The 72,089-nt window shown below is 42.9% G+C and overlaps 1 protein-coding gene across 1 annotated transcript; it reads right to left on the bottom strand.

Moving 5' to 3' along the window:
• Window positions 1-48,608: 48,608 nt before the first annotated feature.
• Window positions 48,609-58,487, bottom strand: LOC126095499 (basic proline-rich protein-like). The gene is made up of 2 exons (XM_049910286.1): window positions 58,375-58,487; window positions 48,609-49,333 (listed from the first exon to the last, which is right to left on the bottom strand). The coding sequence occupies exons 1-2, from the start codon at window positions 58,457-58,459 to the stop codon at window positions 48,609-48,611; spliced, it is 810 nt and encodes a 269-aa protein (XP_049766243.1). The 5' UTR covers window positions 58,460-58,487.
• Between the last annotated feature and the right edge of the window lie 13,602 nt (window positions 58,488-72,089).

Genomic DNA, 72,089 nt, shown 5'->3' with positions numbered 1-72,089 from the left:
TCCGTACGACTGAGTCGCGTGCAATTGTAGTCCGGCTCCGTACTTTGTGTACTACGCGCCATTGACTGCTCACGCTCAGCAGAGCGTCGTACCCCGCTAAGCGAGCGCTCCTGCCTTGAAGTGGCCTAAGCCGTGGATGTGGCTCCAGGTTGGGTTTCACTATTTTGTCTTTGGCATTCGTGATGACCAACGAGTTCACTGCGATTAGCTGTTGCTTCAGGCTGAGTTTCTACACGAACGACCCATTAGCACATTTGCCTCGTCTTATCCGTCAACTCATTGTGCCGGGTAGTGAGATATGTTTCCCTATCTTTAACATTTCTTCCTGTGTCGTTTGTGCTACTCTCTGTGCCTGTTTTTTAAAAGCAGAAATAGCGTTCTCGGGTGCGCTCACTTTGACCATTCGCAGCACTGCCTGATCTCGCTCCATTCGGGCACTTTTCCGTGCGTCTCGTGCTACTAATCTGCCCGTCCTAGCCTCACGTGTGTGATCCTCCGATTCATTGCACGTCGCATCTGACGTTTCCCTGATGTCTTCAACCTCTGCTTTTACACCCCTAAATTCATTCCTGATTTAATTCACGTTTTCGACAAACTCATCAGCCCACCTTTGAATTTCCTTAATTCGTTTCATTACTTCGTCGTCTTTCCTGCCTTGTATTGTCGCTTCTGGATTTCCCTCATTAATGGGCATCATCTGCCTTTGGTCTTCTTCCTGCCGTCTCTTTTCTTTCCTTTCCTTCCTCTGTTTTTCCTCCTTCTGTAGTCTCTTCTCTGTCTGTTTCATAAACTGAATGACAGATTCCAACTGTGTAGTTCCCGTAACGTTCCAAGGACTGGACGCTCGCGACTCAACTGCTCTATGGCCCATTGCCCGTGAAATCGGACTATTAGTTTCCGTGATTGTATCTCTTTCCGTATTTGTATTGTTTTGTATTGTATTGTAAGGTAACCGGTGGCCTAGAAACGACGGTGAGGGTCCGTCCCCGCCGCAGCCGCTAGGGTCCACAACCCCATGACGAGTACCGCAGTCCACTTCACCCCCCCACCGCTCCACACCAAATCACTCTTTCAAGGTAATTGCCCAATGCTGTTATCAACGATGCAGCAACGGACAAGAACTGACGCAGACGTCACAGACAGGACACAATAAAAGCAAAACAGATGACACAGACAATACGTACACTAATGTGAACTGACTACAACATATAACAAATTGCTGAGATACTGCGCATAGCACCAACAGCGAGTCTAAATATTCTCAGTGCACCAAGGTGTCACTTTGAAAAAAAGAAAAACACGCGCTGTTCACCAATATAACGCACTAACCACCTCACAAAAGTGACATAAATCGAGAACCTGGTGAAGGGTTGCCAATCGTAAGCGGTCGCTTGCTTTATCGTAAGTCCAACTGATGCTAAATGATGTTATCTTTGCATAAAGAAAGTATTATCTTTTCAACAATCTTTAAATCGAGAGCTACACCCTTAATTTTTATATATGAAATCAGTGACTTTACTCACAGCACTTTTGTTTCCTTTGCCTGTGATCACTTTCAGAACTCAAGTTAACTAATGTTTGCGGGAGTATGAATGAGAATAGTGGCGTATTTAAGTTCACAAAAACAATGAGAAGTATTTATTCATCCTATTATGACTAAAATTGAGCTGATTAAACTTACAAAGAAAAAAAAGAAATGACTGGCATAAATGACGAAAGGACCGGTGCTTCATTGGCATGGCAATTGTACACGTTCTCCCTTGAATTAATCCCTTTTACAAAGAAATCAGTCTTCGTTTACATGAATCCACTGTGAGGACCAATGCTATTCAAATGGAATCAACTATGACCATGTACGTCACAGTCTATGATTCACGGAGAACAGGGAGCTGTGAATATTATTTAACAGCCCCACGCCGGTGCAGCAGTACTTTAACCTTTCACCTAGATTCAGGCGGCAGGAGAAAACGGCACGCTTAGGGACGGCAGGGGGGGGGGGGGGGTACGGGTGGAGCGCGGCGGCAGCTATAATGTTTGACGCGTCCACGAAAACTTGCAAAATACGTGGACTGGCGTTCTGATTGTTAGAATGAGGGCAATTTCCCTATCAGAGCTCTGAAATCCTGGCAGATTACAGTGTGAGGTGCTCCCATTACCTGGCCTGGCCAACCAGTTCGACTCACAGGCACGACGGCGCATGTTGGAATTGTGAAACAAGCGGCCGACTCAGGAAGAATAGTTTCACGATTGTGACACACGGTATGTCAGAGATGATACGCAGTTCCACTACAGGAACATTTGGTATCTGCTACTGGCTGTTAGTGCATCACAATTTGCATACAACATGTCTCACCCACTAAACAATGACCTGAAGCTCTCCACCAACGCAGGACCACAAGACAAAGAAGGGCCAAGAATCACAGTCACTCTCCAGCAAGCTTCGTGCAGGAGCCGAATTAGCAGAAAAATATCTCCTCCACGTTGTACAAACCAATCGAACTATCCTCCACTCACTGTATCTCCCCTCTCGACTGTTCTACTGACCTCGTAGCCAATCGAGACACAGCACTGGGGTTTCCACGCTGGGGGAGCAAGCCTCTGCTTCGTATATCCTGAGGGGAGCCGATCAGCGACTCAAAATCGTCGGTCTTACGGTAAGAATGGTCATGTCTCAGTAGAAAACGTGTACCCAGACGGATCACAGATCCTCATTTACAAGGAGATCTAATCTTTTCAGGCTGACCATTCCCAGTTCGTGAAGGAAGGCTGTTAAGCTTGTTCCATATACCTGGGCTGCTTACATGTGTCACCAGGGGCAGACACAGCACTGTGTAATTCTTAATGTAAGTTTCCTTCTCCCAGCCTTTGGTGAGACATACTACAAAGCAGAAACAGTTTAGATTTTGTGGTGCAGTTTCCTCACTCATGTTTGGGAAACATCTACGCATTTGTTTCCTTTGACGACTTTTGAAGTTTTCTTGTCTGTTTCCCAACAGCGCAGGCACAGCACACATAGCTTTTAGATTTTTGAAACTCTTTTTTACTTCTTGGCCCATGCAATATTTTGGTATAATAATGCTACGTTCATGTGGTTTAGTTTCTGGTATTGTTCGAATCCCTCCTTAAATGTGAGGACAAGTCGGAAACTTCGTGTTACACTAATCACGTGCCACAACCAAGAAGAATGGAATGAGACGCTCTCGTGATAACTGTACGCCTTCTGCACTGCAAAACATGTTGTACATAGTGACATCCCAGCAAAGCTTATGTTCGCCTTTCAACTGAATTTACCGTCATCTAATTTATGGTATATTGACGAATTTCTATCTACTAAATCTCTTGGACAGATGCAGGGAAAACATGCAGGCAGCCAATAGGGAGAAAACTAAACACTGTATAATAATGGAAGAAACATTAATAGAAGCCAGATAGGAGACCAAGCACACAAAAATGATTTTTTATGTGGCTGGGGAGAGGTTTAATGGGAAGCTTTTACGATGATTTCGGTGACCTTCTCGAGTCTTTAAATTCGTAACTACAGTGACAATTTTCTTAAAGGAAATTACAACATCAAGTCCGCCCCCGTTATCCGAGTGGTAAGCGTGGCGGAATACGACGCAAAGGGGCCCGGGTTCGATTACCGGCTGGGGCAGGAGATTTTTCTCCGTTCAGGGACTGGGTGTTGTGTTGTGCTCATCATTCAGTTCATCCCATCTCCGACTCGCAAGTCGCCTAATGTGGTGTCGAATGCAATAAGTACTTGCCCTCGGCAGCCTAACTTCCCCGAATGGGGGACTCCCGGCCCACAATGCCGTACGCCCATTTCCACTTTGCAACAGCAAGCGAATGTCGAACTCATATTCACCAGTTCTATCTTGCATATGGCTTGGTTGAAGCAAAGAGTGTGTTCCGCAATTATCTGTGAATTCATAGAAGCTTCTTGTAGCTCTATTATGAACATGTAGAATATGTGTCTGGACCAGAAACCTGAAATGTATTTCTGTTTGTGGTAGGAAAAGGAAGAAGATAGAGGGGACGACAACTAGTTTCGATTGGTGAAACAGTGCCTTGAGTGTTCGCCATACGGTTTTGGTTCCGTCTGACCTAGCAGGAGGCGACAAAGCTACGGAGTTTTCTCAATATTGGGGCGTGGGGCTCAAAGCTACAGCTTCAGATATACAATTCAGGTATATATAATGTGTAATGCAGGAATCTACGTGAGATCAAGGTCTCAACAGCAAATCTGTTGACAAGCAAAGAGGAAACTGAGACATATTTCTTTTAAAATGGTGAGGGCAGCAGCCGGGTACTGCCAGGTGTCATCAAGGCACGGGTCACCAGATTTGGTTCTGTGACAGGAACCACCAACTGTGGCGAATTCAGGAGAGCAGCCTCACCGAGCAGTACCGACGTTCTGTGATAACAAGCCATAAAATCCAAAAGACGGCATAGTATCTGCCAATAGTCGTAGAGTAAGTAGAAGATGGACGTCTGTTCTGGTGCAGTAAACATATCGGTGCAGACACAAGATGCCACAAATAGTAGAGTCCATAAATAAAGTGGAAGTTAAAAAACAAAACGAGGCACACAAGACACTGTGTGAGAGAAGGAAGGAGAGAAGTTGCGATGGCCAGTCGCAGGAATCCAAAATTATCTGTACATAGCACGTAAAGATTAAATGAACACTTTATTTCTAAAAAGAAACTTATCTTACCTTGATTCGTGCACTTCCTGTCTCTCCTATATACAAGTTTTTCACTCTCTGTTACTACTCGCAGAACGGAGGCTAAGTAACGTCTTCCTATCACTCAGTACTAAAGCTCTCGAAGTTTTCGCCTGAACTGTGCCGAACAGCATTGGTCAGGGTGTGCTGAACTGTCTTCCTGGAGGTGTAGCTCTGCCCAGTCTTTCCACTGGCGCTGGACGGAGCCTTCTCGATGCCATTTCACAGTGCTGCACTGGTCGGTATGTAGTCGATGCTTTGCGACTGCACATTCCTTCCCCCCCACGCCGAAAATCTAAAATGCCACGTCGTTGTCGTGTAGGCAGCCACCTTACGACAGCGGAGGGGGAAGAGGGAGTAAGCAGAAAGCTGTGTTCAGTGAGGGGCTGGGACCCACAACTGGGACCGACGCTGAGACTCCGGACATGCCCCGACATATGTCCTGTACTCTGAGAGGAATATCGGTCGGAAAACCCCCAGAAAGGCGCCCACGCTCTCCCTACCTGAGGAGTCCAAACGAAAAACCTGGAGGGCGGCGATGACGACGGCGGTGCCGTTGATGACGACAATGAGAGTGTCAGTCAGGTCGACGGCGGTCACCATTACGAGCGCCAGGAAGTTGAGCTGCAGCTGCGACGAAGGTGACGGGTCCAGATGCATCAGCTTTGCAGGCTGTGCCATAGAGGCAACCGGGGAGGGCCACGCCAGCCGCGAGATCCCGGTAGAATGCGAATCTGGGGAGAAAAATATCTGTGGACTAGAACGAATCTGGTTGTGCTTTCAACGCAAAATATAGTGTCACTAAATTGATTGTAGATGTTCCTGATTTATTTTATGAAGCAATTGGTAGAGCAAATAATGTTGTGCCGCACATTACAATGAAGGGGCAACGTAAGTTTTTCGGCCGCGTCCCGTCCGTCATGCTCTTAGAGGAGAAGTTGCAAGTGAAATAACTGAAAGACATTGGTGTTATTGCTCCTATCCAGGCTTGTCAATGGGTTTCTCCCTTAATAATCTTCCCAGTGCCTTCGTCTTCGTGTCGACTTTAAATTTACTGTGAATCCACAAACAATAGTTACCCATTGCCTCGTGCTGAGGAATCATGAACAAGCTTGGTGCAAGCCGCTAGTTATCAAAAACTGGCTTACACTAAGCGTACTTGAAAATTCCGCTAGATGAGGAGTCTGAAAACCGTGTTGGCGGCCCACTTGCCTGAAGTTTGTACTATAGTTCGTGTCAACATGCTATAGAATCCAGTCTGCCAAATCTGGTGTACGCTCAGTCCGCCACCTACTCCGCCACCTACCTGCACATTCGTTTATCTGAAAGGACCCGTGACCACTCAAACGAACAAAAAGGACTTGACCTGTTGTGCGATGTTGTTGGTGTCTGTAACGGTACTTGTTTTGGTGCAGCCGCGCTGCCTATCGACCGTTTCTGTCTACTTGGCCTGACACAAACACCATCTCGGCATGTTCCCGACATTATTATCGGACCATTCTGCTGTTTATAGTATGCTGCGTTAGTCATACATTCTACAACACCCAAGAAACACACGGCGCGTGGTCAGAGGTCGTGTCACCGTGGGGCAACGATGTGTTTCCAGGATCTGTTCATACGACCTCTTCTCTCCATTTCCAGTCAGGGAAGCGTCACTGTAGTTTGTCGCCTTCATTAATGTTCACCCTGTATATGTGGGAGAAGGAATATGTAATATCGTCTCGTGAAGAGCTACTGTGATTTTTTTCGATGATATTGCTTGTTAGGTAAGATCGTATAACAGCATAATTTTATACAAGTCGCCATTATGGGTAGACATAATTTGTCTACATCAGGTACAGTTAATCAGACTCTTTGCTACTACGTTCTTTTCGAACAAGATGATCGTAATTTGCATGTGAAGAGTGGTATAAATTGAGATGGTTGCTCCCTATCAGCACAGATGATGACTGAACATTGCGGTTGTCAACTTTTCTGAGTTCCACTGGACAAAATATTACTCTTAAAAGTCAAGTCTTGGCATCCTGTAGAAATATCCCGAAGAAACTGTCATTATAGGAAAAGAGGTAAGGTGAAACTTACTCTATACTGGAAAATGTATTTTAGCTTGTTTCTAAACAGGTACGAAGTTTGGGTAACTAGACTTAAAAGAGAAAATAGAGAAAGACAAAGAAGAAGAAACCAAGGAAGACAAAATATTTATTAAAGCAGAATACAGAATAGAAGAAAAAAATACGAAGAGGAAGACGGTGGTGATACTGAACAGGTATCACGAAAGAAAATTGTAGCAGAGACAAGGTACAAATCGGCAGCGTCATTTTTCAATAAACAAATAGACAGTACACATTATACTGTACAAGATTTGAAATGGCAGTAAGATTGTCGATGATTCGTAATTCGTAGGTAATTGTCGAAGGACATGATTGAATAATTCATAATGTATTATACATTCTGTTGTTCAGATTTTTGGCATGTAACCTATTCATAATAAATTCTACATCTAGAGCATTTTTTGTTTGAATTTTTTTATTTTTCAATTCCCTCAGCAATATTTTCTAAAGACAGAAATGAAATTTACTGGTGATCAGGCAGTGCAGTATTTGACATAGAGAGACATGAAATATACTGATGATGAGGTAGTGAAAGGCGGGAAACCACTCTCTCAATTTAACTAACGTGTCGGTCAAATTAATATTCGCATTTTGTATCATGATCTCCGTGCTCTCCAGTACTATAATTGGTATGTATAGCTTATGACTTTATTACATAAGGAAACTGTGAGCGTAATGTTCTTACAACTGCATGTGTAACCTGTAGAGAACTTGTACCCGCAGGCCCATAGTACAGGCGACGGAGAACAGGGAGAAAAATGAATTGTGGGGCATAAATGTTGTGTCCAGCGACCTGACTGTGCGGGTGATTCGGGGAAGCAGCGCTCTGTGAAATGTACCTGCAGAGGGAACTCAGGTCGTGGCACTCCACCCTTCTCACTTAGGGTTGCAGTAGGAGGGCGCCGGCTTTGAAAACATTTTACCTGGGCCATGTGACAATCCGTGATTAAGGCAGCAAAGTGGCGAAAAGTGAGTGGAGGAAGCCATTTAAGAGAGACTGCTGCTGTCTGAACTTTTGTGCCAACGGCAGGACGTCATAAAACTATAAGAATTCTCGTCTTAGAAGCTGGGGAAAAACGATCAGAGCGGTTCGTATGCATGTTCAGTGGAGGCAAGACCTAAACTGCCCTGAAGCGGAAGTCGTCATTCTAACAATCAGAACGCCAGTCCGCGTATTAGCGAGAGAGAAAAAAAGGCATACACTTCACAGACACGACTGCCTGGAAAGCTTAACATCCTTCTTTCAGGAACTGGGAATGGTCAGCCTGGAAAGGTTAGATCTCCTCCTAAATGAGGATCTGTGGTCCGTCTGGGTACACGTTTTCTACCGAAACATGACCATGCTTACCGTAAGAACGACGATTATGTGTCGCTGATTAGCTCCCCTCAGGATATGCGAAATAGAGGCTTGCTCCCCAGCGTGGAAACCCCAGTGTCGTCTCGTTTGGCTACGGGGTCAGCAGAACAGTCGAGAGGGGAGATTCAGTGAGTGGAGGATAGTTCGACTGGTTTGTACAACGTGGAGGAGGGAATTTTCTGCTAATTCGGCTCCTGTACGAGGCTTGCTGGAGAGTGACTGTGATTCTTTGCCCTTCTTTGTCTTCTGGTCTTCTGGTCCTGCGTTGCTGGAGAGCTTCAGGTCATTGTTTAGTGGATGAGACATGTTGTATGCAAATCGCGGTGGACTAACAGCCAGTAGCAGATACCAAATGTTCCTGTAGTGAAACTGCGTATCATCTCTGACAAGGGTGAAACTATTCTTCCTGAATCGGCTGCCTGACGTTTCACAATTCCAACATGCGCCATCGTGCCTGTGAGTCGAATTGGTTGGCCAGGCCTGCGAACGGGAGCACCTCACACTGAAATCTGCCAGGATTTCTATTCAAATGGAATCAACTACGACCATGTACGTCACAGTCTATAATTCACGGAGAACAGGGAGCTGTGAATATCGTTTAACAGCCCTCATTGCCCTCATTCTAACAATCAGAACGCCAGTCCGCGTATTTTGCAAGTTTTCGTGGACGCGTCAAACATTATAGCTGCCGCCGCGCTCCACCCGTACCCCCCCCCCTCCCCCCCTAAGCGTGCCGTTTTCTGCTGCCGCCTGAATCTAGGTGAAAGGTTAAAGTACTGCTGCACCGGCGTGGGGCTGTTAAACGATATTCACAGCTCCCTGTTCTCCGTGAATCATAGACTGTGACGTACATGGTCGTAGTTGATTCCATTTGAATAGAACTGGTCCTCACAGTGGGTTCATGTAAACGAAGTCTGATTTCTTTGTAAAATGGATTAATTCAGGGGAGAACGTGTACAATTTCCATGCCAATGAATGCTTTGCCAATGAAGCACCGCTCCTTTCGTAATTTATGCTTGCCATTTCTTTTTTTTTTATTTTTGTAATTTTAATCAGCTCAATTTTAGTTGTAAAAGCATGAATAAATACATCTCATTGTTTTTGTAAACTTAAATACGCCACCATTCTCATTCATACTCCCGCAACCATTCATTGTTTTTATTTTATTGTGGTGATATATGGATACACCAACAATTGAGAATGCAATCGTACTAAATTAGTTAATTTAAGTTCTGAAAGTGACGACAGGCAAAGGAAGCAAAAGTGCTGTGAGTAAAGTCACTGATTTCATACATAAAAATTAAGGGTGTAGCTCACGATTTAAAGATTTTGGAAAAGATAATACTTCCTTTATGCAAAGATAACATCATTTAGCATCACTTGGACATACACTTACGATAAAGCAAGCGACCGCTTGCTATTGGCAATCCTTGAGCAGGATCTCGATTTAAGGCACTTTTGTGACGTGGTTAGTGCGTTATATTGTTGAGCAGGCCCGTGTTTCTTTTGCTTTTTTTTCTTTCAAAGTAACACAGTGGTGCACTGAGAATATTTAGATTCGCTTTTGGTGCTGTGCACAGTATCGCAGTAATTTGTCATACGTTGTAGTCAGTTTATTTCGGTGTACATATTGTCCATCTATTTTGCTTTTATTGTGTCTTGTCTGCGATGTAAGTGTCAGTTCTTGACCGTTGCTGCATCGTTGATAACAGCATTGGGCAAGCTTTTCTGGAACAAATTGTTTATGGGTATGTGTAAGACATTTCAGAGTAGGTTTCCTTATTTGAAAAAGGGTCAGAGTAGAGTTGCGATGCGTGATGCATTTGAGTGGGAAGCTTGCGGAAATAGCAATTTATTTGAATGCTTACTAAGAGCAAAGCTCGTGTGTGTACGGAGAAAGGTTACCATTGTTATCGTCCAAAATGGAATACGAGCCTGTTATTGATGCAGAACAAGACAAGACGGCGGAAGAAGCTCTTTCAAATCAATCTGCAAACGGCGCACGAATGTCAAATACAGAATACTCCGATGATGAGTTTACTCAGGAAATATAAGTGGAAATGTTGCCGAGGTGGCAGGTTATATAGGTTCTGTAAATACGGAAAGGCCCGCCGGTTAGTCGTGCGGTCTAACGAACAGCTTTCCGGGCGTGAAGGAGCGCCTGGTCCCCGGCACGAATCCGTCCGGCGGACTTGTGTCGAGGTCCGGTGAGCCGGCCAGTCTGTTGATTGTTTATGGCGGTTTTCCATATGCCTCGGCGAGTGCGGGCTGGTTCTCCACGTACGCGTACACCACTATTACTCTACCACTCAAACACAGGGGTTACACTCGTCTGGTGTGACACGTTCCCGGTTGATCCACCGGAGCCGAACAGCACAATAACCCTGATAGAGTGATTTGGTGTGGGGCGACGGAGGGTTGAAGCGGACTGCGATAGTCGTCATGGGGTTGTGGACCTCAGCGGCTGCGGCGGGGACGGAGCCACACCGTCGTTTGTAGGCCACCGGTTACCTTCAAATACAGTACAAATATGGAAAGAGGTACAGTCACTGAAACTAATAGTCAGATTTCATGGGCAGTGGGCTATAGAGCAGTTGAGTCGCGAGCGTCCTGTCCTTGGAACGTTACTGGAACTGCACAGTTGGAATCTGTCATTCAGTTTATGCAACAGGCAGAGAAGAGACTACAGAAGGAAGAAAAACAGAGGAAGGACAGGAAAGAAAAGAGACGGCAGGAAGAAGACCAAAGGCAGATGATCCCCTTTAATAAGATTAGGGAAATCCAGAAGCGACAATACAAGGCGAGAAAGAGGACGAAGTAGTGAAACAAATTAAGGAAATTCAAAGGTGGGCTGATGAGTTTGTCGAAAACATGAATCAGATCAGGAATGAGTTTAGGGGTGTAAAAGCAGAGGTTGAGGACATCAGGGAAACGTCAGATGCGACGAGAAATGAATCGGAGGATCACACACGTGATGCTAGGTCGGGCAGATTAGTAGCACGAGACGCACGTAAAAGTGCCCGAATGGAGCGAGATCAGGCAGTGCTGCCAAAGGTCAAAGTGAGCGCACCCGAGAACGCTATTTCTGCTTTTAAAAAACAGACACAGAGAGTAGCACAAACGACACCGGAAGAAATGTTAAAGATAGGGAAACATATCTCACTACCCGGCACAATGAGTTGACGGATAAGACGAGGCAAATGTGCTAATGGGTCGTTCGTGTAGAAACTCAGCCTGAAGCAACAGCTCATCGCAGTGAACTCGTTGGTCACCACGAATGCCAAAGACAAAATTGTGAAACCCAACCTGGAGCCACATCCACGGCTTAGACCACTTCAAGGCAGGAGCGCTCTCTTAGCGGGGTACGACGCTCGGCTGAGCGTGAGCAGTCAATGGCGCGTAGTACACGAATTACGGAGCCGGACTACAATTGCGCGCGTCTCAGTCGTACAGAAACGTGGTTAATGACACGAGACGAGGGTACAATAGCATACAGTAATCGGTCGGCCATTAAATCTCGCGCCCACGCTCGCCAGAATTTAAAGGAAGTCCAGGGGTAAAAATTACAAATATTTTGGCTAAAACATTTCCTCTCAATTAAAAATTTTCTGTTGAAAAAAGAGAACCACAATTCATTACACCCCAATTCATGGATTGCTCAATACGGTAGGATGCTTCCCGAGTCATGGCCACTGGTATACAAGTTGGAATTTGTCTGCGGAAAGCTGGGAGGTTCAATAGCAGAGCAAAGGCAAAGCGTTGCAGCAAACTGCCACAGTTACGGCGAATTCAGAGAGGCTTTCCTAAATACCTGCAGGTTACTGCACACCCAAGGAAGAATTAAACAGGAGGTTATTTTAGGGGAAGATTACGACGCATCTGGGTTCCGCAGTGCGGTAAAGTTTTTCGAGACTCTTGTCATCAAGAGCCCTTACCTGTACCAATCATACAGTGATAAGGAGATAATGAGACGCTGCTACATTAAACTGCCATTGAAGTACCAGGAACTGCTCCTTGGCAAATCAGAGCTCTACGAGAGTTGGACTTGGTCAAGGAAGCGCCAAACGCGAGGGACCGAATGAAACATAATGAAATAAATTCGCAAGGTGCATCTGGAGAGAGTAATGCTGGGAGAAATACACATAGAAACAGGACAACAAGAAATCAGTGTCAAGGTCAAAGATTTAACAATGAGCCTCAGAGGAATTATATGAGCAGACGGTGGGACGCTAACAACTTCGTGCAGCCGGTGTGAAACTCAGGGCAAACAGGGAATAATGGAGGAGTTCATAGGAGAAGTCCGCAACTTGATAATCAGAACGACACAGTGGAAATCAGACCACCAAACCCCTCCAGCTGAAACCGAACGGAAGTTAGAGTAGGATTTGACTGACGGCCGCTGCGGCCTCAGCTAAAAAACAAAGCCGCACCTAATATCGGTACGGGCAACATAAACTTATTGGAGTATTAGGACATAGGAGAATTGTTCTGTGAGAAAAAAGGTGTCTAAAATGCAGCATTTACACCCCATCATTCATGTAACCGCAGGTGACATTGGGCTGACGGTATTTATCGACAGTGGGAGCCACATTGCGGCCCTATCAAAAAGTGCATACAATAGATGCAATTGAAAAGCACCCTCGGCCTGCACTTAAAATCACTAAGAGGAAGCACACTCAGTGGCAGTTTAAAACTAGGCTGGTGCTTAACTGCCAAGGGCATATGCTAGAGAAATATTACCTGGTAGTTCCCACTCTGTACATCCAGATAGTGTTGGGAAAGGGCTTCTTAAGTGAACAGCAGGCCATTATGGATGTAGAACGAGGTGAACCAATCCTACATAAAGACGGGGTGATAAGACTAATTTGAAGATCGCGCAATATGAGCACATATCCCGCTAGAGTATTTAAACCTAAGCTACACTATCAATGGGGAAGGTACCGTAGGACCGCCTCGTCGATACGGAAGTAGACCAACAGCACAAGCATCGACACAAATGAAGCAATAGGTGCGCAAGGCCATAGATTGCATGCTGAGAAACCTACACAACATCCCAACGTGCGACAGGGAGGATTTGGAGAGAGTGTTACGACAGAACTCTGATGTGGTCTTGACAAAGACAGCTGGAATTAATAATTTCGAATATGCATTCCAGTCATAGGACCACAACAAAAATTTTGTAGCTCCCTACATGATAGTCCTGGCATTCCGGCAGAAAGTCTACTTGGAGATTAAGAAAATGCTGGATGATGATATTATCGAACCAGAGACCTCCACACACAATAATCCAGTCACTGAGTTTGAGAAACAAGACGGCACGATTGGGTTGGTGCTAGAATCGCGGCAGATAAACACGGTAATTAAACCAGAAGTGGACTGACTGGAGAAGCTAAAACAGCTGTTATAAAATTTCCATCGAGTCAACGTTTTCTGCACGTTCAAGATAAAGTTTCTGGCAAATAGCCCTCTGACTGGACTGCCAGAAATAAACGGTACTTCTTGCAGGCAAATAACCCTCTGACTGGACGGCATTTCTTGCACTCAGTAAATGCTATCAGTTCAAAGGGTTACCATTTCGTCTGAATGTCTCTTTGGCTGCTTTCATGAGGGGACAAGACCGAGTCCTTAGAGACTCAGACTCTATCAGGTCAAGAATCACCAGCTTTGTGGATGACCTATTGACTGCGGAGCTGAGTGGAGGCAACACAACTTTAGGGAAAATGCTCTATGCATTCAGAGAATATGGTGTCACTGCAAATATTACCAAATCATGTATTGGGATGTCCAAAATCAAATCCTAGGACACATCATTATGGCAGAGGGAATCTCTTCAGATCCAGAAAAAATACAAGCAATAGCGAAATTTCCTATCCTAACAACAAAAACAACTGCGTGCGTTTCCTGGAATTTTCAGTTTCTACAAGAAATTTGTACACATAAAACAGTGTGAAACGTCTTGGCCAACTCACTGGAAAAAAGTCAATGTGGGTAAAGGACGACGCGCTGAGGATGAGTTTCAAGCAATCAAAAACGCGCTCGTTAATACGCCAGTCCTGTCTCACCCCAGTCTAGAAGAGGATTTTTGTATGGTCACTGACAGCTCCTATTCTGGTCTGGAGGTTATGGTCTTCCAGAGGTACGAAGAAGATCGTAATATGGTACACAAATCCATAGCTTTCAGGCGCCGTGTCCTGAGCAAATGAGAACAAATTACTCAGTCATCGTGCTGGAAGCACTGGCGGTCCTCTGGAGCTTCGAGAAATTCACGTTATTTTTGTATGGTCGAAAATCGCGAGTACACCAAGGCGTTAGAGTTTCTTCTCACAGCAAAACTCTGCAATAAAAGACTGACATGACGGGTACTCGCAGTACAAGAATTTCATTTTACTATCAGTCGCATACCAAGGGAAGAAAACATTATTTCTGATGTGTTGTGACGATCACTTATAGCACTGGAGAGAAACAGTGTGAATCCACTGCAGGAGGAGCACTTTGGTCTACACTGTATAAAAAAGGTAACATTTGAAAATTATTTGACCGTGAACTTGAAAGACATTGGGAGAGAACATGAAAAAGACCCAGCTGCATGAGTCTTGATGGGGAGTGTCAAGAACCGCGCAGAAACAAAGATTAGGCAGTTCTGTTTGTTACATAAAAAGCTGCTTTGCTACCATGGCGAAGGGGAAGATGCGTTGTGGTGCGTCGGCGTTCCTTATGAACTTGAAAATAAAGTTATACGGCACACATACTTACGTGCACTTCGGTGCGAGAAAGTGTTACTTGAATCTACGCACACCGTGCTATTTTAGAGGTATGGAAAGTAGGACCGGCCGCGGTGGCCGTGCGGTTCTAGGCGCTGCAGTCCGGAACCGTGGGACTGCTACAGTCGCAGGTTCGAATCCTGCCTCGGGCATGGATGTGTGTGACGTCCTTAGGTTAGTTAGGTTTAAGTAGTTTTAAGTTCTAGGGGACTGATGACCTAAGATGTTAAGTCGCATAGTGCTCAGAGCCATTTGAACCATTTTGGAAAGTAGGATAAGGAGAGTAATGACGGTATATAAGGGATTTTAGAGAACGAAACACACAACAGTCACAACGCAGGCGCCGCAGTACCCGGTAATTCCGACGAAATAAAAAAAATCATACGGCCGCTACAGATCTCATGGGTCATTTAATACTTGTCGTGGTTCTAATGTCTGAATACATCACATTGAAGCCACTGATGAAGGCCATTGTGCAACCGGTGAGCAAAGCTTTTTGCAAAGATTTCTTGTCACAAGTAGGACTTGTGGACGGAATCATCTCCGACATTGGACCCCAGTTTAGCTCAAACAAATCGAGGGCCATTTTGAGATGGTACAGGATAACACCTATCTATGCATCCATAAGGCATCCCCATTCGTCGCCAACGGATAGAATAATGAAAACCCCCGGGGGGGGGGGGCATCTCTGCCGCATGTTCTGCGCAAAAAGGCACGCTACCTGGAACATCATCTTGCAGGACGTAATGAGTTGCCACACGGAGTCACAAGAGTGGCACCAGTGGCTGCTAAAGAATAGGCAACCCTATGACCTGATTCGCATGGTAACTGACTTTACGACGCGAACCAGGAATAACATAAATGTATTGTAAAGCTAGCTCTCAGACGTCTGCGATGGGCAGGTGCGAAGAGAAGTAATGCAAGAGACAGGAAAGTTCGAAAACGAGAGTTCCAGGTTGCACAAAAAATCGTTGTTAAAAGCATCTGTGACCCTAATTTAACCCACTCTATATCGGACATTTTCAGTTCCGTAGGATCGCTAATCTGAACACGGCGGAACTCGAAACATTGAATTCCAAGAAGTCCTTAGGGATTCATCACATGTGCCATGTGAAACCCTTCATACAATAAGACTTGCGCAGTTAGTCGATTAAGTTAGTGTTAAGAACCAATTGTTGCCGATTAATTTATGTAGTCATTTAGTGTACTGTTCTTTTTGTTCGCACTTGCACATTTCGGATGATTAATTATTGTAATTAGAGGGTAAGATCATCTCCTGTGACATCTGATCAGTGAGTTTGGTGTTCTGTCAAGCATTTTTACTTTGATAATTTACCGCAAATTTGTAGCGTACTAGTATCCTCTCTTGTTTCTCTGATACAAATATATTTCATTGAAAGGAGTGTCCCGATTTCTCGGTGGAAACATCTCTAATCTATGACAAAACTGGTTGGTTGAACAATAAACTTTGCTGTATTAACAGTGTCTTGTCACAACAAAGGTATGTGTTGGAACAACGTGAAAATTGCATCTCTTTTTTGTCAGTAATAACTGCACAAATCTTGGAGACACGCTTCCTCTCAGAATACATCTTGGAATGTTGGAAAGTAGTAAAGATATGGTTTCTTCCGTTGATGTTGTTTGCATTGTGGGGAGGAGGGATTTGGATCATGCCACAGATACTGGTGGGGGATATCTTGCAAGATGGACTTGGGTTGTCACGCCAGAGCCATGTTGATGCTCGATTGTGTTTACTTTTCTCGCTGTGGTTCGATTTTGGTTATTTCCAGTGGAGGGATGCGTTCTCGTTGGTGGTTTTTGAGTGTCATTACGCTCATGAATAATCGCCTATGGTGCGATGTTTTTCGCTTGAGGTGCTTTCTCGTGTGTGGTTATTGCTTATGGATTATCGCCAGGAGTGCAATGATGTTTGTCTTTAGGTCTTTCAATTGTGGATCGCCAGCGCCAACGGTGTGTCATCGGCAAAGATTTGTATCATACGGCGTGAGCACATGGAGTGAGAGTCACTGTAGTACGATTTTAGATGGATAGAAAGGAAATGGTGAATGGGACCAGATGAAAACGGAAGGAACTAATCGTTCTGCATTAAAACTTATTGATATCAGCTGGTATTTACACTCCTGGAAATGGAAAAAAGAACACATTGACACCGGTGTGTCAGACCCACCATACTTGCTCCGGACACTGCGAGAGGGCTGTACAAGCAATGATCACACGCACGGCACAGCGGACACAACAGGAACCGCGGTGTTGACCGTCGAATGGCGCTAGCTGCGCAGCATTTGTGCACCGCCGCCGTCAGTGTCAGCCAGTTTGCCGTGGCATACGGAGCTCCATCGCAGTCTTTAACACTGGTAGCATGCCGCGACAGCGTGGACGTGAACCGTATGTGCAGTTGACGGACTTTGAGCGAGGCCATATAGTGGGCATGCAGGAGGCCGGGTGGACGTACCGCCGAATTGCTCAACACGTGGGGCGTGAGGTCTCCACAGTACATCGATGTTGTCGCCAGTGGTCGGCGGAAGGTGCACGTGCCCGTCGACCTGGGACCGGACCGCAGCGACGCACGGATGCACGCCAAGGCCGTAGGATCCTACGCAGTGCCGTAGGGGACCGCACCGCCACTTCCCAGCAAATTAGGGACACTGTTGCTCCTGGGGTATCGGCGAGGACCATTCGCAACCGTCTCCATGAAGCTGGGCTACGGTCCCGCACACCGTTAGGCCGTCTTCCGCTCACGCCCCAACATCGTGCAGCCCGCCTCCAGTGGTGTCGCGACAGGCGTGAATGGGCGGACGAATGGAGACGTGTCGTCTTCAGCGATGAGAGTCGCTTCTGCCTTGGTGCCAATGATGGTCGTATGCGTGTTTGGCGCCGTGCAGGTGAGCGCCACAATCAGGACTGCATACGACCGAGGCACACAGGGCCAACACCCGGCATCATGGTGTGGAGAGCGATCTCCTACACTGGCCGTACACCACTGGTGATCGTCGAGGGGACACTGAATAGTGCACGGTACATCCAAACCGTCATCGAACCCATCGTTCTACCATTCCTAGACCGGCAAGGGAACTTGCTGTTCCAACAGGACAATGCACGTCCGCATGTATCCCGTGCCACCCAACGTGCTCTAGAAGGTGTAAGTCAACTACCCTGGCCAGCAAAATCTCCGGATCTGTCCCCCATTGAGCATGTTTGGGACTGGATGAAGCGTCGTCTCACGCGGTCTGCACGTCCAGCACGAACGCTGGTCCAACTGAGGCGCCAGGTGGAAATGGCATGGCAAGCCGTTCCACAGGACTACATCCAGCATCTCTACGATCGTCTCCATGGGAGAATAGCAGCCTGCATTGCTGTGAAATGTGGATATACACTGTACTAGTGCCGAAATTGTGCATGCTCTGTTGCCTGTGTCTATGTGCCTGTGGTTCTGTCAGTGTGATCATGTGATGTATCTGACCCCAGGAATGTGTCAATAAAGTTTCCCCTTCCTGGGACAATGAATTCACGGTGTTCTTATTTCAATTTCCAGGAGTGTATATCATTGTAGCCACTGTTAATTGATGATATCTGTATGTCGATTTTCGAGAGTTTTTGGACAGTTTCAGAGGGAAAGGTGAATTTGTGCTAATATCTGATCTATGCTGACAGCATCCAGAGGAGTGTGTTATAGGTCTAAACCTGATAATGTGTAGAATAAAAAGAAGTGTTGCTAGGTGTGAGAGTATTTGACGTATGAATGTGCAGGCTATGTTGCTGTAGCGTATTGGGGTGCATGAGGGGTGTTTGGAAACTAAAATGATACTGATATACACAATAGCAACAATTGCACAACGATAAAATGATTGTTCAGTTGTCTTTTTAGATAAGTGATAAACTTCCTGTTGTTTGATTCTTTATATAAATGAAAGACAGCAGCAAGGCAATTTTTCCTCCATTTATAATATTTATTGACTGTCATATCATATATTTGTTATGATTTATCTGTTTTGGTACACATTTACTATAAAAACACGGCACTCAAACATGTGCTAAGAATAGTGCACAGTATTACACTATTCCAAACGGCGAGCTGGTAAAAGATCACAATGCGGCAGGCAGGGCTGGGGTGTCACCATGAGACCTTGTACGGGCTGCCACAGTGACGTCACAGCAGGGGCAATGTCCCAGGGGAAGGGGCCAGCTGATGTCACCACAGGGGTCCCTTGCCTGCAGCTAGCAGGTAACGAAGGTTCCCCCGTGATGTCATGTGACTGCTTGCCTACAGGCGACCTCTCCCCCCACCCTTGGCAACAGTGCAGGCATCCAGCAGATGTCATGACATTGGGGCATATCAAGGGCGATGGAGGTGCAGATACAGTCCTGTTTGGTCTCTTTGACTCATGCAAATGTAGAGTGAAAGCAAGTGCAAGGGTGCCTCACCTGCAGCCAGGAGATAACAGAGCTTTGCCTCTACATCACACAACCACCTGGGATCACTGCAGTGTGACACAAGAGTCTCGAGGTACCCAATCTAAAAGTAACATCACTTCGAACTATAAAGTAGAGACTGGAGAGCACTGAACCAAGCGATTGATGTCTTCAGGCACTTGACCTGAGACTGACAACTGCTGCTGGAGGACTGTTTCAACAAGAGCAACTATTTGTCATCCGCTGTCCCATCTCTGGTCTGTCAACAGTCCAGATGCCTACCTGTTGCTGCCATGGATTGGAGACAGGTTACACTCCAACACAGCTGCCACCACTGATGATGTTAATTAAAGGAGTAACCCTTCTCTTAGCAGCAACTCACCCTCTACGCTGGCCACGTCCAACTTCTTACACACTTATTGAGTGTAATGCTGTCTTTATATGTGCATTTAATATTAAAGTTAATTTTTGGTCTCCCTAAAGATCATTGAGAAAAAAGCAGTAGGAGACTTAAAAATGTTTGTGTTTTTTTAATTCTTATTTATGTGTGCCTTATTGTATTTATTTTATTAGGTCAAAGATAATCTTTTAAATTAGAACACAATTTTTAGATGTGTGCTGGGGTACAAAGTCACTCTCATCTACAATCTAAGATTGATAAAAGATCACACACAACAAATGCACTAATATTCAAACCACCTATTGAAATTGAGTCATTTACTAATTTTATCTTTGTAATTTATGTCAAGTCTCGCTATATTGCACATGTCATTTACATTTTTTTGTCTTGTGTTGACACCACTTACTCTATTGCACTAAAAACAATAGATTCGCTGAATGCTTGGATAGAATTTGTTATGTTATTGTCTCAGTGCAAGAGTGAACCATTGTGATTGCTTGTGCAGGGGTAACAAAATCTCTGAGGCAGTGAACGCTCAATGCTGAACGATATTGTATTGTGCTTAGGAAAACCAATCATCTCTGACGTGAGTTTCAGTGTGAATGGGTCACTTAAATGTTTGCATTACCTTTTGAAGTGGTGGCAGAAGAGCCAACTCCTTGTAGCTAGAGGGGGCCGAAATGCACGCGTTAAGCTCACGCAGACTGGCGTGAGGTCTGGAACATTACAATGTTATTAATATAGCAAATAAAGTACGTAGTTGAAGTAATACTTAACTTAAATCCATAATTGGAGAACATCGGTCTTGATGATACAGGCATCCATAGATAAATATTAAATGATACCGGTAATGGCGCCTTGCCAGGTCGTAGCAATTGACGTAGCTGAAGGCAAATGAGAGCGCTATTTGTCAGTTCCATCTCTAGCAAAGTCGGCTGTACAACTGGGGCGAGTGCTAGGACGTGTCTCTAGACCTGCCGTGTGGCTGCGCTCGGTCTGCTATCACTGACAGTGGCGACACGCGGGTCCGACGTATACTAGCGGACCGCGGCCGATTTAAAAGCTACCACCTAGCAAGTGTGGTGTCTGGCGGTGACACCACACCTTTTAACCATTCAATCTTTCTATTTACGCTCAGGGGTGTATGTCAAAGACCTGAGGCTTCACAAGAACAATTACAACACTCAGGAAATCACAAAACTTTTGCAGGCATGCAGCAGGGTGTTTGTGTGTGTGTGTGTGTGTGTGTGTGTGTGTGTGTGTGTGTGTAGTGAAATGTGGCAAGCCAAACTCTCATTTCAACTATTCTGTCAGTCAGATTAATATTTCAGGTCACGATCTCCTTATTCCCCAATACTACATTTGTTATGTGTGGCTTATGGCTTTTGTTATGTAAGGAAACTGTGAGCTTAACGTTTTATAAAGTTTGTATGTAGGCTGTAGAGATCTTGTACCCAAGGGGCCACAGTGGACGCGATGGAGAACAGAGACAAAGAAGTATTATGGGCCATAAATGTTGTGTCCAGCGACATGACTGTGTGAGTAATTAGGGGAAACAGCGCTCTTCGAATTGTACCTGCAGAGGGACCTTGGGCCATGGCATTCTTGTCTTCCCATTTCGGGTTGCAGTAGGAGGGGGCTGGCACACAAAACATTTTAACTGGACCAGGTGAAAGTCCATCACAAATGCGGCCATATGGCGGAAAGTGGGTGGAGGAAGTCATTTAAGAGTGACTTCTGTAACCTGAGCGTCTGTGCAAATGGCGGGACGTCATCAAACTATAAGCATTCTCATATTAGGAGTTCGGATGGTACTATCATAGGAGGCTGCTGCATGTGTTCAGTGGAGGCAAGACTGTAACTCCTCTGATGCCTAGCAGCCACCAGATTCTTTTAGCGAGCGGAAAACAGAACATATATTCCACATGCACGACCGTCTGTAAAGCTTAAGATCCTTATTTCAGGAATTGGAAATAATCATTCTCAAGAGATTAGATCTCTTCGTAAATTAGAATCTATCATCCCACCTAAGTAGACGTTTTCTGCTGAAACATGGCCATGCTTACAGTGAGAATGATGCCTCCGTAGAGTAAAATCTTCTTTTTCAGACAAGGGAGATTTTGAGTTGCTGATGGGCTCCCTTCTGGATATGCAAAGCACATAGTTGCTCCCCCAGCGTGGGAACCTTGGTGCTGTGTCTGAATTGGCTACCAGGTAATCAGAACAGTCAAGAGAGGAGATTCAATGAGTGGACGATAGTTCGTTTGGTTTGTACAAGGTGGTGGAGAGTTTATTTCTGCTAATTCGGCTCCTGCACAAGGCTTGGTGGAAAGTGACCGTGATTCTTTGCCCTTCTTTGTCTTCTGGTCCTGCGTTGGTGGAGAACTTCAGGTCATTCCCTTGTGGGTGATACTTGTGGTATGCTACTTGTGGTGGGCTAAGAATGGTTCAAATGGCTCTAAGAACTATGGGACTTAACATCTGAGGTCATCAGTCCCTTAGACCTAGAACTACGTAAACCTAACTAACCTAAGGACATCACACACATCCATACCCGAGGCAGGATTCGATCCTGCGACCATAGCAGCAGCGCGGTTCCAGACTGAAGTGCCTAGAACCGCTCGGCCACAGCGGCCGGCTGTGGTGGGCTAAGAGCCAGTAGCGGTCTCCAGCTGTCCCCACAGTGAAACTCTACGTCATTTCGGACATTTCGCATGTCACAACTGTGAAATTATTCGTCCTGAGTCGGCCGTCTGACATCTGACACTTCCAGAATGCGCCGTCGTGCCTATGAGTCAAATTGATTGGCCAGACCAGCGAACGGGTCCACCTTCCACTGAAGTCTGCCGGGATTTGAGGGCTCTGGTAGGGAAGTTTCCCGCACTCTAATAATCCGAACGTCAGTCCGCGTAGTTTTCGTGGATGCGACAGAACGTTAGAGTGGCGCTTCACCCCTCTCCCACAATGTGCCGTTTTCTGCTGCAGCCTGAATCAAGCTGAAAGGCTAAAGTACTGCTTCACCGGAATAGGGCTGTAAAATTATATTGACAGCTCCCTGTTTTCCGTGTACCAAAGATTGTGGTGTACCTGGTCGTAGTTGATTCCTCTTAGAAATAATTTGGCTGGTTCTTGTAAACGGAGTCTGAGTGCTGGAATGGATTAATTCAGGAAAGAACTTGGGCAGTTTCCATCCAAATAAATGCTTGCTATCAAGCACCATTCCTTTCCTGATTTATGCTTGTCATTTTTTCTTTATTCTGTAATATTAATCAGCTCAGTTGTAGTTATTAAAGTATGAATACATACTTGTCATTGTTTTTGTAAACTTAAACACACCACTGTTCTCATTCATATTCCCCCAGCCATCCACTGTTTCTTTTTTTTTTTTTTTTTTTTTTTTTTTTTTTTTTTTTTTTTTTTTTTTTTTTTTTTTACTGTCGTGATGTATGGATACACGAACAATTCAGAATGCCGTCATTAATTTGATGAGTAATTTGAGTTCTCAAAATGACCGCGGACAAAGGCAAGAAAAGTGCCATGAGTAAAGTCACTAATTTAATACATAAAAATTTGAAGATCGTTGAAAACATAATGTTTTCTATATGTTAAGATAATTACATTTGGCATCACTTGGACATATACCTATGATAAAGCAAGTGACCTCTTGCAGAAGTGTGGTATAAAAATTAATGAACATGAAACGATATGAGATTTACTAGTGAGGCAGAAGTGACATGAAAATTACTGACAAGATAGTATAGTGTATAGTATTTAACGTTAACGTTAAATATGAAATTGAATAAAGCATAAAGGCAATGAATTTTATTGATGAGGTTTGGTATTTGACAGATAAGTACGTGTGTGTGTGTGTGTGTGTGTGTGTGTGTGTGTGTGTGTGTGTGATGTAGGGAAATGGCATAGAATAACAGGATATTTTTTAAATGTCAATATTTAACAAAAACATATTATGTTCTGATTGTCTTTAGGAATTTTACTTGTCAAAATGTAGAACTTGTCAAAATGTAGACAAATTAAAACTTTTTGACTTGTGAACAAAGTGCACCGGGTTACTCGTAGGTAAAATATGGCACTCGCATTTTTCGTGGTCCCACGACAGTCATTCGATTGTGGGATAGATTAGTATGCGAGATTCAGACTCGGCGAAATTCATGATCTGACTGGCTCTATGTGATTAGGACTCTAGATGGCAGACAAATTCTTCAGATGTGCAGGGTCCTGCAGCCATGTAACAAACCACGCTTATAGCAAAAGAAGTATCCACACTGAAAGCACGATGACTTCTAGAGCAACATGGCCGTCGGCATGGTGACGGTTGTTGAGGTGTCCTTTGATGTTGCAGCAGAGAGAGGTACACAGATAATAGTGCGCCCATTGACAATAGACACAGGAGAGGACACTACATAATCTTTTGAGACACGTCCCAGTTTTGCGTAGTGCATCATATGTACTCATTCATCTGCGAAGTCTCCGAGGAAAACACAGTAATATGGTCTGACATTATGGTATACATTAGCAATGGGTATACAACAATGGCCTCTGGTTGACACAGCCAGTAATTTCAATAACAGCCGTTACATTTCTGACTTGCTGTGGTGGCTGTGTCCAGTTTTCGAGCAGCCTATGGCAGTATCTTTCAGTAATATAACGCAAGACCACACGATTCCTGTGCTATCCTAACTTAAACGGACACACACGGTATTCGGTAGTTAAACTGGTCAGCACGTTCTGCAGATCCCAACTGCCACTCATCATCCGTTACGACTGACATATTCTTGCAGAGAACTGAAGCAGCATGGAATGACTTATCCCAATGTCAGCCTATCTTAGTTCGACTCCATGTAGACGAACAGCAGTAAAAATTTCGTTATTTGCTTCCTTTCCATGTGGCTTAATTTTCATGGTCGGAAGAGTATTTTGTTATGGACACTAAAATCTATATCAGTTGTCTCTCTTAAGAGGTATCATGAGCATTTTTCCTGGCGTTTCGGTAGATATTAGCGATTTTGCTTTTACACTGTGTAGCTGCACATCATATCTTTTAAACAGCGCCTGGTGTAAACGAGAATCTTCGGTTTCTTTCACGTTACATACAAAATGATTTCTAAAGTTAAATTTTTCATTAAATGCTTATAGGCAAATGTGCTCACTACCACCGAAGTAAGTTAGGTGTCTTATTCACCACCCCGTTACGATGTGTAAAACTCTTATGTAAGTTGTGAAATTGTCCTTCATTTATTCTGCCACGCTACAAATCCTCCTCCTTCCATGTTCAATTTTGTGCTGGGACAATCAATGGTTAAGACTGTAGCAATTGACATATTTACTGACCAACTTCCTACTTTAATATTTTGTGTACCTTAAACAGTGCTCGATCTAGTCTCCTTATCGTTCTATTTTACATTGTACTTGATTTCATGTTTACAGATTTGAGCTCTTAGCGAAGTTTTTTTTCTTTCAAAATTTAACGTTCTTCCTAATTTTCTAATTTCTGTACAATTCTATTTAATTAATCAAATATAAGATCTTTTTCTTTCAGTATAGTTGTCTACATTTTACTTTTAATTTAAATTCGAACAATTTGAGCTTATTTATAAATTTGTATCATCCCCAAAAATTTTAATTTTGAGACTGATCTGTTTTTTGATTACCTAATTTATGTAAAATGGTGATGGATATGTATTTAAGTTAAGGGAACATTCATTTAACATTATCCTTCCTTTTTCCAATATCTCCAGCTTTCATATCATCATAATGTAAGGGAATTTCATTTCTTATAATAAAGCTTTGTGATTTATTTTAAATTTAATCAAATGATTCCCATGACTTTACAGGAATAATCCTACTCATGAACATGTTTATATTCCCTAAAAATCTTAAATCTATGCATTATAACTTTACAAAAATTTTCAAATTTGACTTTTAAAAACATGTCACATTTCTAATCCTAATAATTACTTTACAAAATTTAAACTGACGTCATGGAATACCTAAACCCATTCATATTTATCAATCCTCTATGTTTGAAAAGCCTGTCACACAATAGTATCTTAACCTCTCCAAAAATGTTAACATTAGGTTTCCTTAATTTAAACATGTTGAAAAATATGAAACACAAGGAAATATTATCGTTGTGTTAATATAAAAATTTTAAACGCATCGGCAAATACGTATATGTTGCTAAGACATAAAAGGTCTTCAAATGCAAATATTTTTAAACACAATCGCAAAACATATTCTTGTTTCCGTTTGTTTCGATACTAGTCTATCACAGACAGTTCTTTCTCCTACATCTTTAATATGGTTCATTGAAATCGATTTTCATGTGTTTCGACGTGCCTCTGCCGAACATATGACGATCGGCCAGGGGCCTCACCGCGTCGCCGCTGAACATGGAATGACGGTCGGCAGGGAGAAAGGTTGCTGAAGGTCTGAGCGTGTCGCGAATGCGTGGTTGCCTTTGTTCCATTTCGCATGTGTCTATGTTGATGTCGTATTGGAGATCTATTTTTGGTAGCATAAACTTATCTTCTTCCTTTGACGAATCTTTATGTCGGTTCATCGGTCTATTCGTCTCCATGTTTTCATAGGAATAGTCATCTCCCATCTATCGGTATGATATCTGTAGGTGTTGCAATTTGCCATAAGGAATATCGGATATTTGTACTGCTAGAATAGTTAGATGCAATAATGGCCTTGTATGGGAAGGGATTTGAAAAGGTTTCTTGATCTCTTCTGGTCCAGGGTCTTCTTTCTTCGAAATCTTCTGCATTGCATCTTCTGTTCTTGGTGCATCTTACTGTCTTCTCACTTGTGTTTTCGTTCTTCTCGAGACCGGGAATTGGGATTGAAGACCTGCTGAATCTTGTTATCGTTCAATCCCGTCTTATGGCGTCTTCTTCGAAATTGTTTGTGTATTCTTTTATTGTATTCAGTTGTTCATCTAGATAGATTGGACTGCCTTCCATCGTTTTCTTCCTTCGTCCCATGAGTGTTCAGGGGTTGTTCCGCAGTTGTTGCATCCCGTATGGTCTGATAATAGTTTGAGCTATTCTGAACACTGAGTTACAGAAACGCGTCTCTTCTTCCTGTGGTGAATTTAAACACCCGCTCTTACTCGCTGTAATATGTCTCCCTCCGTTGCGGTTCGGTGCACATCCATCATCTCTCCATACGCTGCTTTGAACAGCTCGCGATACAAGTGCCAAGTATCTAACACGTTCGCAAAACCATTGTTATAACGCCTGTATGTGGCTTTCGTATGAATAAAACTCACGTCAGGGTCCATGTAGATTGTACCCAGAATGCGTTGTAGTTCTCTAAACTTTCCCCCAGAGGTGTTATCCTTGTGGACCGTTGCTTCCACCAAGGCCTCTTCTTTCGTCATCTCGTAAGGTGATGTACCAGACACTCACCGTCAGTGTCTTCCTCTGACGCCCAACCGCTCTCCTCAGTTCTGCCGTCGATCTGGCCGTAATGACGGTGCACCGTGTCTGCTGACTTTATATTTAATGCAACGTTTTTCCCTCATTTGCTTGTCTTACTCCTCTCACATCCTCACCTATTCTCTATTTCACATGATATCGTTATCTAGTTTATTCTAAATCTTACTCTCTTAAATTATGTTACAACTTTACAAAAATTAACATTTTCTTACTGAACATTACACAAGTTATCATTTACTCTATAAAATGTTTTTCTTATCACTGTTTCCTTTATTCATCTTTCCTCCCCATTCTACTTTATTTTCTTAATTTTCAGGTCATGGTTTCCTCATCTTCATCACGATTGATAGTAAGAGTGAAATTGATGGTAATGACGGTTAGTAAGTTAGTGAATTCCCTCCTTGGCTCAATTTAGTTTTCTGACTGTAAGTATGTTATTTTGAAAACTTCGCACCTTGACTCCGACTCCCACGTCTTTTTCACTGCAATCTCTTTTTGACATTAGCCATAACAGAACATCAAAATACAATAAATCTCTTCTCTTTCCTTTTTCCTTTTAAAAAATTTTTTGTATTGTCCTATTATGTTGTTTTAAAGCTTAAAAAATGTTTTTCCTCTGTTGTACTTATCCCTTTCTCCTTTTTCTCGACAGTAAACTTTTATGTTGCTCCCTTTCCCCATCATACTCTATCTTATTGAAATCTTTTCTAGATTAATCTTACTTCCTACTGCTTACCTCCTCCCATGAAATAACACATTTCTTACTTAGCTTAATAATTCAATTCTCTTTCCTAATTATTGCCTCCTAGCGACTCATATTCATTTCCCTCATATTTTTATTCCAATATTAGTTTGTGGTACCTTCCACAAATCATACATGCTTCACATGTTCCTCCCAAAATATATCTTCAATTATTTGTTCACCATCCTCGACGGAACAAATTAGAAATGGCTATGTCCTTCTTATTCAATTCTTTATTTCCTTCCTATTTCTTTACTTCCTTTCGTCCACAAAAATCAACTTCCTTCTCCTTTACACTACGTCCTTAAGAGAAAATCTAATACTATTTTGTCAAATTATCCACATGTTGATCTCTATCTTCCTCCTTGCTTTCTACTCCCTCCTTAGAACACATTTCGTTTATAGATGAGTCTATTTAGTTGTTACTTTCCTGTCTTTTCTTCAAAATATTCTTTTACCTTCCCACAAAATTTGTTTTATTTATCTAACTGAGATAAGTACAAGTGAGAAGTTTCATCTGTGTGCATTTAGTTATCTTTTTTAATTTCTGGACATTTAATGCAACTGAATTCTTATGTGGAGTTACTCTTTTTTCCTTTTTTTTACCCTTTATACAATTTCAAATGACTCACATGGTGCAAACCCAATTATCTTCTTGTTTTTGGATTAATCAGTTAGACTGCATTATCATGGACTACTTTACTCACTTCTATGGGGCCTTTGTATATAAAAAAGAAGCTGTGGTTTTGGTGTTTCTTCCTGCTAGATAGAAAGTGGGTTTTTACTAGTACCTTTTGTCCTAGTGAAAATACTCGTGAGTTTGCCATTCTGTCTGCTCAGTTCTTTCTCTTTCTTCAAATTGCTCAGTGCTAATTTTGTTATATGCTGATGTTGTACTCTGGGCACTGGAGGGAATTTAATTATTTCTCGTATTTTATCTGCTGCTGGGTTATTTTTAAGAATAGTGATAGGAGGTAATAACTTACTGCTATGTGGCTGCTACAGCTTACACAGTTGTTGTTCAGACCAGAAACCTTACAGAATGGCGACCCTGCCAGAATGGCAGTTAGTCTGCCTCGATGGCAATTAGTCAAATTATGAAGGGAAATTAAAATTTTTGAATTGAGAAAATAATTTTTTTTCATTTGTTCTTTTTGTGACGAAGTTACTTGATGTACGTGTATGTTCAGTGCTAAGAATGTAGTAAATGTGTGATCCAAAGTGTAGAAAAAGTGTATTAATAAATGAGACAATGTTTATGTTTGTGTAAAAGTAGGTTGTGCATGACCCTTCCGGCGCCTGCGAAGCTATTCACACTGTTGTTGAGTTGGTTGTAAATTCTACTAACAGTAAACGGCGTTGCTAATGATGTGCCCACAGCCTAAGAAACTTTCTATGATATTTTGGAAACGTGTAAGATCATATAACTTGTTGTTGACGAGAGCTCAGACTCGCGCAATTCCAAAAAGACAGACTTTAGTGAGACGATCAGAGATGGCGGAAGAACGGAGATTATCACAGATACAGCAAACGTAAGATCTTGACAGAACAGAGACTGATGTACAACAAAAAGTATCGAGTGTGAATCACGGAACGGAACGTAGTGATAGTGCAGAGGCAATGGTGGTAGTTTCGCGGTTGGTATCACAGTCTGAAAATTCACAAAAAACAACAAATGACGGAGCTAGTGGATCAGAAGTAGAATCAGAGGACGAATAACGTCAGTACGTTAAACCAAATATTGTGATTATAAATCACACGGGACAGTTTCTAAGAGAAGGAATGTGTGTAAGTGCGTCAGCACTACGTACGGAAGTCGGTGAGACTCCACGTGAATGACACGACTGGCAAAATATACATCGAACGGTGAAAGATGCCGACGACGAGGAGTCAGTGTGTTCACAATATTGAAGCATCTCACTACGGTCGTAAAGCAGGCAAATGCAGGGTTAGCAGACTTGAAACTTGAAACAAATGCAGCGTTAGCAGAAATGAAAACTGAAACGGCGAATCTAAAGACCAAAACAGCGAATTTAAAAACAGCAACAGATGCTGGTTTATCGACAAAAATCCGCAGAGATCAGCAAGAGTTGCGAACGGGAGTTAATGAACAGTTCACTGAAATCCGGAGAGAGGCGAGAGACTCGCGACAGCTTATACAATCTTTAATGGCTGACCAGAAAAAGATGCGTTCTGACGTTGACCAGGTGCAGGATGCAGTGTCTAATGTTAATCAAAGAGTTGATACGGTAGCACGTAAGACGTCTGGTAAGGCGCAACAATTCGTGGAAGAGCTCAATGTTAGAAAACGTGTCACGCGGGCCGCATTAAAAATATCCGATACACGCATTGCATACATCGTCTCGATCAGAAACAGTAAGAACAGCTTCGTACAGAACTGAAACTGTTTATCGAGAGCCATACAGAAAGTAGTAGCGAGGCAGTGGAATCGGTAGTATCAACTGACATAGTGATGGACGAAATCCAGTGCAGTCTTCCGTAGCAGTAGCGAAAACACAAAAAAGTCATGAGATTCCAGTTGTATATCCACAAGAGGTTGCGTCAATAATTACCGAAACAAAACAGAAGCATATGGGAAGAGAACAGTTAACACAGGTGATCTAATCAGGTAATGTGCGGTCGCAACAGACAATGGGGCGAGAAATGGTAAATGCGCGCACTCCAAAAGAGCGGCAGCCGACCCTACGAACGGACGAGAGTGACGGGAGAATAGAGCAAGTTGCAACGACGCGTTTACCAATTTCTCAATTTGCAAGTTATAGTACAACGGGTTCTAGACCACAAGTCAATATGAATCAAATAGGAAGACAAAACACTGATCCAATAACGGGAAATTTAAACGAATCTTTCAGTCCGATACACGAGGAACGGTACGGTTTGGATACCTGCACACCGCTGCGTAGATACGATGCTAGATGGGACATAAATCTGTCATCTCAAGATCCAAATATGGTAGAAAGAACACGAGAAAACATGACACATTTGAGGGAACGGATAATATTGAAAAAATACAAACGTCGAATGGTGCAATAGAAAAATTTGACAATGACCACTTTTTGACAGTCAAATTCCCACATTACAAAGAAAGCGGGAACGGCTTACACCCACGCCCATTTGTAAATCAATTCCTATTCGGTTTACTAGAGCATTGTCCACTTAGACATAAACTTGACTTCATTTGTGGGCATATGGACGGCACAATAGTGGAAGCCATGCAAAGAGTAGCTGCAAACTGTCAATCTTATGAGCAATTTAAACCCGTATTATTGGAGCGATACTGGTCCACAGAAACCCAAAATAGAATGAAGTATGAATAGTTACCGAGAGAGTTATTCGAAAATTCAGGAGAAAAGAAACCAGTTAGATTTTTCGAAGAAATGACAAAAAAGAATCAGTGTTTACATAATCCATACAGTGTTGGGAAACTCATACGGATGTGCACAATGTAGTTACCGTTACGTTATCAGCAGTCATTGGTTGGTAGAGCAGGAGATAATATATAAGCATTTAAAGCGCTGTTAAGAGAACTTGAATTCATCTCCAGTGACCTGAAGAAACAACGTACAGTGAGAGAAAACAATGGTAGAGGGAATAATAGCAGCCGAATAGGCTTTAATAATAGTTACAATGGCAATAGTAACGTAGAAAGAGGTATCCGTTTTGGAAAGAGTGGTAATCGCCCATGGGATAACTATGATAACAATGGTTTTCGTTCACATAGCTCTAAGCACTATGGGACTTAACATATGAGGTCATTAGTCCCCTAGACTTAGAAACCACTTCAACCTCACTAACCTAAGGACATCACACACATCCACACCCGAGACACGATTCGAACCTGCGACCGTAGCAGTGCGCTTCTGGACTGAAGCGCCTAGAACCGCTCGGCGACAGCAGCCTGCAATGGTTTTAGAAAATCACAGAGGTCAAATAATAATTATGGTTCTGATGGTCCGCAGAACTACAATAGTGAATTTGGTCCTAGAAACTACGGTAGTAACTACGATCCGAGATATAATCACCGTGCAAACGAGGCAGGAAGGTTTAGAGGTTTTAAACAACAAAATCCAAGCTACTCAGGTGGAAATGGAGTGACCACAACGCAAAAAGGTTGGGAAAGTCAAGCTTCAGCAGGACAAAGCACGCGAAATTAACCACTACAGGATATCGAGCTGAGACCACCAAACCCAGGTAAAAGACAGAATTGATTATATGAACGGTGCGAAGGCCAGTCACAAGGGATTACATCATAAAATAAAGTTAATTATACAAACATTTAAATAGACTTAGTTTTGGTCAGCAACATTACGAAGTAGGTTTAGCAAGAAATCAGATACAAACACCAGCATGCTGGGATTCAATTGACGGGCAGGAACATAAGCAAAGCGCTGACATGAGATTTCCTTCGACACGTTGGTCAGGTCGCTAAACTGCTATCGGACAACAGACCACAATATCGTTCATCCCAATGCCAAAACACGCTGCAGCGACATAAAAATTAAACCTATTTTTATTTCCAGATACAAGCCAAGCGCCAACCCAGCTGTATGGACGATAAAAGATTTGGAACCCCTCTGTCGTTTGTATTGTAGCAAGCAGCATAATACGTGGGGCAGACATTTGTCTGATTTCCAAGATGTTATAAACGAAATGGAAATGTCGTGTGGCTAGGGCCTCCCGCGGGTAGACCGTTCGCCTGGTGCAGGTCTTTCGATTTGACGCCACTTCGGCGACCTGCGCGTCGATGGGGATGAAATGATGATGATTAGGACAACACAACACCCAGTCCCTGAGCGGAGAAAATCTCCGACCCAGCCGGGAATCGAACCCGGGCCCTTAGGATTGACAGTCTGTCACGCTGAACACTCAGCTACCGGGGCGGACTTACAAACGAAATGACACATAGCAGTAAGTTATTACCTCCAATCACCATTCTGAAAAATCGTAAGTGACATACCACTGAACTGCTTCGAAATATCGTCACTTTACTCTTTCCTAGTTCGTTTCTGCCAATCGAACAGTCTGTGCCCGCTCACATGTGCACCATTCGCTGTTCATGTGATCGCCTGCGTCACTGATGTTGTTCATATCCATTAGCAATTCCTAAACGCATTTTTCTAAAGCTTCTTTCTGTCCGATTTCTGGTGGCCCATTACTTGCTCTGCAGTATGCGTCACCTGTCCGGTCACTGACTCCCGCCATGGGACACTCCCTAAGAGCTTTTTGTGGTGCCTCCCATGGTTCTGCCTCTGCATCTGCCCGTACTTACTTCCACACAGAACGTTTCCTCCCGCTGCTTCTTTCACCTTCTGCTCACTGACATGCATTATATAGGAGCGGTGTGTTAATACCATCGATTGAGTGTCATCCCTTTTTCATTACATACACTCCTGGAAATGGAAAAAAGAACACATTGACACCGGTGTGTCAGACCCACCATACTTGCTCCGGACACTGCGAGAGGGCTGTACAAGCAATGATCACACGCACGGCACAGCGGACACACCAGGAACCGCGGTGTTGGCCGTCGAATGGCGCTAGCTGCGCAGCATTTGTGCACCGCCGCCGTCAGTGTCAGCCAGTTTGCCGTGGCATACGGAGCTCCATCGCAGTCTTTAACACTGGTAGCATGCCGCGACAGCGTGGACGTGAACCGTATGTGCAGTTGACGGACTTTGAGCGAGGCCGTATAGTGGGCATGCGGGAGGCCGGGTGGACGTACCGCCGAATTGCTCAACACGTGGGGCGTGAGGTCTCCACAGTACATCGATGTTGTCGCCAGTGGTCGGCGGAAGGTGCACGTGCCCGTCGACCTGGGACCTGACCGCAGCGACGCACGGATGCACGCCAAGGCCGTAGGATCCTACGCAGTGCCGTAGGGACCCGCACCGCCACTTCCCAGCAAATTAGGGACACTGTTGCTCCTGGGGTATCGGCGAGGACCATTCGCAACCGTCTCCATGAAGCTGGGCTACGGTCCCGCACACCGTTAGGCCGTCTTCCGCTCACGCCCCAACATCGTGCAGCCCGCCTCCAGTGGTGTCGCGACAGGCGTGAATGGGCGGACGAATGGAGACGTGTCGTCTTCAGCGATGAGAGTCGCTTCTGCCTTGGTGCCAATGATGGTCGTATGCGTGTTTGGCGCCGTGCAGGTGAGCGCCACAATCAGGACTGCATACGACCGAGGCACACAGGGCCAACACCCGGCATCATGGTGTGGGGAGCGATTTCCTACACTGGCCGTACACCACTGGTGATCGTCGAGGGGACACTGAATAGTGCACGGTACATCCAAACCGTCATCGAACCCATCGTTCTACCATTCCTAGACCGGCAAGGGAACTTGCTGTTCCAACAGGACAATGCACGTCCGCATGTATCCCGTGCCACCCAACGTGCTCTAGAAGGTGTAAGTCAACTACCCTGGCCAGCAAGATCTCCGGATCTGTCCCCCATTGAGCATGTTTGGGACTGGATGAAGCGTCGTCTCACGCGGTCTGCACGTCCAGCACGAACGCTGGTCCAACTGAGGCGCCAGGTGGAAATGGCATGGCAAGCCGTTCCGTAGGACTATATCCAGCATCTCTCCGATCGTCTCCATGGGAGAATAGCAGCCTGCATTGCTGCGAAAGGTGGATATACACTGTACTAGTGCCGACATTGTGCATGCTCTGTTGCCTGTGTCTATGTGTCTGTGGTTCTGTCAGTGTGATCATGTGATGTATCTGACCCCAGGAATGTGTCAATAAAGTTTCCCCTTCCTGGGACAATGAATTCACGGTGTTCTTATTTCAATTTCCAGGAGTGTACTTATAGGCAAATCTGCTCACTACCACCGAAGTAAGTTAGGTGTCATATTCACCATCCTGTTGCGATGTATAAAACTCTTATGTAAGGTGCGAAAGTGACCTTCATATATATTCTGTCACCTTACAACCTCTAAAAACGTATGGCAGTTTCTTTCTGGCGGAGTAAAATGAGTGTTACTGACATTGTTCCTTTTATCCTATGTTGTCCTTTTGTTTACCACACATTCTGTGAAGAAAAGAACATATTTGAACTGTTTGGCTTAAGAACATTGAGATTTTTAGGTGTATAGCTAAAATTTTAAATATTCAAAGCAAATAAATATTGTCTATATTCTCTTAGTATTTGGTTCCTAATTTACACTCCTCAATTTTTCACTGATTATAGCTGCAGTTTCAATTATTCTGACTAGGGCGAAAGCTCATATGTGGTTTCCAAAGGCGCAATCTTAGGTTCTCTGTTGCTCCAAATATCTGTAAACGATCATCTGTCGAACGTACAATAAGCAGAATCAGTTCCTTCTGCAAACGACCCCAGTATCACAATCAATCCAAGCAAACATACAGCAGAAGTGGTAAGTATTGTTAAAAGTATCATGATCTTGCTTTCTGCGAATGGTCTCACCATCAATTTTAAAAATACATTACATATTCAGATCTGCACATCTGTGGGCACTGTGTCAGTGAGAAGTGTAACACATGAGCATGAAATAGTAAATACTGCGGAAACTTCGATGTTCTTAGGTATCCATAGTGATTAGAATTTAATTTGGGAAAAGCACGTTTTGGAACTCCTAAGAAACTTACTTCACCCACATTTGCATTTAGAATAATTGCAAATCTTGGGGAGAGACAATCAGTTGAAATGTTTCGCATGTTTTCCATAAGTAGTAACGCTCCGAGGTAACTGATCTTTAAGAAAGTCTTCATTGCTTAAAAACATACTGTCAAAATGTGCTCACCCGCAATCATCTTTTAGACATCCCTACAATGAGTTGGGCATTCTGCTTATTAGCATATTACTTCTGCTTTATAGCATATTCGTATTATATTTAATTTGTAACTGATTCACGGCAGTTCTAAAGGAGCAAAGACGTACATAAAGCCGGCCAGTGTGGCCGAGCGGTTATAGGCGCTTCAGTCTGGGACCGCGCACCACTACGGTCGCAGGTTCGAATCCTGCCTCGAGCATGGATGTGTGTGATGTCCTTAGGTTAGTTAGGCTTAAGTAGTTCTAAGTTCTAGGCGACTGATGACCTCAGATGTTAAGTCCCATAGTGCTGAGCGCCATTTGAACCATTTTGAACGTACATAAATACAGTACCAGAAGGAAAAGATACACATTATTCCACGTTAAAGTTGTGTTTAACACATAAAGAGAGGTGCATAATGCAGCTATTAAAATTTTTGATAACTTACCCAGTCATGTAAAATGTCTAACAGACAGCAAAGCAAAACTTGAAAAGGAATTTAAAAAGTTTCTCCTTGACAACTGCTTCTTCTCCGTAAAGTTTCTGTTACTGTAATGTATAAAAGGTGTTACGTAGGTATTAGCAACTGACACTGTAAGTAGGCTGATTAGGTTTTTATATTGGTAACGCCACGTAGCGCTGTGTGTGAAAACCACTCGCTGTGCTGTGTGCAGTCAGTGGCTGGTTGGCATTGTTGTAATATTCGCCATTGTAGTTCTGGGCAGCTGGATGTTAACAGCGCGTAGCGTTGCGCAGTTGGAGGTGAGCCGCCAGCAGTGGTGGATGTGGTGAAGTGAGATGGCGGATTTTTGAGAATGGATAATCTGGAGATGTGTCCATCAGAAACAGTACATTTGTAAGAATGGATGTCATGAACTGCTATATATATTATGACTATTAAGGTAAATACATTGTTTGTTCTCTATCAAAATCTTTCATTTGCTAACTATGTCTATCAGTAGTTAGTGCCTTCAGTAGTTTGAATCTTTTATTTAGCTGGCAGTAGTGGCGCTCGCTGTATTGCAGTAGTTCGAGTAACGAAGATTTTTGTGGGGTAAGTGATTTGTGAAAGGTATAGGTTAACGTTAGTCAGGGCCATTCTTTTGTAGGGATTATTGAAAGTCAGATTGCGTTGCGCTAAAAAATATTGTGTGTCAGTTTAAACACAGTCATATATAATTTTTCTAAGGGGACGTTTCAACACCCACATACTAAAAAGAGGATCTTATAAGTGTTTTGTATGTTGCCATAGTTACAAAATAATTTGTGATACGATGACTCACTCCAAATAATTATCATTTCTTGTGCAAATGATCCATTGAATATTAAACTATAAAGAGTTAAAAGTACCTACTCACCTTACTTTTTCGCTTGCAACTGGTGTAAACAATAACGGAAGACCCTGGCTTCACGCTATTTACCACCCACCCTTCTTTCTGAGTCAGTGGCATCCTCCTTACTATGTAAAGCGGGGATATATATATATATATATATATATATATATAGCTCTGTATCCCCGCTTTACATAGTAAGGAGATTGGTAGAGGGGGACGGGGAGATGCCGCTTAACTGCCAATGATAAGTGGCACTTGGGCGCATACTTAGTATGACCGCCATTTCCACAATGAGGCTTTCGTTCTGCAAGGCCGGAATGAAGCCTCTTTCGACTATTGTCTCTGGCTGTAATTTATCTTTTTACTGATTTTTTACACAAATCGTAAAATGTAATTTGTTTTCATGAATGTAATCTCATCTGTTAATGTTTTTCATAGTAGTATTTCTGTCGCATAATGTAAATTTTGTGCTTCATGTACTTTGATTACTGTGCCCTTTAGGAGAAATTGTAAATGTACGTGATAAGAGGTGACCACGAAGACAGTTGAAGTTTAGAGTTGAATAGATGGTGTACGTCATGGCAGTACGATAAAGGAAGTTATTTATGCATTGTATTAGGAAGAAGTTTTGAGTTAACTTTTGGGCTCCCATATATAAAGCAAAACGAAAAAATACAGATCTGAGAAGAAAGGGTGAAGCAGTTTAGAACATTTTGGGACAGTGGTGAACTGTAAGAAATTAATAAAACCTCAACTCTTTTGCATTTCTCAACTGTACGAATAAATTGACGGTATCAGCAATCAGCGTGCTTGTAATTGCGGCACTCTGGTAGTTTATTCTATTGTGGAAATATGATATACACATATCGCATGCCTATATACCACTACCTACGGTCAGGCGCTTGATATAGTTTTTGGAGATTTGTATAGGTGCATTGATCTTTAGTGGCTTTGCTTGAATTTGAACTTGGGTTACTTCACTTATTTTAGTAATTAATATTAAGGTATTTTGTCATTCGATTCTTGTGTCGTGTGTGTAATGAATGAGAGTGTGTGCATACATACAATGGCTACATTAGGAAGAGAAGGCGTGATGCAGTGCAGCAAAACAGTAAAGTTGTTTATTAGTGCAAGTAGTAATTACCTGAATATATGTAATGACAATAATAGAGTTTTATGTGTATGTTAGTAGATAACACCTTTCATGAATTAATGAGACACATCGACGAATCAGTACTGAGATGGCAGCTGAATTTCTGTTTACTTTTCTAAAACATAAGCAAGTGTAAGAAATATTATTCAAGTCGTGCAAGTTACAGTGTAGTAACTTTAAAGGAAGCAGAATAGCAGACATGAAGTTCAGCAAACGTTTTCTAACAAACCGTTTTATCTGGTGACCGTGTAGCTAGTATTATTAGCGTAATTAAAAAAGTATGTTTGGACTTCTGCAGCAAACTTGAACACGGGGTAGTGAATTGGTGCAAATTTCATGGAACCAGAAATGAAAACAGGTCAGACAGGAATGGAAGGAGCCAACATTGAACTGAAGCTAGAAGTGAGAACCGAATTGAGAAGCCTCAAACAAGAAGGACAAGATAAAATCGTGGCTCTAACAGCAAGAACAGAGCAGGTTGTCGAGAAGTGCTAGGTATTAAAGCTCAGTTGGTAGCTCAAGTATGTGAACATGTGGCCTCGAAGATGTAGAATCGCAAAGAGACACCAGAGTGAAGGTAAACACTTTACGCGAACGAGCTACGATAGTATACGATGCCAAGGGAATAGCCTGAAAATTACGAGAGATTTCAAATAATGTTGTCATGTGTGCCGTACAGGATGAAAATTATGTGTGGTGCTGTGAGGGAACAAAACTTCTCAATTTGGGATTTAAAACATTATGATCTGTATACTCTGATCATGTGCAGGAATTGTGAAGGAACGTAGCAGAACACCGGAGCGAAGCAAAGGAAAAATAGAAGCAGCTCACAGTTCAATGAAGTAAAATGAATTTTATTCAAACGTTTGGGTCTCAGGATGCTAAAGATAATGTAGTATAACTTTTATGGAGCCCGTGGTGTAGTAATAGAAGTATTTGATTGTTGTTGGAAGATTATCAACAAGTTACGTAACGAAGATGTGCCTCAAATGACGAATTAAAGATTTGGAACTCTAAAGGAAGGCGCCAAAAGCAGAGAATTAGTGTGAGTAGGGCGATGGAATGTTGTGGGAAATTTTTGGAGTGGAGCTGGCAGAAGCCTTCTATAACAATAGTCAAGCACCAGAACAACACATGGTCTGTCATGAAACTATGGAAACGATTTACCAGGATAATATATGGAAAGAAATAACATAGGGTCAAATAAGAGCAAAAATAACAGAATATCGCGCGAAGAAAACAGGAGACAGAACTATTAGCAAAATAATACATAAAACGAAGTTCTGTGTGGTTGGAGATATGCACATACACGAAGTAACTATTAGGAGCAGGAATACTAAATAGGCTACGAAGAGGGTATAATAACTATTAAGAAACCAGAAGACCATATCACAATAAACACTATAGATATTACTGTCAATATTGAAGCTTCCTGTCAAATTCAAATTGTGTACAGGATCGAGAATCGAAATCAAGACCTTTCTCTTTCGCGGGCGACTGCTCTACCACCTTTTTTTCTTAAATCCCATTTTGTTCGTTATTGATTGTTGGATTTGTTCGGGGCGAACGTCCCACGAAGTTTGTTAAAGTTCATCGTTGATCCATTCACTCAGTTTATTATCATTATTATTATTATTATTATTATTATTACAGAGCCGGTGCTACCTGAGCACAACGCGTGACATCTCCTCACAGCTTTAATTCCACCAATATTTCATCTCCTACCTTCCAAACATCACAGAAGCTCTCCTGCAGACCTTACAGATCTAGCACTCCTGGAAGAAAGGATATTGCAGAGACATGGCTTAGCCGCAGACTGTTGGATGTGAATGTTCTTTGTAGAATTTTAAGAGATCATTTATAGCAAAATCCGGAGCAGAAATAGCTACGCAAATGTGGATGACGCCAGTAACTGTAACAAAGTTGAGTGACGTCATGGGCAGCCAAGGAGTGAGTGAGGTGAACTGTGTATAAGTTAGTGGATACGCCGATAAGTGACGTCATTGACAGCTACACGATGCAGGAGGCGACTCGTAGGGCGGTCGACGCTTACGGCAAGCCAATTATAAAGCAAGGCGATGACGAATGACTACATATCGGCCGTTAAGGTAGCATCAATTGTGAAAAAAAAAAAAAAAAAAACAAGATAATCGCAAAGGTCACAGGAAGAGAAAAAGGACTCTATAAAAGAAATTACAGCAGGAAAAACCATTGTACCTGGGAAGTATACTTGTAAAATAAGGAAGTAGATTAACAAGTAAAGACGAGTTGCTGGAAAGAGAAAGATGAAGCTTGTACAGGTGTATCTTCCGAAACCACAGTGACTGTGGGCAGTGGAAAGACAGAGAAGACAAGGAACGAAGGGAGACAAAAAGGAAGAATTTATTAATATAAAAGAGAAAAATATTGTTCCAGAAGGTGCAAGGGGAGCAGATAGTAATGCCTATGTTCCTGTCAGATATAATAAAAGCAGAAATGTCAGTATGAAAAGTGAACAGACTCCACAAGCTGAAAGTGTGGCGAGTGATGATAAATTTGAGTTTGAAGAATGTGGAAGAGACGGAGATTGTCTTGAGGTAAAACATAACAGTAAGAAACAAATAGAGGAGTAGGAGAATGAAAAGGAAGAAGGAAAAAAGAGAAGAAAGATATTGAAGTTAGGGAAGGTAGAGTTTGAGGGAAGAAAGAAGATGAAGTGGAGCTGTGGGGACGCACTGAAACAGGACGTACTGAAGTTAAGGGATGTGCATGAGAAAGTTAACACCAGAAAAGAACAGGGTGTTTCCGTAAGAGCGTGCAAAAATTTAACAGGACATAGAGGATGCTCCACTGAACTATTTGAGGTAGGGAAATTGTCTTCGGTGAAGCCAGTTTAAGGAGATAATAGGAATAAAATCACATTATTATGTACATTTTTATTTATATTAGTTACAGTTAACTGCAAATACCATCATTGACACAACAAACATACCATTTTTACCGTACTTTACAAATCATGCTGAAGCTGATGGCCATCCACCTCAATGCAAGCATCAGATCGCACCGCCAGGTTGCGTCCACATCCTCTTACGGACAGCCAAGGGTATGTTCTCCAACAACTCCGATAGAAATCTGCGCGAACCTCAACTACAGGTGCCCATTCAGACGGCCGAGTAGAAGTTATGGCCCAATAAGATTGTCGTCTATAATACCATACGTAGCAAAACGTACTTCGTGTGACTCTACTGCAGCGTGAGGGTTTTCCTCACCCCATACATGGCTGTTCCTGGTGTTTGAAATACTATCACGATCGAATGAGGCATCGTCAGTAAACAGCACGATTTGTAAACAATCAGGTCGATCAGTCCATTGTTGGAGCAAACACTGATCCAAGGTTCCCCTTGGTGCAAAGTCAGTCACAGGCATTGTGTGAGTGATGTGAGTGTAATATCTGTACGTGCAGCACCCATTTCACCTGCGATACGACGAATACTGGTAGTGGTGTCCGCTGCAACACGTAACAGCAGCTCTTTAAAATCGGATGTGCAAGTGGTCCTCATGCTGCTAGGTCCCTCGTTCGTTTCCAACGAACCAGTCACCAGCATTCATCGATCGACAGAAATAGACACTCGTCGTGGCGGATGATGTCTGTTAAGAAATGGTTCCCTGTACAGCCTTTCAGTAGGGAGAGCATTGCAACGTACATCTCCATATATAAGGTACATGTCACTGAGTTTTGCGAAACTGTAATGGTATTGCTCCATCGTATTTTACTGTACGTCTCTGAATAGCACTGAGTAATAAATTGGTCTGTAGTTGATTCATAGCACGATCTGTCATGGGACAATGTAAATACGATACAATAGAGCCACCTTATGGAGAAGTAAACATAACCTGCATCATGACTTCTTAGTTATCAGGCTCGTCCTCCTTGTTCCCTTGCAGGAAACAATGTACATGTAAATAAACAGCACATTACGTGTAAACTTGTAAGCGTGTTTGTTGTAAATAAGCTGGAAGACAGTGATGCGAGGCAAAGCGACAGAAAAGTTTACTTCTGCATCTCTTTACGCTGGCTTCTCCATTCCCATGTTCCCTAACTCAAATTGTTGAGTGGTGCATTCTCTACGTCCTGTTACATTTCTGTACGTTCTTACGGAAACACCCACTAAATATGAAGAGACAAGTCATACGAAGAAGAGCATTTGGGGTTACTCGGTTTTTGAGACATCAGTGCATGTACTGCCGTGCCCTGATGGACACGCCACCGTTTTGCCGGTGTACACTGCGCAAGTCTGTGTTTAACGGCGGATGAGCAACAAAGGGCGTTCGTCGAGCATGGGTTGTGGAGCGGCGAGACACTCATGGACAGAAAGTCTCTTGGACGGGCGGTGTAGCCGGCGATAGCTGCTGAAGAGAGGAATGGCGTTACATTGGTCAATTCTTGCCGTGAGATGGAGGTCATGTCAAAACGAGTCCGCAGCAACAATTGCCGACACATGAGGAACCTCAAGAACAGTTTTCGTTGATCAGGTGCCTCAAGGCAACCTCCGAGATTGTATAATGGCGAATTACGTATGTTTTTCTTATTTTTGTGTTGATGCCAACAGCAGTTGGGTTTCAAAATTTCGACCGATTGTGCCTGCCCACTGCTACTGTTTTTTCAATGGTGATAATTGGCGACAACAACTGTTTTTGTTTCTACAACGCCCGTGTTTCTTTTTCTTAAAATTGCTTAGTTGCCTGAGAACCTTGGATCTTTATTTTCAATTCTACAAGTTGGAGGCAACATCTGTGCTCATTGTACGAAAATTGTTAATAAGTATTGTGCTAAATTATTTTTTCTAATAAGAGACCTATTTAACCAACCAGGTCTTCCACTGTCCTGCCACACTGTTGTAATTCATGAATGTAATTGTTAGAAACACTGATAGAGGTACTTGTATTTTGTTAGAGACAACCTGTACCCAGCCGCACTCTGCTGTGGCTACGTCTAGTTACATAGAAAAGCAAAAAAGAGAAACCTTACGTTTCTAATATGTTTGTGAATTGGACATACGCCATTATCTGCTACTCCCCATGTATCTGTCCATGTCTTCCTCCCCTCCCCTTGTCAATCTGCTCCTTCTCCTCCCACCTTTCCCTGGCCATCTCCCCCCCCCCCCCCCACCCCTCCCTGTCGATTTGCTTCACCAACACCTCTCTTCCTGTGCTCCTGTCCACTTTTCCTACCCGTCTCTTTTCCGCTCTTCATGTCCAAGTCCTCTCAGCCCTCTATCTTATCTTCTCTCCTCTCCTCTCACTTCGAGCGTTGTGTATTGTTGTTGCAAATTCGAGTTCTGTACTAGTTTTATAATCATAAACTGGTAAGCCAGAAGTACAACTTTTCTATTTCATGTGACAACTGTATGTGAGGAAGAAAACAAAAAAGCTCATTGTTGCATACACCAATTATGCAAGAAATATACGTAATGAGAAATAATGTACGTGGGAGAAACATTTGTTCCATTTGTTTAAATGCCCCACTTTCGTAATTAAAACCATCAGCAACAAAGGAAGGAAAACTGTAGATTTTTACAGCAGAGAATTTTCTTTCTCGCAGTCTGTTCTAACAAGAAACCTGTATATTATTAGAAAAAGAATGCAGCAGCTGGGATTTACTTCGCACCTCTCTGCTGAGCTGCAGGTCCTACGGATCACTGAACACTTCGGCAAAGGCTTCAACACTGGCAAGTCGACAGCTGCCGCTTTTCTGGACTTGCAAATCGCCTACGACAAAATCTGGCAAGACAACCTCGTACACAAGATGCTGACACAGACCCCTATACCGGATATTTATGTCAAGATCGTTGATGACTTCCTCCGTGGCAGGACCCTCTCAGTGGCTCAACCGGGAATGCGCTCTGGCATTCGCCAATTGTCGGCAGGCACTCCGCAAGGATCGGCGCTATCTCCCATCCCTTTTAATATCTATGTGAATTATATGCCGGTCATCCCCGAGTGCCACCTTGCACAATACGCTGACGACACAGCACTATACACCACCGGCCGCATTACTCAGGCCGTCGTCGCCCGCCTCCAGCGACAGGTGGACGCCACTATCACCTGGTGCCGGACAAACAAAATAGCTCTCAATGCCGCCAAAACTACGGCAGTTTACTTCACGAAACGGCGGCCAGTCCTCCGCCGCAATATCTCGATTGCAGGTGTGCAGGTGCCCTGGTCCCCGACAACCACCTATCTCGGGGTCCACATGGACCACAAGTTGCTCTTCCACTGTCATGCGGAGTATGTCACCAACAAGGGGCAAAAGCTAACCAGGGCTTTGTACCCCCTCTTTCGCAGTAGGGAACTTAACCTGCATACCAAGCTCCGCATTTACCGAACAGTTATCCTGCCTGCCCTCACGTATGGATCTGCTGCATGGGCCACGATTAGTGTCACCAGGATGCGGACATTGCAGCGCCTACAGAACAAGGTGCTCAGGTGGAGTCTGCACGCCCCGCCACTCACGAGAATTGTCACTCTCCACGAGGAAGCTGATATCGTCCCCCTAAAGACGACCATACGCAACAACGCGCGGCGGCTCTATGAGAAAGTGGATGCCTTGCGGGACACTGTCCATTGGTTACGCCACGTTGGGACCACACTTCCACGCCGTTGGCATCGACATCCGGTTCCCCTAACCATACTAGAGGAATCGGATTCCGACCATGGCTAACGATAGGTCTGGCACGCCCACCACGGACGCATCATTTGGCGGGACTAGCCCCCATTCTACGTCCAATACTTTCCAATCATACCTGCCCACGTTAGGCTAAATTTTTCTGCCTGACTCATGTAGTACTGTCATCGTCAGAGGGTGGTACGGGACTACAAGTCCCACCGCCACACCTCCAAAGTGAATTGCAGTGACGCAGTCACTGCCCTGTGGATAAATTTACTGCCTCACCAACACAGTTAGACCGCAATAGGCCGGTGATGCTGTATTGTAACATATCACAAAAAAAGTGATATGTATATTTAATAGTGTACCGTTTGTTGTTGTATAGCTGCATTTATATATGAGGGCAGATGTGATAAAGATATTCCCCTCTGTAGATCGATCTGAACAGTATCTGTTTTATTTATTGTCTTTGGTTGCCATGATGATATGTGCCGGATGCTGATACATCCTTGATCCGGCATATCTCTAGTTCCTCAACGAGCCAGGTGGCGCACTGGCTAGGACACTGGACTCGCAGTCGGGAGGACGACGCTTCAATCTCGTGTTCGGCCATCCTGATTTAGGTTTTCCGTGATTTCCCTAAATCGCTTCAGGCAAATACCGGAATGATACCTTTAAAATGGCACGGTCGACTTCTTTCCCCATCCTTCCCTAATCGAATGAGACCGATGACCTCGCTGTTTGATCTCTTCCTCCAAAAACCCAACCCAAACCCTCTAGTTCCCCGATTCTTTGCACGCCACGGTGACGCGACCTAAAGGCCACGTGGGGTACGGGGGAGTTGGGACAGTCAGTCCGGGTAGAGCGGAAAGTGGAGTCAGCCAGGTTTTCTTGGTTCCCGATGTGTCTGGCGTCGGCCTGGCAACGGAAGACGGCGTGTGCGTCGCGACCCACAGTACTGCAGTTTTCAGACAGCACCCTGTTGGATGGGCGCTGGCTCGGTCCAACTCATGTGGACGAAATGGGAAAAAGACTAGCAGGCGGTAGTGCATGAATTCTGCAGCTGAAATTCCTGGAAGAGAAGCGTTATTTCTATTGGTTACATCTGGATCTGAAACTGAGTTTTACGGTACCTTCTTCAGTGCTAAAATATTCAGTGTGTCTAACTCCACCGGCTGTTATCCGTTCGTTGTGTTCCAGTCATAAGAATACGTGGTCATTTGCAAATACTCTTTTGTTATTGCAAGTAACTTAGCAACGGTACTCACGATCGGTGACTCCGTTCCCTGTGTAAATAGCCATTCAGTAATAGCTACTGCCACTTGAATTCTGCGTGCATTTTGTGCACAGGCCTAAGACTAATTAATGTTAGATTGTCCGAGGCTCTTGTAACTGTGAAACTTAAAATTACAATGTATCTCATTAATGTGCAACCACTACCAGAAATAAAATAGTTTCTTTACAGGTTGTCTACCGACTTGTTCTGTACCACGTAAGGTGTTTGTGCTCATTTGAACTGCAAATGGCGTCAATTAACGTAGTTCAGTTGAATATTGCGCCGTTCTGTAACGGGCACTAGATGTACACTGAAACGCCGGATTAATTGTCTCGGAGATGGGACAAATGATGAATATATTGTTATTTGTTACTGTATTAAACGTAGTTGTTGAATTATTCTTTTGGCAGCTACTTAATTTGTTACTGAATGACAACTTGACTATTTCTTAATAGCGTATGCTCTTTCATGTAACCATTCCGGAGTTGTTCTTTGTATATGGCCACAGGTAAATTTAACTGGTATGGGTGGCCGCTAGTACCCTTTTAATCTTTTGGTTAATTCTATTCTGCAATTATGTTACCTATATGTTTTCGATATTCAGTGAAATGCCAGCTAAATTACGGCTTTACTAAATTCAGTGGCTATTAAGTGCCTAAATCATTAATTTAACTTACATAATTTATGGTTTATTACCATTGATCTGTTGTAAGTAATGTGGTGTTTTAACCTTCCCTAAAGTTCAGTAAATCCTTCAGCTGCACTAGCCATCTATTTAAAGAAGTGTTGAGAACAGAAGAGATAGCCCTGTTGACGGAAGAAGCTGAATTAATTCACTTTAGAGTGAAGATAGTACATCAAGAACACAAAGAAAAGAAGTTCCGGAACCTTGTAATGGCGGGCGATGAAATGAAAGCGGTTTCGATGAACTAAACAACTAATGGGACTTGAATCCAGGTAGCATAAGATACATGAACTGTGCAGTACCAGACTGTCATGTATATCGACTGTTATACAGACGTTAATGGTTTGTTGAGAGCTGTGAAAGTTACGTGACTTACACTCCTAACAAACAAGTCCTATCAGTTTAATTTTTAAAGTGTTTGGGCGCAGAAGATTGAAACTGTAAATAAAAGATTTACATCACTCTTCGAAATAAATTTGCTTTGTGAGTGGTCTCTATCCAAATGCCACATCATAAACTCCCTGCAATTTTCTGTGAACCGCTCGTAACATTTCAAGTTACCAATCTGAATTTTAGAGTCCTGTAAGTAGCAAAGCTTGAATTTTGTAGTGGTACCATATTCTCAGCAACCTGGTTCAGCGACATATTGATGGCCAGAGTTCGCTGCAACAATCTTCTCTCCCAGCAGTTGTGACACTGTCATGTGGGAGTAGGGCATTATCACCACTCCGACTTTGCTTTCAAAACATCAATAGCAAGGCGCTTGTAAGAGAACGTTGTATGTAACCTTCTGCTTTTCATTGCAGTTAAAGATGGAAAAAGCATTAGGAACGTACTGGACAAAAAAAAAGCAGCTCAGATCTTTTCCATTTCCAAAACTATAGGCACTCAGCATGGTTAAAACTGTGTATACTCTATTAATTTATTCTCTTGTAGAAATCTGATATACAGAGGATGTGAATGTACCACCAGTTACGCTCAGGTGGTTGTAAAGGTTTTGGAAGAATTTCAAGAAAATTGCCAGTGATGCTACCAACACACTTTAGGAAAACTTATAGCGACATCGAGGCTTACTGCCTTTGCTTGATTTTAAACACGGACTAATTCACTTCTTTGCATAATTAACAATGTTGTATTTCATGCTTCGGTCTTTCGGTCTTTGTGTTCTTCTGTGTGGAATGATTGTGTGAGAGAACAATCAAGTTATTTACTAATGCAGGTACTCATTATTTCAACAGATACGATGGGAAAAATAGAGAGTTTTGTGTATATGTTAGTAGGTAACACTTTTCATTGATAAGTGAGATAATGTAACGACTTAATTCAGAGTTGTCACCTGAATTTCCGTTCTTTTTTTCATAAAAGAGGAGTAAGTGTAAGAACAGTCATTTTCATTCACGTTATAGTGAGGTAAATTTAAAGGCAGCAGGTTACAAGACATTAGATTTAACAGATAATTTGTTAAACAAAACATTTTAACACAATAAGAAGGTAAACTTTAATGTAGATAATATATATATATTAAAATGTTAGTAACTTACAATAATTAAAATAGAGCACGTATAAAATTTTCTCGTAAACATACAAAGATACAGATCAGAATTCTGGAAACCTGTAAATGAAGATTTATGGAGAACAGAAGACTTTCTGTAACAGATTATCACAGACGTATAAGGAGCTGGTGAAAATAAGATTTTGAAACAGAAGATGACATTGCCGAGGACAAATCTATCGGCCCCAACTGATTACTAGAGTAAGAACAGTTGCACCTACTATTAGCACTGAGTTGCCTACGAACGAGAAGGCACTGCCTGTGTCTGGTGAGGGATTAGGTGATGGTCCCTCACTTGTGGTGGGTGGCTGTTCGGACGAGTTGGGTGGCTGTTCGGACGAGTTGGGTGGCTGTTCGGACGAGTTGGGTGGCTGTACGGACGAGTTGGGTGGCTGTTCGGTCGGGTCCTCCGGGCCGTCGGTCGGGCCGTCCGGGCCGTCGGTCGGGCCGTCCGGGCCGTCGGTCGGGCCGTCCGGGCCGTCGGTCGGGCCGTCCGGGCCGTCGGTCGGGCCGTCCGGGCCGTCGGTCGGGCCATCCGGGCCGTCGGTCGGGCCGTCCGTGCCGTCGGTCGGGCCGTCCGGGCCGTCGGTCGGGCCGTCCGGGCCGTCGGTCGGGCCGTCCGTGCCGTCGGTCGGGCCATCCGGGCCGTCGGTCGGGCCGTCCGGGCCGTCGGTCGGGCCATCCGGGCCGTCGGTCGGGCCGTCCGGGCCGTCGGTCGGGCCATCCGGGCCGTCGGTCGGGCCGTCCGGGCCGTCGGTCGGGCCGTCCGTGCCGTCGGTCGGGCCGCCCGGGCCGTCGGTCGACACCTGCCGCTCCTCGTTATTTAGATCCGCCTGTAGCAGGTGTTCGTACCACCCATCATCATCTAACTGCTCATGCGACCGTAATATATCTGCATTGCCTGCAATTTCAGAAAAAGAATTACTAACGCTTTTTCATAAGACGATAATAAATGGAAACAGATGTTATTACGTAAACAGGTCGACAAATACATTTGTTCATTTACAAGTAACCTCAAATTATTTATTTTCTGTGAATAATGCTTCCTTTAATTTATTTACTGTTTGCTTATCATGCTATGATATCTTGAAAAACATCAATATGGTAAGGTGTGAACAGAAATTGTTTTGCTTTCAAAAATCAGTATATCTCTCTCTTCCCTTTCTTTAATCCTATTTATCATGCTCCACGAATAACAACGGCCCACCTCGTATCTGACAATTACTTTCTGTTACCAGGTGCTGTTCTAGTTGCAATGTTGTTATTTGCAGTAAAATCGGCAAGGCATTCTCTCAGAACATGTGTAAACCATACGAAATTTCTCTGTGCTTTATTAGTTGCTAATGTTTAGTTCTTCTGGGATGGCGACTGGGAATCATCATTACATTTGCCTTGTCTAATGTGGGAAACCGTGAAAAACCAAAAACCAACTCATTACGGCAAATACAAGGTGTTTTTTCACGCATTCAATCACAGGCTTCAACGGGTTGTGAAGGGGACTTAAAATGTTTTGATAAGAATTCAGGTTCTTGAAACGCACGATTTAAAAGTAAAATAAAGGTTCATACATCCTATCACTTTCAAATCATTTGACCAATGCTACGCATACAAATTGAGAACAGGAGCCGTCGTCAGTCCATGTTGTAATTACCTCATCAGGTACCATCGTCACCCGACTACATCAGCAGCTACCAGAAACTGGTATATTCGGCACTTGGAGGGTTGACTGAGGTGATCCACAGACGCACCACACACTCGACTTCGACTAAAACGTCCTTTCGCGCAGAACAGAACCCAACAAGGAGTGCTCGCTACAACGTCTTCACCGTGGGCTCAAGACAGGCCAGAACTCATTGCCTCTGCTGTGTGCATACCGTGAAGCAGGAAAATTGAAAGTGAGCCAATCTTCAAACTTACTTTACATCCGAAGGTACATTCTCGTACATGGTCTCCATCGAAAAGACACCTACTTCTTCCTTTATGTAACCCCCATGAGTCTTTAATGGGGATCAACCTACATATGATCCCAGCGATTGTTAACTGCAAGACCATATCAGGTGTGTGTCTTTATCATTTCCCTGTCCCACAAGACGGTATGCTACGGGTTATAATACATGGGGTGGTATGTGTGCTTTTACAGCTAGGTTTCCAGTAATGAGAACCTGCTTCTCGCAATATCCTGTAAGTAATGTACGACGCGTGTTCAATGTGAATGCAACACATTTTGTTTTCTCTACACCAGTTAGGGTTGAAAAAAGGATTTCTTGAGGGACATCATGGGATATCGTCGTTTCAGCCCCCACAGTTTCATGAAGTTAAGTGTGGTGGCACAATACGTAGCCTTCAAAATGGAGTCGGTAATGGATGTGCGTTTCAAGTAGAGACCAATCACTGAGTTTCTTTCGGCGGTAAACCAGAGGATCATAGTTATTCATAGGCGCTTACGCAATGTCAACAGAGACTAGACAGTAAACAAATGCACTGTGAGTCGTTGGGCGAGGCGTCTGTAATTATCACAAGTTCGTGCAAACCTGCTCTCCTCATCTAGTCTACAGCCAGGATCTCGCACCTTCCCTTTCCATCTGTTTGGCCCAATAAAGGCTGAGTCCACGGGAAGCAACACGTGGATGATGGGCGGGTTATTGATACAGAAACATGTTCACTCTGACGCCGGCGTCGACCGGTAGAGTGGTACCATGGGAGCATACAGGCCCTCCGAGAGAGGTGGCGTAACGCCGTAGCACTGAACGGAGATTATGTTGAAGAACAAGGTTTTGTAGCCAAAAGACAAGGAAATAACATGGTGTATTAGAATCCTGAATAAAACCACCCTTCTTTCAGAAAACAAATCTGTTGCGTTACTTACTGAACGCCCCTCGCATAGATAATTTGAAATTGCAAGTTGTTAACAAAGGTTCTTTACTATCCCTTCTAAAGAAAAGCCTTTGCGAAACTTTTACCAGAAAAAGATACGTCTCGGTAGGACTTATTCTAAAACATCCCACAATACCGTAATTAAGAGTACAATACAAAGATCGGTTGTCAGACAATGTTGCAGGGACATGTGAAGGCTGCAAGTGAAATGTCTTAATGAATACGCCGTCTAGTGCACTACTGACCAGGCGCCCTGGTGGCGTAATGGTTGAGATGCTGGACTGGATTCTCGGAGAGCGAGCTTTATATTTCCGTCACGTCTGGCTATCCTGACGTAAGTTTCCATTGGAGCGAATGTGCTTTGGAACAAACCATGGGTAGTTTTCTTTAATATCCTTGTCCAAACGAGAGATTGCTCTGTCTCTAAGGGCGTGTCTGTTGACTTGGCATTGGTCTCAAACCCAGTGTCCTTTCTGCTCTGGTTTCTATTGAGGAGCTACGGTTTCTTTATCCATTACGTAGATGGGTTGGTTATGTGCATGTTCAACGTAAATCGCCTATGGCCATCAATGCATCCTACATTGTGGTCACAAATCAGTCGTAGCAGATGCAAGCTGCAGGCTCAACCTCTAAGTACGTGAATTTTTAATCTACTTAAATGATCGCAGTGCGATTTCCCTCAGTCACTTCTTTCCATATTTGGTCCATTTATTAATGTTGTACCCCTTCTCAAATTTGCCCAATGACCATGACCTCTGCATTACTGTTTAGACAAACGTAGTCTGCGGACTATAATTCCCAGAAAGGTACAGTGTTTGTGCGATTTAACTAGTCTCCTGGTATGTCGACCACTTCCAAATAGATACTGAACGTTCATTGTACGACGGATGTGTGAGCATACAACAGTGGTACAGAAACTGCGCTAAAAAGAAAAGAAAATGAAAAAAACGCGTTTTCTTCCGTAAAACGGGAAAGTAAGGCTGCAGAGCAACACAGTCAGAAATAGATGATTCAGTAGTCAGTTACCTTACACAATCCCGTAAAAATGAGAGACTAGGACTCCACGACTGCCACCGACAAGAATTACCAAAAAAAGGCAGTCTCTACAACGGTTATCCTGAGAATTGTTTGTATGTTATGTACTTTTACTTCCTTCACTACCAAAAATATTTAACGCCAAAGCAATCAACATAGAAAAAATCTGTAACAAAAATTTTGCCAGGACTGATAATAACATGAAAAATAGTTAGAATCCTAGTAGTGACAGAATATAAGGTTGAAACCAAAGAATGTGCTGCTTTTAAATACCTGGTAATATGAGTGTAGTTAGTCAGCAAAACTACACTTAAACACAAAGTAGGTCAAGGAATATTAGTACTTCGTTTCCCATATTCTGTCCTCTGCAGTGACAATACGATAAAACATAAAAAGCTTAATGGCGTGAAACTGGAAGCCAGACAGTCTCCTAGCATTGACAATGAAATTTTTAGAGACGACGCACTTATACGAGATAAGAGAAATTGTGCAAGTGAATAGGAAGATGGTTGAAGCAATTGAAACAAGTCAGGTGTGCGTCTTAAGCATCTAGAGAGGGTGGATGACATGAAGGTGGCCCAAGACAGTATGCAAATCGATTACCCCCACTCTCAAAAAAAGGTAGGAGGAAAAGAATGCTGTATCGGAAGAAGGTATCTTTTGGAGTTGAATCCGACAAGGCCTCCATGAAGGATACTCCTATCATAGGGAGAGGTGAGAGATGTAGTGAGAGGATCGACTACAGCCGTAGTTAACATTCCCAATAATGATGCTCTTAGTGACGGTTGAGATCACTGTCAAATGGATAACTGTTGTGGTCACTAAAAATAATGGCGACATTCACAATGACGTTTCACTCACGGGGGGTGGGGTTATGGGGTCCCCAGCGACAGATCAGCTTATCTCTGTAATGCCCGAAGGAATTTCTACCAAAATTGGCAAACTTATCAGTTGCTGTCTCTAAGATATTCCTGTGGCAGTGAGACATCCACACTACCAATGCGACTGAGAATTTGGAATTAAAAGTGGCTGCATAAAACCATAACTCAAGAACAGTATGTACATGACTTATTACTTGTATAAAAATTGGGCATGATCGTTGGCTTTCGGACCAGGGATGAAAGCTTTTCCGAAACTTCTAAGTCTGTAAACTTTTAAGGTATATATTTCGTAGCAAAGTGGCGCTATCCCGAACTGGCGCCGAGGCAACTGTGCCGCCCACGGATCACACATGACAGAAGCGTGTAGGGACGTGTACGGGCGGACAGGCATGCAACTGGTGAGCAGCTGACCGTCCAGATAAACGAACTGGCTACCAACCGTGTCTTCCAGCAACTGTTCACCGATCGTTGCTGCGTATTGGTCTCCGCAGCAAGCACCTGGTTCATGCATCTAGGCTGACTGCTGCTCATCGGCAACAGAAGTGGAATTTTCACTGCAAAACCGCTGTTGCACGTACACTAAGTGTCGGCAGGTGGCCTTTGCCTTTTCTGATGAATTAAGTTTTATGCTCCTTCCGACAGCTGGCGTGTACGGTGCGGAACTACTGAAAGCAAACTCACTGCAACTAGAAGGGAGCGTTATGGTCTAGGGAATATTTGCATGGTATTCCCTGGGTGATCTCGTCATTCTGGAAGGCACCATGGGCAACGTCCACCCGCTACATGCTGTTTCTTTCTCCTCGGCACGATGGCATCTACCATCAAGATAATGCTACTAGTCGAACTTCTCACAGAGTACGTGCGTTGTTCGAAAACCACCAGGATGTGTTTACTGTGGTCCCCTGGCCGCCATACTCCCCGGATTATAAGCCAACCAAGAATCTGTGGGACCCCCACGACTGGGTCGTATGCGCCATGGATCCTCAACCGAGAAACCTAGTACAGCGCAGTTGTTGGCATGGCTCCACATCGCTGTCGGTAACTTCCAGAACCTCATACATTCTCTTCCTCCTTGTCTCGCAGCGGTTCGCGCTACAACAGATGGGTATTCATGTTTTTGACAGGTGGTCACATTAATGTCACTGGACAGTGTGTTAGAAAAACGTTCCCCAATGCTAACAAGGGAACCTCCCCATCGCACCCCCCTCAGATTTAGTTATAAGTTGGCAAAGTGGATAGGCCTTGAAAAACTGAACACAGATCAATCGAGAAAACAGGAAGAAATTGTGTGGAACTATGAAAAAAATAAGCAAAATATTCAAACTGAGTAGTCCATGCGGAAGGTAGGCAACAACAAGGGGCATGTGAGCTCCGGAGCGCGGTGGTACCGTGGTTATCGTGAGTAGCTGCGGAACGAGAGGTCCTTGGTTCAAGTCTTCCCTCGACTGAAAATTTTACTTTCTTTATTTTCGCAAAGTTATGATCTGTCCGTTCGTTCATTGACGTCTCTGTTCACTGTAATAAGTTTAGTGTCTGTGTTTTGCGACCGCACCGCAAAACCGTGCGATTAGTAGACGAAAGGACGTGCCTCTCCAATGGGAACCGAAAACATTTGATCGTAAGGTCATAGCTCAACCGATTCCTCCACAGGAAAACACGTCTGATATATTCTATACGACACTGGTGACGGCATGTGCGTCACATGACAGGAATATGTTGTCGACCCACCTAACTTGTACACTTAGCGAATAAAAAAAGATTCTTCTACCTTGCCCGATTTAGGTTTTCTTGTGGATGTGATGATCACTCCCAAAAAGTGATGAAAACATAAGAGTTTGTCACATAAACTGAAAATAAAAAATTAAACTTTTCACTGGACGGAAGTCTTAAACCTAAGACCTCTCGTCCCGTAGCTGCTCTCGCTAACCACGGGACCACGGCGCTCCTAAGCTCTGATTGACCTTGATGTTGCATAACTTCGCATGGACTACTCAGTTTGTATATTTTACTTTTTTTTTCATAGTTCCACACAACTGCTTCCTGTTTTCTCGATTGATCTGTGTTCAGTTTTTCAAGGCCTATCCACTGTGCCAACTTATAACTAAATCTGACGGGGGTGCGATGGGGAGGTTTCCTTGTAAGTAAGGTATTGGTTTATTATACCTACCTAAAATCCCCATTATTTCAGGATAAAAATACAAGACTTTGAAATGGCGATCTACTTCAGTTAAAACTAAAAAAAATTTCAATTCAATTGCAATTTTTTTGGCGAAGTATTTCATTATATCACATCATCTTGATCTGCCAAATCCCATTCAGAATCAAAAAATTAATTGCCTTTTTTGATCACAGATTCATTTTAAACCCACCATCCGATTCTTCGACACCTCTTTGGTTATTAAATCTTTGTAGTTCCTTGTAATCCTAGCTTACAGCAATGCAGGTGAATTGTTTGTTTTTATGTCATAGGTTCTAGTGTGCTGCATCACGTGCAACCTCTGCCTCTGAAGCAGAAAAATGAAAATAGTCTACAAATCTTCTCTTGAAACTTACGCCGTAACATTATGAACTCTCTTACGTTTTCTGACTATTCGTTATGAAATACCGAAGCTCTATATATGCATAGTCGTATGTCAAGTATGAAAAACCATTCCATCTTTTAACGCATAGCTTAATCAAAATTAACCGTTAAACACTCAATTACCGCGGATGACTTCGGACGTCTAGTAGGAATACACCCGTTGAACGTTATAAGCGCAAAAGTATAAGCAACTGATGCAGTACGTGTGCGACCGTTCACCACTCGTTACGATACGCTGAGTCCTTACCTTGCTCACTCATGTTGTTGCACAACAAACACAAGATTATTTCAGTGAGACGTCCCACATCCGTTCTGGTTAGCAATCTTGGAACAGTTGTGGAATCTATTACGGACTTTGGTCCCGATCGCTAGCATTCGCGTCTTTGCCTAGTTAGGCAGAGTAGCGCAAGCTAGCAGGCGGTAAGGGGGGAGAAAGTAACGGCGAGTCATTTGAAGTGGGCGGCGTCTGTAGCGTAACTGCTAAAACCATTCATTTACGATGAATTTTTATGTTGAATAAAACGTTCTCGGTTTTCCAGCCGCGTCAATTCGAATAAAATCTTCGAGTTTTCGATGGCCATCTCTGCCATCGTCGTCAGGAGCTCACTGACTGCCGGGGCTGTTACGGTCTCTCGCTTATATGGGCATCATGACATCATGTTACATCATGTTACGTTATGTTACATTTTATGCGCTGTAAAGCAAGTAAATCTGTACGGGATTAGCCGAGCGGTCTGGGGCGCTGCAGTCGTGGACTGTGTGGCTGGTCCCGGCGGAGGTTCGAGTCCTCCCTCGGGCATGGGTGTGTGTGTGTTTGTCCTTAGGATAATTTAGGTTAAGTAGTGTTTAAGCTTAGGGACTGATGACCTTAGCAGTTAAGTCCCATAAAATTTCACACACATTTGAACATCAATGAGTTGTTATAACGGTAGTTGGGTGGGAGAGAATTTTAAATTATTGCAGGCTACTCTGCTGATTCAAAACTTGAAAGCAGATTTAGTGCCATGTCTACCATTCAAAACAGTATTTTAACATACAACACAGTGTTAATGGTGGAGAGCTGTTACTTAATTTCTGTTTCACCTCACACCTCCCCTTCTCAGACGTTTGTAATTACATTTATAAGCATTTTTGTAAAGGATAAGTCTGATTTTTTTAATGTAAACTACAAACAAAAGATGAAAAGAGGTGATACTCCCAGAACTGAAAGTTGCCTCTCACTGTGCGACCGCTTCCTCTTAACAAGAGGGGGTGTAGAGACGTCGCATTGGAGAGTGGGGCGATTCAGATACTCGCCCGACCCCCCAGGTTAATGTTTCCTGTACTTTCCCTGAAGTTATTTCGAAAGCGAGACGTAAAATACCTTTCCACGATCCTCTCTTCTCCAAACTCGGCCTCGTTGATGGGAGGTCAAATCACAATCTACGTTTTATGTCAGATGACAATCGCTATAAACCGGCAACTGATATTATTTAAGGAATTTTTGGAATTAGAGTACTTTTAGAGGAATTGATTTGGTCTTTTTGATTCGCAATCATGTTAACAGATTAAACAAAGACGATGCTCGTTACTGAACCACCTTTTCACGAAATCCCAATCGGTAACTATCTCCCGCAAATGTCGAAGTACTTTGCCCACCCCAGCTACATAGGGCGAAGTGTACATTTCGTGTTAAAATAGCTCAGAGCTCGAACGGAAAGATTTAGATGTGCTACTCGAGAATGTTGCGGTAGAGAAATAGAATGTACGTGACTCCATGACCCCTTTACCGAACATACAAATGTGAATTACAGAGTAGTGACATACGCAACAACACGGGTAAATGAAATTGTCAAACTGGCGAACTGAAACGAGACGTCGCTAGTCGCTACAGATTCAGGCCAAATCAATGTTTTATCTGTTGTCGACTATGAACATTATATTATTTTGTAAGATGTAATGCATTCAGCGCAAGGTTGCGAGATGTTTAAACTAATCGCAAGTAGTGATGCACTAATACCAATAATTATTGTTCTGTGTCATTGTGGAGAGTATCCCTTCTGCATAGCTGCACTATTTAAAGCCATAATAATATACCTTACGTCTTTTTTTTACAAACCTACTTCATGTTTCATTAACACGGTGTTATCCTCTCTAGTTGGTCTTCTAGGTAGCCTGCGTAATCACCGCCTCCGCTTCTGTTGGGACCCAGATGTTACGTTACAATCCTGCTTTGCTTTCACTTTGCTTCTACGCAAAATGGTACTGGTACTCACTCAAACTACAAAACCGTCGTTCCAGTACCACTAATTCTTACTGCTCCCGTGTGTAAAATGAGCTACAATTGCCGAATTACTGTCACATCAATCCATACGCAAGGCCAACAACGTATCCGACAACTACAGAGCAAACCATTGGTATGACTAATCCGATTAAACAGTATGCTGCCAATGCTTGTCATCGGCGGCAACGATACAGGCAAGTTTTACCATATTTATTGGGATATTCTCAAATGTATAGTTGTTCTAATGATTGCCAGTGTCATTAAATTATTAAATATTACGCCGTTTTCGACACGTAATGATTTCTTACCTTCAACACCTCTCTGTAAGCTTCCAGGGATATACGAGATGGCGCATAGCACCAGTAGCGTTGCGAAGAAACCTTCGAACCTCATCCTGAGAGGCTGCGGAGAGCTTAACACACGATGTGACCCGGCCAGCGTTCCCGTTGCTACTTATACTCTACCACTACAGTCGTTATCGGCTAGAGATAATTGTCCTTTCGATCGGGCTGCCCGATAGCGCGTTGCGAGATAATGCTGCAATCCAGTCTCGTTCTTAGCTCCACGATTTGCAAACTACCACCGCCAGTATAACGATTCACTGAAGATCGCCCTCTTTTTTTTGGTATCGTAATGTATATGGCACAGTTGGAATGCTTATTTCGAGCCACATCACGGGTGTCCAACGCTCCTGGTGAGCGAAAAATTCGACAAGAATACCGGAAAAGTATGCAATCTTCAAACTACGTAGTGACACTGTTTTATCAAGATAAAGAACTGACGTCAGGTCCCTACTTCATTTCCTAGAAGCTTATCGAGACCCGAGGAAAATTTCATCAGCTGAAATTTCTATTACACATATTTAAAGTACATATTCATTTCTTTTCCTGTATGTACAGCATCTGTAAAAGCAGTCAATACTTTTCCTTTTAAAAATTGATGAACAGTTCTCATACACTAAGTTTATTTATACACACATCTACGTTATGCAAGCTACCTTACACTGTGAGACCAAGAGGACATCATGTACACCGCTGCCTGTTTCATTTACGAATGGTCTATGGCAAGAATAAGTGTCGATGAAACTCTAATGTTTTTCATTGTGGACGTATCGCGGGCCGTACGAGTGAAGAAACAATGTTTTGTCCGACTCTTCATGGAAAGTATTGACAAGGAACTTCAATTGTAATCGTCTGTTGTAGGGACTTCCATTGGATTTGTTGGGACTCTGCGTAACGCTACTGCGCCGACTAAACGATGTAACGCGCCGCTCATCGTAGAATCTTCTGATAACGGTCAGAAATTGAGGACCAATACTCAAGAACTTGTCTGACAGGTGTCTTGTAAGTCACTTTCTTCTCTCCAACGAATTTCAGCCTGGCATCTGCTCTACCTACCAGTTTACGTTGTCACTCCACACTAGGTCGCTCGGAATGGTTACTCCTAGTTATTGTTTACAGTGAATTATCACAAAGAGTGTAACGTAACAGCAGTGTAACTCTTCATATATTTATAAACAATACCTTACATGCGTTAACGTTCAGTGAAAACAGCCAGTCCCTTCAGCAATCAACGAAACTCTGGTGGCGTCCTTGCAGTTGTCTAGCCAATTAACCATTTATATATATTGTACACAGTTACGGCCATAAGACAGTTAACTGGGGTACTCCAGAAATTACTATTATATCTGTCGATTTTGTTCCGTTAAGAGCGATGTGTTAAGTTCTACCTGCAAGTCAGTCCTGAATCCAATGACAAAGCTGTCCGGTACTAGGTAAGGTTGTATTTTGTTCATCAGTATGGAAGTGTGAAACACTTTCCTGAAGACAAGGAACACGAGATCAATCTACGCGCCGTCATTTGTGCCATTCTGCATCTAATGGACTAACAAAGGAGATGAACTTCTCAAGAATCCATACAGATTAACATACATGAGTTTTTATTTCTCCAAAAACATGAGTAAAATATATTACATTCAGTCCCAATCACCTAACAGCAACTTCTTTGGATTTAACAAAGTATTGGTATCACAGTTTATTCGTTACATGTTAAAGGAGAAACGCATTCCTTATAAGGTTATTTCTTGTAAAAACTGGTTTCCAGTGCTACTCACTTTATTAGTTACTTTATTGTTGATAATCACAAGGGGTTTCTAAACCGTAAAATTACTACTGGTTCACCAGTTTATTAATCACAATTAATATAGAAAATGTAAAGTGGAAGTAGGTGCCAAGGAATAACTGGTGAAATTACACACAATTTTCAGTAACACTCTTTATTCAAATTTGGTGCAAGACATTAAGATATTTAAAAAAAAACAATCATTTAAAGAATAAGTCTCAATTTACGTTAGGGAAGGACTTTTAAATTATTTAATTATTTAAAAAATTTCACACCAGTAAAAGGCAAGTACAGGCAAGCAATTTAACGTATACAACGCGACGCTGTATAATATTGCAAGCTCAGCTAAATTACAGGTGAATTTCACTCCATTAATAAATGAATACAATTTGAATATATGGCTTCACTTTTGGGCAGACAAATTTCCCATTTGGTTACAACAGCCGTAGCTACGGCCGCCCACATCAGCCTCACTCAGGCTCATTAAATGGCGCGGAATCTAACTTGTCTGCAACATATAAAGACAATCCTGTTTAAAAAAGTTCTCAAAATAGAAAAAACAAAACGTATGTGTCACGCACACTGGAGGGGGCTCAATCACAGTTAATAACATTAACATTTCCAAAATATATAAAAAAACAAATTTTACAAATTTCTCCCAGGTAACTTACGACAAACACACACGCTCGTAAGGTAGGACTTGAGAACTTTTACAACACGCTCCTTTCAAGGCAACAATTTCTACCCGTAATGAAATGGCAAACTTTTTCATGGCACGAAAACACACTAATAACCAACTACCTGTATAAAACACATAAGCACGTTGAGTAAAAGCCTTAAAAGATATTGAATTGGAAAAAAACACACAACAGTTTTTTGCTGACTAGAAACAATATTGTTTTTATGAATATGAAGAAGTCCTGTACTTCAATAATAATTTTTACCGATTTCGACTCAAAATTTCGTGTTGAATAAAGTATTTCCTGTACTTTGATAGCCCGCATCTCGTGGTCGTGCGGTAGCGTTCTCACTTCCCACGCCCGGGTTCGATTCCCGGCGGGGTCAGGGATTTTCTCTGTCTCGTGATGGCTGGGTGTTGTGTGCTGTCCTTAGGTTAGTTAGGTTTAAGTAGTTCTAAGTTCTAGGGGACTGATGACTATAGATGTTAAGCCCCATAGTGCTCAGAGCCATTTGAACCATTTTTTGTACTTTGATAAAGATTTATATTTTTGTTTGTTTTCATACGTATCATTAATTGCTTTCTTCTGGCGACAATATCATCCAGTATCAAAAGTATTATGTACCGTTTGTCATGTATTTCTTTCAAAGAAGCGTGCAACGGCTAGGCAAATTTTGCGTGCTAAAGGAGCTGCTTGTTTGCTTCTGAATAACTTTAAACTTAACACTTATAAATTTTTCCCGTAATTTTAGAAGATATTACAATGGGAATATTAACAGATGTTCTACGAATGTACTTTTCTTTTCAAAAAGCTGTGTTGCGTTACATGCGTTTTTACTGCGATATCTCGATAGATAAGTGTTGCGAGCAAAGAACGTACAGGGACTATTAACTCTTCCATGTTGTAAGGGCTTGTCCTGTACCTCATACCTATGTTACGTAGTGTGTAACACATCATGTTTTCCGTATACATTTGTCTTTTATTTATTACCAATGAAATCTGCATTGGTCTTCAAGTGGCTCAATGGCCTACTGCAAATGTTTCAATTGGACGCCACATCGGCAGTCTGCGTGCCCCTAAACTATTCCTGTTATCAAACCAGGGAAAGGAGTGCTCCAGTTTAGCTTGGAATCTGATACACATGTCGTTTTTCGCAAATCTTTATATCAGTGAGAGATGAGAGGTAGTGTGCGGTGTTGGTTGATATGTGTACCGTAGCCCCGAGATGCTATTAAGTCCGAGTCCCTGAGTCTTACACAGACGGGAAGCTCCCCATAAGCACATGCAAATTATAATGAAATACTAATCGCACAACCCTCTCCCTCTCTCTCTCTCTCTCTCTCTCTCTCTCCCCTGACTAGTTTGATGCAGCCTGCATGAATTCTTCTTCTCTGCCAGCCTATGTCGTCTATTATTTTCTCGATGTCTTCCAATCTATATCTTTCACTGCAGTCTTACCTCCTACAGCTCCCTCTAGTACAATGAGTCTAATGGAAACAACCAAAGCAAGGAAAAAGACAAACGATTTTGCAGAAGAGATACAGTGAAAGTTGCTGCATGGAACTTAAGAGGTCTCGTCGTGAAGGGACTTAGTCAGAAAGACAGTTAAAAACTAAAAAAACACAGGTAGCAGTCGTCAGTGAAACTAAGACAAAATTAAAAAGCACCAGAACGCGTATTGAGTACTTGCTGAAATAGAGTGCCGTAGGACAACAAAACAGGGCAAGTGCTAGAACTAGAATTTTTTTGAGTCATCATTCCTTTGACTTGTTTGATGCTGACGGCCAGGAATTCCTCTCCTTTGCTAACCTCTTCATCCCAGAGTAGCAGTTTCAACATACGTCCTCAATTATCTGCTGGATCTATTCCATTCTAGCCGGCCGTTGTGGCCGAGCGGTTCTAGGCGCTTCAGTCCAGAGCCACGCTGCTGCTACGGTTGCATCGATGTGTATGATGTCCTTAGGTTAGTTAGGTTTAAGTAGTTCTAAGTCTCGGGGACTGATGACCTCAGATGTTACGTCCCATAGCCATTTGAACCATATCCCACTCTCTGTCTTCCTCCACAGTTTTTTCCGTTTACAGGTTCCTCTAATACCGTGGAAGTCTTTCCCTGAGGTGTTAACAGATGTCCTATCATCCTGTCCCTTTTTGACAGTACTAGTCTGCTTTTTTTGTCCTCCTTGTTCCGTCATGATGTCTAGGTAGCAGAATTTCTTAACGTCATCTTTTTCGTGATCTCCAATTCTGATTTCAAGCTACTCGGTGTCCTTATTTCTGTTCCTTCTCATTACTTTCGTCTTTCTTCGATTCACTCTGTCCATATTCTGTACTCATTACACTGCTGATTCCATTCAGCACTTACTGTAATTATTCTTCATTTTCACTGAGGTTAGCAATGTCATTAGCGAATCTAATCATTGATCTCTTCTCTCCTCGAAATTTAATCCCACCCTTGAACGTTCCTTTTATTTCCGTTATTGCCTCTTTGATATATGGAGTGAATGGCAGGGACGAAACACTACAACTACACCTACATCTACATAGATACCCCGCAAGCCACCGTACGGTGCGTGGCGGAGGGTACGCTGTACCACTACTTGTCATTTTCTTTTCGATTCCAATCGCAAATAGAGCGAGGGAAAAACGATTGTCTGTTTGCCTCCGTATGAGTCCTAATTTCTCGCACCTTATTTTCGTGGTCCTTACGCGCATTGTTTGTTCGCGGCAGAAGAATCGCTGGGCAGTCAGCTTCGAAAGTCGGGTCTCTAAATGTTCGTGTTGTTCGAACCTACCGGTAACAATCCTAGCATCCCGCCTCTGAATTTCTTCGATGTCTTCCTTCAGTCCGACCTGGCTGGGTCCCACACACTCGAGGAGTACTCAAGAGTAGCTCGCACCAGCGTCCTATAAGCGGTCTTCCTTACAGGTGAACCACTCTTTCCTAAAACTCTTCCAGTGATCCAAAGTGGACCATTCGCCTTCCCTACCACAGTTCCACCTCATGTACAACTACATGGATACTCAGCAAATCACATTGAAGTGTCTGGCAGAGGGATCGTCATCTTCACAACAATTCGCTATTATTCCAATCTCGTACAGCGCACGGAAAAATCGAACATATATCTTTCGGTGCGAACTCTGATTTCCCTCATTTTATAGTGGTGATCGTTTCTCCCTATGTATATTGGCGTCAACAAAATATTTTCACATTCCGAGGAGAAAGTTGGTGACTGAAATTTTGTGAGAAGGTTTCGTCGCAACGAAAAACGCCTTTATTTTAATGATGTCCACGCCAAATCCTGTATCATTTCAGTTTCCCTCATTCTCCTATATGGCGATAATACAAAACGTCCTGCCCTTCTTTGAACTTTTTCGATGTACTCGTTCAGTCCTATCTGGTAAGGATCCCACACCGCGCAGCAGTATTCTAAAAGAGGACGTACAAGCGTAGTGTAAGGCAGTCTCGTTAGTAGAGCTGTTACATATTCTAAGTGTCCTTCCAATAAAACGCAGTCTTTGGGTGGCCTTCCCCACAACATTTTCTAAGTCTTCCTTTCAATTTAAGTTGTTCGTAATTGTAATTCCTACGTATTTAATTGAATTTGCGGCCTTTAGATTTGTTGATTTATCGTGTAACCGAAGTTTAACGGGTTCCTTGTAGCACTCATGTGGATGACCTCACACGTTTTGTAATTTAGGGTCAATTGCCAATTTCCGCACCATACAGATATCTTTTCTAAATCTGTTTTGCCATTTATTTTGGTCTTCTGATGACTTTCCTAGTCTCTCACCTGCAAACAACCTAAGACGGCTGCTCAGATTGTCTCCTAAGTTGTTTACGTTGATGAGGAACATAGAAGGGCCTATAACACTGCCTTGGAGACCGCAATAAATCGATTCTATTTTAGTCGATGACTTTCCGTCATTTACTACGAACTGTGACTTCATCGACAAGAAATCACGAATGCAGTCACATAGCCTGGACGATATTCCATAAGCACACAATTTCGCTACAAGCCGCTTCTGTGGTTCAGTGTCAAAATCCTTCTGGAAATCTACAAATATAGAATCAATTTGTAATCTCTTATCAATAGCACTCAACACATCGTGTGAGTAGAGAGCTAGCTGTGTTTCACGAGAACAATGTTTTCTATACCCTTGTTGACTGAGTGACAATAGACCATTTTCTTCAAGGTTATTTATTATGTTCGTACACAATATATGTTCCAAAATCCTGCTGCATATCAACCTTAATGATATGGGCCTGTAATTTAGTGGATTAATGCTAATACCTTTCTTGAGTATTCGTGTGACCTGTACAACTTTCTAGTCTCTGGGTTCGGATCTTCCGTCGAGTGAACGGTTGTATATGATCGTTAAGTATGGAGATACTGTATCAGCACACTCTGAAAGCAACCTAACTGGTATTCAGTCTGGACCGGATGACATAATTTTGCTGCGCGGAGTGGCCGCGCGGTTTGAGGTGCCATGTACGGATTGCGCAGCCCCTCCCGTCGGAGGCTAGAGTCCTCCCTCGGGCATGGGCGTGTGTGGGTTGTTCTTAGCATGAATTAGTTTAAGTAGTGTGTATGTCTAGGAACCGATGACCTCTGCAGTTTGGTCCCTTAGGAATTCACACACATTTGAACTTTCTGGAGACATGCTTTCGTTAAATAATTTAATTTGCTTCACTACTCCGAGGATATCTACTTCTACGTTAGTCATGTTTTCAGCAGTTCTTGATTCGAATTCTGGAATATATACTTCGTCTTCTTTGGTGAAGGAATTTCGGAAGACTGTGTTTAGTAACTCTGCTTTGACAGCACTGTCGTCGATAGTATTTCCATTGCTGTCGCACAGCGAAGGCATTGACTGTGTCTTGCCGCTAGCATGCTTCACATACAATCAGAATCTCTTTGGATTTTCTGCCAGGTTTCGAGAGAAAGTTTGGTTTTAGAAACTATTATAAGCATCTCGCATTCAAGTCTGCGCTAAATTTCGAGCTTCTGTAAAAGACCGCCAATCTTGGAGATTTTGCGTCCGTTTAAATTTGGCATTTATTTTCCAACTATATTTTGACGCGTTTTGTGTACCAAGGAGGTATATTTTTCGTTTATTTTTGGAGGGTTTGTGGGTTACAATATTCAATCTCGCTACGACAATCTTGTGTTCACAAATCCCTGTATCCGTTTTGATGCTCGTTATTAGCTCATGATTATTTCTCGCTAAGAAGTCAAGTGTGTTTTCACAACCATTTATTACTCGCGTGGGCTCATGAACTAACTGCTCCAAATAATATTCAGAGAATGCGTTTAGCACAATTTCGGATGATGTTTTATGTGTACCTCCGGAAGGAGACACATATTTTTGCCAACATACAGAAAAGTTAAAGTCACTATTGTTGTATGAGTCTGGTACGTGTTTGAAATCAAACTCAAGTTGTATATCACTTTGCAGCGTTATGCTCACGTATTTAAGCGACTTCACTATGTCAAACAGGACACTAGTAATACTGTATCCTAGGATTACAGGTTTCATCTTTCTATTTCTCCACATTAATTTACATTTTTCCACATTTAGGGCTAGCAGCCGTTCATCACACCTACTGGAATTTCTGTCTAAGTCGTCTTGTGACTTTATATAGTCACTCAGATTCAACACCCTACCGTACACCACAGCATTATCAGCAAACAACCGCAGACTGGAACTTCCTGGTGGCTTAAAACTGTGTGACGGACTGAGACTCGAACTTGAGACCTTTGCCTTTTGCAGGCCCGAGTTCGAGTCTCGGTCCTGCACACACTTTTAATCTGCCACGAAGTTTCATATCAGCGCACACTACTCTGTAGAGTGAAAATATCATTCTGAAAACATCCCCCAGGCTGTGGCTAAGTCATGTGTCCGCAATATCCTTTCTTCCAGGAGTGCTAGTTCTGCAAGTTTCGCAGAAGAGTCTCTGTTAAGTTTGAAAGGTAGGAGACGAGGTACTGGCAGAATTAAAGCTATGAGGACGGATCGTGAGTTGCGCTTGGGTAGCTCAGCTGGTGGAGCACTCGCATATCAGCGCACGCCCCGCTACAGAGTGAAAATCTCATTATGGAACCGCAGACTGCTCGCACCCTTTCCGCCAAATCATTTATTTATATAGAGAACAACAGTGGGGCACTCCTGACGATAATTAAACACAATTAATATAGAAAATGTAAAGTGGAAGTAGGTACCAAAGAATAACTGGTGAAATTACACACAATTTTCAGTAACACTCTTTATTCAAATTTGGTGCAAGACATTAAGATATTAAAAAAAAAAAAACAATCATTTAAAGAATAAGTCTCAATTTACGTTAGGGAAGGACTTTTAAATTATTTAATTATTTAAAAAATTTCACACCAGTAAAAGGCAAGTACAGGCAAGCAATTTAACGTATACAACGCGACGCTGTATAATATTGCAAGCTCAGCTAAATTACAGGTGAATTTCACTCCATTAATAAATGAATACAATTTGAATATATGGCTTCACTTTTGGGCAGACAAATTTCCCATTTGGTTACAACAGCCGTAGCTACGGCCGCCCACATCAGCCTCACTCAGGCTCATTAAATGGCGCGGAATCTAACCTGTCTGCAACATATAAAGACAATCCTGTTTACAAAAGTTCTCAAAATAGAAAAAACAAAACGTATGTGTCACGCACACTGGAGGGGGCTCAATCACAGTTAATAACATTAACATTTCCAAAATATTTAAAAAAACAAATTTTACAAATTTCTCCCAGGTAACTTACGACAAACACACACGCTCGTAAGGTAGGACTTGAGAACTTTTACAACACGCTCCTTTCAAGGCAACAATTTCTACCCGTAATGAAATGGCAAACTTTTTCATGGCAAGAAAACACACTAATAACCAACTACCTGTATAAAACACATAAGCACGTTGAGTAAAAGCCTTAAAAGATATTGAATTGGAAAAAAACACACAACAGTTTTTTGCTGACTAGAAACAATATTGTTTTTATGAATATGAAGAAGTCCTGTACTTCAATAATAATTTTTACCGATTTCGACTCAAAATTTCGTGTTGAATAAAGTATTTCCTGTACTTTGATAGCCCGCATCTCGTGGTCGTGCGGTAGCGTTCTCGCTTCCCACGCCCGGGTTCGATTCCCGGCGGGGTCAGGGATTTTCTCTGTCTCGTGATGGCTGGGTGTTGTGTGCTGTCCTTAGGTTAGTTAGGTTTAAGTAGTTCTAAGTTCTAGGGGACTGATGACCATAGATGTTAAGTCCAATAGTGCTCAGAGCCATTTGAACCATTTTTTGTACTTTGATAAAGATTTATATTTTTGTTTGTTTTCATACGTATCATTAATTGCTTTCTTCTGGCGACAATATCATCCAGTATCAAAAGTATTATGTACCGTTTGTCATGTATTTCTTTCAAAGAAGCGTGCAACGGCTAGGCAAATTTTACGTGCTAAAGGAGCTGCTTGTTTGCTTCTGAATAACTTTAAACTTAACACTTATAAATTTTCCCCGTAATTTTAGAAGATATTACAATGGGAATATTAACAGATGTTCTACGAATGTACTTTTCTTTTCAAAAAGCTGTGTTGCGTTACATGCGTTTTTACTGCGATATCTCGATAGATAAGTGTTGCGAGCAAAGAACGTACAGGGACTATTAACTCTTCCATGTTGTAAGGGCTTGTCCTGTACCTCATACCTATGTTACGTAGTGTGTAACACATCATGTTTTCCGTATACATTTGTCTTTTATTTATTACCAATGAAATCTGCATTGGTCTTCAAGTGGCTCAATGGCCTACTGCAAATGTTTCAATTGGACGCCACATCGGCAGTCTGCGTGCCCCTAAACTATTCCTGTTATCAAACCAGGGAAAGGAGTGCTCCAGTTTAGCTTGGAATCTGATACACATGTCGTTTTTCGCAAATCTTTATATCAGTGAGAGATGAGAGGTAGTGTGCGGTGTTGGTTGATGTGTACCGTAGCCCCGAGATGCTATTAAGTCCGAGTCCCTGAGTCTTACACAGACGGGAAGCTCCCCATAAGCACATGCAAATTATAATGAAATACTAATCGCACAACCCTCTCCCTCTCTCTCTCTCTCTCTCTCTCTCTCTCTCTCCCCTGACTAGTTTGATGCAGCCTGCATGAATTCTTCTTCTTTGCCAGCCTATGTCGTCTATTATTTTCTCGATGTCTTCCAATCTATATCTTTCACTGCAGTCTTACCTCCTACAGCTCCCTCTAGTACAATGAGTCTAATGGAAACAACCAAAGCAAGGAAAAAGACAAACGATTTTGCAGAAGAGATACAGTGAAAGTTGCTGCATGGAACTTAAGAGGTCTCGTCGTGAAGGGACTTAGTCAGAAAGACAGTTAAAAACTAAAAAAACACAGGTAGCAGTCGTCAGTGAAACTAAGACAAAATTAAAAAGCACCAGAACGCGTATTGAGTACTTGCTGAAATAGAGTGCCGTAGGACAACAAAACAGGGCAAGTGCTAGAACTAGAATTTTTTTGAGTCATCATTCCTTTGACTTGTTTGATGCTGACGGCCAGGAATTCCTCTCCTTTGCTAACCTCTTCATCCCAGAGTAGCAGTTTCAACATACGTCCTCAATTGTCTGCTGGATCTATTCCATTCTAGCCGGCCGTTGTGGCCGAGCGGTTCTAGGCGCTTCAGTCCAGAGCCACGCTGCTGCTACGGTTGCATCGATGTGTATGATGTCCTTAGGTTAGTTAGGTTTAAGTAGTTCTAAGTCTCGGGGACTGATGACCTCAGATGTTACGTCCCATAGCCATTTGAACCATATCCCACTCTCTGTCTTCCTCCACAGTTTTTTCCGTTTACAGGTCCCTATAATACCGTGGAAGTCTTTCCCTGATGTGTTAACAGATGTCCTATCATCCTGTCCATTTTTGACAGTATTAGTCTGCTTTTTTTGCCCTCCTTGTTCCGTCATGATGTCTAGGTAGCAGAATTTCTTAACGTCATCTTTTTCGTGATCTCCAATTCTGATTTCAAGCTACTCGGTGTCCTTATTTCTGTTCCTTCTCATTACTTTCGTCTTTCTTCGATTCACTCTGTCCATATTCTGTACTCATTACACTGCTGATTCCATTCAGCACTTACTGTAATTATTCTTCATTTTCACTGAGGTTAGCAATGTCATTAGCGAATCTAATCATTGATCTCTTCTCTCCTCGAAATTTAATCCCACCCTTGAACGTTCCTTTTATTTCCGTTATTGCCTCTTTGATATATGGAGTGAATGGCAGGGACGAAACACTACAACTACACCTACATCTACATAGATACCCCGCAAGCCACCGTACGGTGCGTGGCGGAGGGTACGCTGTACCACTACTTGTCATTTTCTTTTCGATTCCAATCGCAAATAGAGCGAGGGAAAAACGATTGTCTGTGTGCCTCCGTATGAGTCCTAATTTCTCGCACCTTATTTTCGTGGTCCTTACGCGCATTGTTTGTTCGCGGCAGAAGAATCGCTGGGCAGTCAGCTTCGAATGTCGGGTCTCTAAATGTTCGTGTTGTTCGAACCTACCGGTAACAATCCTAGCATCCCGCCTCTGAATTTCTTCGATGTCTTCCTTCAGTCCGACCTGGCTGGGTCCCACACACTCGAGGAGTACTCAAGAGTAGCTCGCACCAGCGTCCTATAAGCGGTCTTCCTTACAGGTGAACCACTCTTTCCTAAAACTCTTCCAGTGATCCAAAGTGGACCATTCGCCTTCCTTACCACAGTTCCACCTCATGTACAACTACATGGATACTCAGCAAATCACATTGAAGTGTCTGGCAGAGGGTTCGTCATCTTCACAACAATTCGCTATTATTCCAATCTCGTACAGCGCACGGAAAAATCGAACATATATCTTTCGGTGCGAACTCTGATTTCCCTCATTTTATAGTGGTGATCGTTTCTCCCTATGTATATTGGCGTCAACAAAATATTTTCACATTCCGAGGAGAAAGTTGGTGACTGAAATTTTGTGAGAAGGTTTCGTCGCAACGAAAAACGCCTTTATTTTAATGATGTCCACGCCAAATCCTGTATCATTTCAGTTTCCCTCATTCTCCTATATGGCGATAATACAAAACGTCCTGCCCTTCTTTGAACTTTTTCGATGTACTCGTTCAGTCCTATCTGGTAAGGACCCCACACCGCGCAGCAGTATTCTAAAAGAGGACGTACAAGCGTAGTGTAAGGCAGTCTCGTTAGTAGAGCTGTTACATATTCTAAGTGTCCTTCCAATAAAACGCAGTCTTTGGGTGGCCTTCCCCACAACATTTTCTAAGTCTTCCTTTCAATTTAAGTTGTTCGTAATTGTAATTCCTACGTATTTAATTGAATTTGCGGCCTTTAGATTTGTTGATTTATCGTGTAACCGAAGTTTAACGGGTTCCTTGTAGCACTCATGTGGATGACCTCACACGTTTTGTAATTTAGGGTCAATTGCCAATTTCCGCACCATACAGATATCTTTTCTAAATCTGTTTTGCCATTTATTTTGGTCTTCTGATGACTTTCCTAGTCTCTCACCTGCAAACAACCTAAGACGGCTGCTCAGATTGTCTCCTAAGTTGTTTACGTTGATGAGGAACATAGAAGGGCCTATAACACTGCCTTGGAGACCGCAATAAATCGATTCTATTTTAGTCGATGACTTTCCGTCATTTACTACGAACTGTGACTTCATCGACAAGAAATCACGAATGCAGTCACATAGCCTGGACGATATTCCATAAGCACACAATTTCGCTACAAGCCGCTTCTGTGGTTCAGTGTCAAAATCCTTCTGGAAATCTACAAATACAGAATCAATTTGTAATCTCTTATCAATAGCACTCAACACATCGTGTGAGTAGAGAGCTAGCTGTGTTTCACGAGAACAATGTTTTCTATACCCTTGTTGACTGAGTGACAATAGACCATTTTCTTCAAGGTTATTTATTATGTTCGTACACAATATATGTTCCAAAATCCTGCTGCATATCAACCTTAATGATATGGGCCTGTAATTTAGTGGATTAATGCTAATACCTTTCTTGAGTATTCGTGTGACCTGTGCAACTTTCTAGTCTCTGGGTTCGGATCTTCCGTCGAGTGAACGGTTGTATATGATCGTTAAGTATGGAGAAACTGTATCAGCACACTCTGAAAGTAACCTAACTGG

Source organism: Schistocerca cancellata, chromosome 8 (genome assembly GCF_023864275.1).
Source record: "Schistocerca cancellata isolate TAMUIC-IGC-003103 chromosome 8, iqSchCanc2.1, whole genome shotgun sequence".
Taxonomy (NCBI): Eukaryota; Metazoa; Arthropoda; class Insecta; order Orthoptera; family Acrididae; genus Schistocerca; species Schistocerca cancellata.
The sequence above is the reverse complement of the archived record's forward strand: the minus strand, read 5'-3'. Positions and strand labels throughout refer to the sequence as shown.

What these genes read in the sequence shown, in the direction of transcription:
- LOC126095499 (XM_049910286.1), bottom strand. Translation starts at nt 58,459, where the DNA reads ATGAGGTTCGAAGGTTTCTTCGCAACGCTACTGGTGCTATGCGCCATC. An exon ending in CTTACAGAGAGGTGTTGAAG is followed by an intron (nt 49,334 to 58,374) that starts GTAAGAAATCAT and finishes CTGAAATTGCAG; the next exon opens with GCAATGCAGATATATTACGG.